A 72,089-nucleotide genomic window follows, 5' to 3' on the forward strand; every position below is an offset into this window, starting at 1 on the left:
GTAACCGAGGTTAAAGTCACCTAGCATAATGTTCTGTGAGAGAGGTTTAGATTTCTCTGCTATGAGGGAGGTTATATCTTCCTCAAAGGTCCCTGTTGGGCCAAGGGGCCTGTATATTAGTTCCACAGTGATAGTGGTCTTAGGGGTAGTTTGAATTTTAATGTAGAGGTGTTCACATGAATTTAGAATAGGGGCGGTAACAGATCTAATATCAAGCGAGGATTTGAATATGAGAGCTACACCTCCTCCGCGAGCATTGGGTCTGTCGGCCCTAAGGATGGAGTAGTTGTCAGGAACCGCAAGGGTTAGATAGGGACCTGCTGCTGCGTGAAGCCAGGTTTCTGTGTTGGCAAGGAAGTCCAGATCTTCTGAGCGGATAAGGTCGGCGATTTCAGTAGGGTGAGCAACAAGGGATCTGACGTTAAGTAAGGCTCCTTTTAGTGATCCGGTGTTTGCATGGGTATTTTTCTTGGTGTCTTTGGTCGTGGGAGTAGTTAGTATTTTACTCGGTAAGGTGCGAAATCTGCAGCCTAGTCTGTTGTTGCGGGTGTTGATGTTGGGGTAGGCTGTGGGATGATGTTCTGTTATTTTGAGTGAGTTTTGGTTAGTGTCACAGTGGGCATCTTTGGCGAGGTCAGCTATGTTGAGTGGAGGGTGATCTAGAGTGACGCCAGTTTTTGCAGTATGATCTGTAGGGGCACTGTGGGGGAAGGGAGGCAGGGTGGGCAGGAAGGGTGTGGGGCAGGGAATGGGGTGATGTCTAGGGCAGCCAAGCTTGGCTAGACCATTACAAAATGGGATGTAGCTGCTTCTACTACAAGGTAGTACTACTACTACTACTACTACTACTACTACTACTATTAGGCATGACACAGAAGGGGAACATAATGAGGATGAACCAGGCTGGCATAGTTCAAGGCAATGGTGGGGCGTGAATACAGTAGCTAGATTCGAATTATGTGTAAACTGGCAAAGTCACTAGTAAATGGAGCAAACAACAGGCTGGTTAAGGTAACAGCTAGGCCCGACGCGAGTGCACAGTGGTCCGTGAGTGACCAGTGGTCACAACGCAATTACACAATGGTCTCTGGGCGACCATAAGGCACACACAGTTTTACAGAGGTCTCTAGGCGACCCAACAGCATAAGGCCCAACACAGCTACACAGTAGACCGTGAGTGACCATAGGGCACAACACAGTTGCACTCTAGGCAGCCACAGGGCACAACTCAGAAAGCACAGTGGTCACTAGGCGACCATGAGAGTGCAACACAGTTGTAAGTGACCATAGGCAAACCACAAATTCACAGTGGTCTCTAAGCGGCAGTATGAGCGTGATATCACCGTTGCACAGTAGGTCATGAGTGTCCCTTGCAATGAGGGGATCACCTGAGTTGGAACAGTTTCAATGAAAGGATTGCAAGGCAATTATCAGACAGATGCAACAAAACATTAGGCTATCTAGATTTAAAGGTTCACAATAATAACATGCATGGCATTTATCGGACAGATGCATCAGAGCACTGGGCTGCCTAGATTCGAGAGTTCGCAATTATAACTTGAATGGCATTTTTCTGGCTCGTGCCGGTATTCGTCTAGAAACCTGCGTAGCATGACAGGGATTAAAGTACAGTATGCCACATAAGGGCTCGTCTAGCAGGTGAATAAATATGTTTAGTAGTAATTCTTATTCGCTGAGGGAGCCATTTTATAGTTAGGTGGCAAAGCGAATCACTGTGGTAACAAGAGCAAAGTCAAATAGCAAGCAGTGTGACTCTTGCACGCCGAAGAAGGCAACCCCCGCGGGTGGGGGGAAATAGATAAGGTAGTGATAGATGGTGGGGTAGTGCAGGGATCACGCCAGGTTGAGAGCTGATTTTCAATCAGATTATTATGTAGAGAGTCTTATAGGCGCGTAATAAAGTGAGATGGTTTACCCAGGAACGGTGAACCAAGTATGAATGCGGCCCAGTAGGTAGTCCACGGGGTGACGGGCAGAGTTCCTGGCCCAGGCTCAGTTAGCTCACGACAGGCCCAGGACAGGAGCCTTGTACACCGTGCCTTAGACACGAGTGCCTGCTTCCGCCTACTGGTGGAGAGGTGGGAGGGATATGGCCGTGTGAGCCAATCACCAGCAGCGTGGTTGTAGGGCTCCTCTAAGTTGCACAAAACACAGCGCCATCTTTGAATAGGGAAGTGTGCCTTTGGACAAAGCAAAGTGCGTTTAAACGCCTCTTTTCGTTGAGTCGCAGCGGATGTTCTAGACGAAAAGGTGCACAGTTGCACTCGGCTGGAAATCAAGCGAATTGTGGTGAATTATTGCAAATAAATCGTGGCGGTGAGCGGATGTTCCACACACAGCCCAGTGAAGCCCACGGGCTTACCTCATGGAAGAGGGGGCTCCCAGCTGCTCCTGCAGCGCGGATGCCGTGGGGGAGAGCTCCTGCTCGATCCCGGGCAGCGTGTTCCAGGGGGAGGAGGTAACTCTCTGGAAACAATGAGTTTTGTTTAGTGTGACACATTTGGTCCATTTTTAGGTAAGAAGTTAATAGGCAAATACGACCGGGTGCATTTTTACCCTGTAGTCTCCCTTGTGGTTCTGAGACCTCATGCTTTAACAAGCTACAAATTAGCCTTGAAAAAGACCTTATGGTTTGAAACACATGTTGGCTTAGTCATGAACTCCATGATTTTGGGAGTACTAGAAAACTGTAATGACACTTGAATATTAAATTCTAAAAAGAACACTGGGCTCAGAGCAGTATGGTTGGTGTTCACACTAACCTTACCCTGCTAAATGAATGATGACATTGAAATATCCTGGCATCATTTTTAAACTCATGCTTAAGGCTTTTAGCTACATAAGAACTATAAGTACATAACAGAATGAGACAGAGGGAGAAAATTGAGTTGCATGAAGAACAGGAAGAAAACACAGTATATGCAATCAACCCACCACAAGAGATATTAACAACATTGTCTTATTCATAATCACAAACGTGTTACTCTTCTTGATTTAGCCATCTGACCTGTCTTCTGTGAACAGTAAAACTACTGATGGTAGTGACAGGGCCATGGAAGAGAGCCTGTCAAATACACATTTCAGTCCGGTGGGAATCCTCAGTGCATTTGAGTGATGGTGGAAGCATATCTATTTGATACATATCCCATGGGTACAGATGATGCTCAATTATAGTACTGGGTCAGTAAGTAGTCTATTGGGCCAGGAGCACCTGTGAGAATTGGCGTAGAATACTGTGGTGGAAGAATAATCATATGCTTTCCTTAAGACCCATTGTAAGAGATCCATTGCCAAAATCCATATCAGCAACAATAGGCAGAATTCCATCACCTACACCACTGACAACATGGACAAAACAAATGCACCAACAGCACTCCAAGATGGCTGCCCGTTTATCCACATGAAGAAACCACCAAGATGGCCCCAGTGTGTCCCTCTGAAGCAAAGCGCTGAGAAGCAGTACAGTGTTGCATGGATCTGGTCTAAAGTGACACTGCTCTGCTGGGCACCTGTGCTTAGCATTAGTTGCAAGTTCCAGTGACTTGTCAGTATTGTTTACCACAGTACGAATTTTCCAGTTAAAATCCAGAATCTTGAAAAGCACTGTTGTGGGCTGCCTCCGGTCTCACTGGTGCGGTCGGGATCACCCGATGGCAGTGTACACATCGGCGGACAACCGGCGTGTCCCGTGTAGGGAGGCACCCTACAGCGCCCGGTGTCACCGGGCGCAGGATCCTCAGTGCGGGGTTTATCACCCCCAGACTCCAGCGGTCACGGCTCCGAGGACACTCGGGCCGCGCCCTCACACAATGCCACGACCACGTGGCAGGCCCACAACCTGTACGCACAGACACACACACAGACACGAGTTGCCGCTTCCTGGGGCTGTGCTGCTCTTCCCTCGCAGCGCCAGCAGGGCCCCTTTTATTAAATGGGCATGTGAGCGTCATGATGCAGTCATGGCGCTCACGTTGCCAAACAACTAAACCCCCACACAACATCCCTCCTTTATTATAAACAAACAAAATCAAATAAAAGCCCACCACAAACCTTTGGTTCATTCCAGTCCGCGCACCCCCTAACAGCTACTAAACTCAAACATATTTAACACTGCAAAACAAACAGGTGTGTTCCAGTCCTCACACCATGGGGCCCTCTACCTGGCCCCTCCAACTCAGAAAATCCCGGGATCAAATTGGCCCCCGGCGCCGCTGCAGGACAAGAAGAATACATTCTCTTCGTACTCCTCCTCCCCCATATCATACAGTGCTTCTCGGGGACTCTCCTCCACCTGGACCGCCACCACCTTGGGGGTCTTTCTCCCCTTCGCCTCACTCCCCCCTGATTCCCCCGCCATCCCGGCTGGGGCTGCATCGAGGCATACTCGTGCGAAGTGATCTCCTTTCCCGCACCTCCCACAAATTTGTCCTATCGCCGGTCAGTCCTGCGGGTGTGGAAGATCCCACCCACACTGATGACATATTGTGGCATTGGGGTCTCTCTTCGGCCAGTCTCCCCTCCTCATCACTCTTCCTCCTGGCCACCTGCCAACAGCCGCCACCTCCTCAACCTTCACCCGCTGCATGGGGACCTCCATCTTTAGGTGGTGTCTAGAGGAGTCCATGACCGAGGCCCGCACCTCTGCCAGTTCCTGGGCCTGGCCAAGCTCCAGTATTCGATCAAGGGACAGCACTGGGTCCCTCAGAACCTGTTTGCACAGTTTGGTGGAGCTGCAGCCATAGCTGATTTGCATCCGGATCTCGTCCTCCTCGAAATTCTCCAGGTCACAGGACAGTGTAATACCGTGCAGCTTCCCATGGAATGCATCGAGGCTTTCCCCTTCCTCCTGCCTCGCACACCGCATCCTGAACCTCTCATAGTCTCTGTTGACCATGGGTCTGAAGTACTCGTTCAGGGCTGCGACGGCTGCGCCGTACGATTGGTCTCGGGGCCTTAATGTCTTGAACAGCCTCTGGAAGGCCAGCCCGGCAGAGTACAGGAGTGTCGGCGTTTGGCTGCGTCTATGATCTCCATTGCAGCGAAGTACAACTCCAGGTTCTCCACCCAGGCCACATACCGGGCCCCCAGGCTTGCTGGCGCACCCAGGACATCAAAATGGGGTATTGGTGCCAGCTGGCCCTGACAGACTCCCTCGTCCAACATGCTGGATGCAGGTGAGGACGTCATGTGCAAATCACCAGTGTTGATGGGTGCTTGCCGTGGCTAGTAACATGCAGGGTGCCCCCACCACAATGTTCACCCCTTTTAGGGCCCACGTTCTTCGTGCCCAGGGGTACACGAGCACTCCAGGTTAAGCCGCAACCCCTAGGGCCCTATTGGGTACTACTGTGGGGGTTGGACGACACTCCTCTTCTCCGTCCACAGGGCTGGGCCAGCGCTGGGCCCACGCCCCTTACTTGTTGTTGGCCGCCGCTGGGCCAGGCCCCATTTCTGGCTGTTCCCTCAGCCTCGAGGTGCACTTATGGACAAAACTCGGCTTACTTCCTTCCAGGCCCAGGTATTGACAGGCCTTCTGTCACTGGGGGCTGGGGCCTGCTCAGGCCGGTCACCGCCGCAGCCCAGGGATGGTAATGTCTCTCCCCCTCTTCGGGCGAGGCGGAGGGATGGCCCCGCCCTTTTCTTTTGTTCCCCGGTGGTACCTGGTGGGGCAGGCCGCGGACCTCTGGGGGCCACACCTCCTTTCCGGGCCACTTCGTCGGCCACGGGATTCACCTCGGGTGACAAAAAAAACCTTCCGGCAGTCACGGGCCAGACGGAGGGTTGGCCCCACCCCCTCCTTTGTTCAGGGACGGATCAGGCTTCTCCCCCCCAGTCTGACCACGCGGGCACCACCCCCGCCGGTGCCCCGCACGGCCGACGCTGTGATCGAAATCAGCCACCTCAGCTGATCCCATGAGACCTGTGCTGATGTACCGCACGAGGTCCCTGAGCCGCCAGCAGCCCAGCTGACACGCGGCTGCAGCCTCTCCTCCTCCACGCACGCGGCCTGATGCCGCTTCAGTCCGGCTCCAGCGGGCACCAGGCGACCAGCGCAGGAGGAACGCAACAGGTCCCGGGGCCACCCAAACTCCTGCGGCCACCACGTGCCTCTTCTACAACACCGCTGATTGCGGCCGTGTGCGCGGATCCGATCTTCCGCCCACCACCATCAGCAGCTGGCGGGCGCAACCTCGTCGCCAGTGTTGTGGGCTGCCTCCGGTCTCCGGGGCAGCCCACTGGTGCCATCGGGATCACCCAATGGCAGTGGACATGTCGGCGGACAACCGGCGTGTCCCGTGTAGAGAGGCACCCTGCGGCGCCCGGTGTCACCGGGCACAGGATCCTCAGTGCAGGGTTTGTCACCCCCAGACTCCAGCGGTCGCGGCTCCGAGGACACTCGGGCCGCGCCGCACACAATGCCACGACCACGTGGCAGGCCCACAACCTGTACGCACAGACACGAGTTGCCGCTTCCTGGGGCTCTGCTGCTCTGCCCTCGCAGCGCCAGCAGGGCCCCTTTTATTAAATGAGCGTCATGACACAGTCACAGCGCTCGCGTTGCCAAACAACTAGACCCCCACACAACAAGCACCTGTTGTGAAAAGACCCTATCTGTAATTCTACACTGTCGTGTATGAGGTTCGCATTCACCAGATCATTACAAAGGAGAACGCATCTGAAAAAAGCATTGCATTCCTACGTACCGTTTATTCTGAAGTAAGTGCCAGCCGATAATTATCGCTCCCGAACAATGAACTTGGCTAGCAACTGTGGCATAACGGTTGCTATAACCGCTTATGAAGGAGCCTGTGCTCGAAAGCTGGTTTGACCTTGGCTTCGCTCTCTGTAACGCGGTGCGCACGTTGGAAGTATGCTAGCTCGTCACCACCATTGTCAAAAACACTTGTGAAGCTAAAAGCTATAGAGCACAATTGCGCTTTCATTACCATTGTTCCTCCAAAGCAACCACTGGAATTTAACGGATGCCCTACAGTGCTACGCTCTCATTCACCGGTGGAGTTAACGGGTTACAAATGTATTGATGCGCGCTCATGCATATCATTTTCTGAAACTACAACGTGCAGTAAGACATTCACAGAAAAGACACTTACCTTCCATAACGCAGGAGACATTCTCAGAAAAATAACTGACCTGTTTATCTTTTTGGGAAAGTTGAAGTTGCCACTTTCCGTTTAAACTGCAAAGGAGAAAAGAGACATTTGAGAACTCAAGAAGAGACAGGTATTGCACCATTAAGAAAGCCAAAGCACCATCCAGAATATTTCTTGAGAAAAAGTCTGTGATAATTATTCATGAACACTATCTTTTGCAGATATGGAAAAGCAGCCAGCCTCACTCAGCAACGTACTACTATTCCATCATAGATATCTAGGAATCTGGTGCCTGCAACCAATCTGTGGACATTCTTTGGTGTCCTTGTGAGCTGGAAATGAATTGGAGGGACAGGGCCTCCATGCCTTTGTCGTGGGATCCCTTATCACGTATGTCATGTGTTGTTTTCTGCACAGGAGTCCGTGTGGGACTCCTGGCAGTGCAGCTATTCCTCATTTTGGTCATGGTGAACAGAGACCCTTGCAATACCATTATGGCACCCATGGGTGGGAGTACAACCCTGTACCCCTAGTGTATGTTTTTGGGCACCTGTGTGTGGCCCACAGAGCAGGGTATGGGCTGGGTGCAGCTCCATGCTGAATTTGACAGGTGTTCGGAGTATCCTCCATTTTGGGATACTCAGGCCCTGCCATAGGAATCCATGGATTACTGATAGTAGGCAATATGGCCCCTCTATCCTCTTGCTTTCTATTACTTGTTACCTTGTTTTCACAAAGTCCTGGGAAGCCCTGACTCTGTCCCTTCCCCTGACTGGCTGTTGGGTGGAAGAACCATATATGGTATTGCGGGAAAGTCCATGGCAGACTGGCTGGAGCCTTCCCAGTCAATGTATGTTGAGGGTACACCCTTGTGGTTGGACCTGGGTGAATGGAGGGGAATAGAGGGAAGACAGAGACAACGATCTTACTAGGCCAGGTGACATTGAGATCGTGCAAATGCGAGGGAGGAGGGGAAGGGGAAAAGTGTGTGGGGGGAGGGGGAAGTGAAGTACATAGGATAACAGTAATTAAATAAGAGCAAATAAATAAGAACAATAAATAAGAAGTGCAGGTGTTGGGTAAGTGCAGACATGAAGTTTCAAGTGCTGATAGGGACTGAAGGGATAAAGAAACAGCCCCAGAGTGCAAGGGTTGCCAGGGGGGCAGTGAGGATGTGCAACTGGTGGGGGAGGGTCCTGGGCCCAAGAACAGAGGGTAGCCAAGTGACCAGCACAGTTTCAACCAGGACTTCACCAGAGATGAGGAAGAGAGAAAGCAGAAGCAAAGAGGAAGGTCTTGAGGTGCTTCCGGAACCGGAGATGGTTTTCCTCAATTTTCAGAGAGGCAGGAAGCCTGTTCCAGAGGGAGGTCCCAGCCAAAGTAAGAGATCTACCACCAACTTGTTGCTTCGAGAAGCGACTGACCCTGAGAAAGTTGGAGGTGGATAAGCGAAGAGCTTAAGAAGGAAGATATTTCGGAAGATAGTTGAAGGTATTGAGGCCCCAGGCCCCAGAAGGCCTTGTGGACAATGCAGAGGGTTATGAACTTTATCCTTGCAGCCACTCGGAGCCAGTGCAGCAATTTCAGTCCTGGAGAGATACGATCCCTGGGCTTGAGGCCAAGGACAACTCTCTCAGTCCTATTTTGGTTGAGTTGCAAAGGGCGGAGTGTAGAGGCAGGCAGGTTTAGAAAGAGGCTGTTGCAGTAATCAAGCCTAGAGGGAACCAGGTCTCTGGAGACAGTGAGCTTCTGGGGGAAGGAGAGGAAACGAAGAATACCTCTGGGGAGGGGCAGCTGGTAGTGTGACTTCTTAGAGATGTCAGAGATGTGAGGAGAAAAGGAGAGTGTGGAGTCAAAGATGACCCGACAGGTGGGAGCAGGAGGAGGGCAAAGGGAGGCCAGCCAGAGAGTGACAGGAAAGGAGGGAGTGGGTGGGCCGATGAGGAGAATTTCAGTCTTACTGGCATTGACGCAGAGATCATTGGCAGCACACCACTCATGACACAGACAGACAATCGGAGATTAGAGAAGGAGAAGAGGTGGCTGAGGTGAGTCTGAAAATGAGCTCAGTGTAATCCGCAGAGCACTCAAAGTTGGGGCAGAGAGCAGCAATATGGTGGGCAAGAAGTGCCAGGTATTGGTTGAACAGCCAGGGAGAGAGATTAGACCCCTGGGGAACACCACAAGTAAAGGGAAGAGATAGAGGAGAATAAGGACCCAAGTTGGACCTCGGAGGGTCGATCAGAGAGGAAAGAAGTCAACCATGTCAGGGCCTGATCGATGATACCCAGATTATCACAGAGACGGTTGAGCAGGATGGCATGGTTGACCGTGTCAAAGGCAGAGGAGAAATCAACTAAGATGAGGACACAGGGGATGTTGGAATCAAGGTTAGAGAGCAGGTCTTCACGGATGTTCAGGGGAGCAGTTTCTGTGCTTCTGGCAGCTCTGAAGCCAGACCAACAGATTCCGTGTGAAGATTGAGCTGAGAGATGGACAGCTTTTCCAGGAGTTTGCCCAGGAAAGGAGTGTTGGAGATTGGGTGATATTTGTCTGGGTAGGGCGGGTCGGCAGAGGGTTTCTTGAGAGGAGCGTGCACAAGGGAGTGCTTCAGGGTGGAAGGGAAGACTCCAGTGGCAAAGGAGTGGTTGACAAAATCGGCCAGAGCAGGAGCCAGGGTGTCAATGTGGTCCTTGATGGTTTTGGAGGAACAGATGTGAACCTGTTTTGATGAAACTTTCATAGATCGGACTTGTCTGGAAACCTCATCGGGGGAAAACAGGGGAAAGGCGGTTAAGGAAGGAGGAGATGTGGCCAAAGAAGGGCCAGAGGAAGAGCAGGCAGTAGAGGGAGCAGGAAGAGAGGAAGGGAGAGAGTACAGGATGTCCTGAGTTTTAGAAATTAAATGATAAGCCAGAGCCGTGCAGAGGGCCTGGGAGGGGACAGGAGAGGTAGAGACTGCAGCAGGATTGGCCAGTTCCTTGCAGATTTTAAAGAGTTTGGCTGAATTATTAGATGCCACAGAGACTTGGGCTTGGATGTGGGCTCTCTTCTTGGTATGGACAGAGAGCCGGTATTGCCTTTGGGGCTTGCAGCAGGCCAGTTTGTCAGAAACTGTTATGGGGGTCTGGTGCATGTGTGTGTGACACAAGGAATGAGACAGCCCTGCCTGAAACTGACATGAATGCAGTGTGGTGTGCTGAAAGGCTGGGTGCTTGCCCCAATCCACATTCCATGTTATGGGTGGCTGGGTGGAAGTGAGCGGCCTGAATGCACTATGAGCCTGATTGGTTGCCTGCCTGCATGAATGCCCTTCTGACAGATTGGCTAACTAGCTTGGATCAATGTGAATGAGGGTCCAATGTGTATATCTGGAGACCTCTCACTTACCAATTTGTTCAGAAGCTGAAGTTGAAACTTGAAGCTGATTATCCTTGAATCCCAGCTGGAAGATGAAGGTTGCTGCTGCTTTCCGTTGACAAAATCTAAAAGCTGCAGAGTCTGTCAAGGACTGATCCAAGAAAGGACCTGGCTAGGAGACCGCTCCCTGAGCTACAAGTGAACATCGTGCAGAAGCTGATCTTCATCGAGGCACCCTGGAAGCCAGTCTCAAAAGATTGTCGACCAGAGACGTGGTCCACCAAGAAATCTTGAAGTAAAGCACCAGGACTTCGAGGCCATCGAAGTCCATCGTCGTTGACCGGGGTTCGGAGGATTTCCGTGACCGTTGGAAGCCCATTGAGTCATGTTGCCTAGAAGCGGGGGCAGCTAGACGCCATGCCGCTTGACGATCAGAGCCGCAACGGTCCACCTTTTGCCTAAGAACATTTAAAGAAAGGGCTCCCTTGCCATCAACGTTGACCACTTTGTCCCACCGGAGAAAGTTGAGGTCATGGACGACCGAGGAAAGTCTGCTGGTGGGTTTCCCATTACCTTAAGAACACAAAGATGCCGACGAGTGAAGATCCGAAATCCAACCGTTGTCAAGTCCACTCGTCGACACCGACACCCAATGCCCGCTGCGGGGCCTACATTCTTCACTCAATCTTCTTTGCAGCACCAAACTCTTTACATTGAGGTGCACTGCATTCCTCACCTTCGCAGGATGTCCACAATCGATTGTCGACGAGCAACGCAAAGGTGTAAGCTGCTGTTTCGATGACAGTGTTCACATTTCTTCGAGGAATCTCGACGCCCTGTGGCTCAGGCTTTAAACAGAGTCCACTCACGACGGCTCCATCAAAGAACCATTGAAGAAACGTTTCTAACTCAGATACATTGGGGTAGTTGAACATTTTAACCAGGAAACAACACTCCTTAAACATTAATGAACTGGGATTTTTAGTACTCATTATTACAGGTTGCCCAGGTGGGGGGATCCTCACACAGAACTGTTTCTTGGTAGTTGGACAAAGTATTCTGCCATTGTTTAAACTAAATTGTCTTCCTTCCTATGTCCTATGATGATCCACATTACTGTTTGATTTGTATGCCATTCGAATTTTCAGCAGTTGGTGCAATTTAAAGGAGTCAATAGTTAAGTTTGGTACCACACAGACCTTGTATATATTTGCAATACTAGACTTTTATTTCTATTCTACTTATTTGTACTGCACTCCCCCCCCCTTCCCCTTGCACTTTTTCCCTTCCCCCTACCCCTGCACTTGCGCGGTCTGAATGACACCTGGCCTAGTAGGATCGTTGTCTGTCTTCCCCTTGTTCCCCCCTCCCTGCCTCGTCGCGCCTTGAAACACTTGTGTATAGGCGCGTTACAAATGCCATATCATATCATATCATATCATATCATATCATATCATATCATATCAATGGTGTATACATATATGTTGAACCTTATTTTTATATAAAGAACTGTGCTAGCACATAACATAGTGTGTGAACATTCCTTTGTAGGGGGCTTGGGGACTACACTGTACTTAAGAATCAGCCTGCATCACCTACTGAGAGCTTAAGCCTTGGTTGCTCGTTCATTCTCCCACATTGAGAATCTTGCCTGCGGTGATCTGTGCTTCTACTCTGCCATATAGTTGACAGGAGTACAGATACCCTCTCTGGTCTTTACAGTCCTTCCTCGAGGGGGTGGGTGTTTTGTGACCTATTTTTCTCCCCCAGCCTTTAATATATCTTGGGGAGTCCAAACTGTAAATCTTTCTCGTTGTGTGCGGCATTCCCCAGACAGTGCCTCCAGAGAGCCTCTCTTCCTTCCCCTGCTCTCCTTCCTGCCTCCCAGCCCTACCCCGACCCTTGATTGTTTCAGTTGCCCTCCTTATGTCTTGACCATAGTGCAGCCACACTGGCCATCACAACCCCTTCAGGCGAAGGACCCCTGAGGCTAAGGACAGCTCCAGTGGTGTCTACCGGCGTCTCCCAGGGAAGCAAGAAGCCTGCAGCCGTCAACCTGCTGCGACCATCAGGTAGGTGTGTCAGTGGGGCAGAACTCACTGCATCCCACTAAACTGACCCACTACCCCCCAACTGAAATCATTCCAGTACATTGCATTGTTTGGCCTTCCTGCAAATGTCCCCAGGTATGTCTCATTCTTTGCATTGCTGCTGTGTTTAAATACTAGCATTTTTCCTTCTTTCTAGGAAAGTTGAATCTGAGTGTTATGCATTTCTGCTGTGTTTAAATACTAGCCTTTTCCCATCTTTCTAGGAAAGTTGAAACTGGGCGTTTTGGATTGCTGCTGTGTTTAATCTAGTTTTGCTTTGTGGTAACTGTGGTACTGTCATCTGTGTCTCATTAGGCCTTTCCTACTTCTAAGTCCCCTTCCCGCTGGGAGTACCTTTGTACTGCGAGTGTACCTATCTGTTCTTTGTGTGTATTCCCTATTGTGTGACCCCCCTTCCTCTTCGCAAGACATCCTGATCTCCAACCCAGGTCTCCCTATTGCTGATACCTACAGCAGTGCTTCCTACAGACAGACTTTCACCAACATCCTATTTGTCGTTCCCTCTCCAGACCTGTGGACCCCTCATATGGTCTCCGTGCTCTCTCCTTTCTGCTCCTCTCCCATTAATGGCAGTACTCAGTGGGAGGTCCTCTTGGCCTCCTTCCACTCCTACAAGGCCACCATTAATGTGTATCTGAATGGCATCTGCTTGGTCCAGGGCCTCAGCCCAATCTCCTCCTTTTTGATAGACATCTTCCGCGTCTTATCAACTTACTTCCCTCTCCTGCTACTCCTATTATCACATTTCCCTTTCCACCCTTGGCCTCCACATCTCTGGCCCCCTAACCAGCTGCCTCTGTCCTGGCTCCCTTGCAAGCTGCCTCTCTCCTGGCTCCCTTGCGACCCTCTAAATCCACCTCTCTGGCTCCCTCAACATCCACAAACTCTTGGACTCCTCCACCTCCTCCTCCTTTTACTCCTCAGGCTCCTCTGCCATCTAGCTCATTGGCTCCCTGGCCAGCTGCCTCTCTCCTGGCGCCCTTACCACCCTCGGCCTCCACCTCTAGGGCTCCTCTGCCACGTCCATTGGGAAGCTTGCTCCCCTGTAACGCTCCCTGGAGGGCTTTAAAAAAAGGCAACTTGCTCCACATTGCTACTCTCAACTCTTGCTCTGCTGTCAAACACTCCTCTGACATCTGCCACCTCCTTGAACTCTTGGATCTAGATGTACTCACTCTCACTGAGACATGATTTGAGGCCAGTTCTGTCAAAGGTTTTGACACACTCCTCCTTGAGGGCTACAAGCTCCTCTCTCAGCCCAGGCTCAACAGGCCCAGAGGTGGAGTGGCCCTGAACTTTCCTGAGAGGATTCCTGCCTCCATAATTCCCACTCAAACCTACCCCTCCTTTGAAAACCTGGTCTGCAGGCTCTCTATCTCTTATGGTTTCTCTCTGACCTTGGTCATCTTCTACTGGCAACAGGGCCATATATCCTCTTTCTTTATGAATGGGCTGACCTCACTGCATCTCTCCTTTCCTCTACCTCCCAGCTTCTCCTCCTTGGGAATCTCAACATCCACCTGGACTCTCCTGACACCTCAGGGCTTTTCCATGACTCTCTCTCCCTCTCCATTCTTCCCTTTGGCCCAACTCACTCTGCCGGGCATACCTTGGATGCTCTCATCACATCAGACATCCCCCTCTCTAATCCTCTCACTACTCTGTTCTCCTGGACTAACCACTCACTCCTTTCTTTTCTCTTGAAGCTTCCTGTCCACTTGGCAAAGGGTCACTCGGCACTTCCACCTTCCTTCGCGGTCATTCAACCTATGAAGCGAGTGTCAGTATCCACCTTTGCCTCTGCTTTCTCTCCACCTCCTACTCCTGCGGCCGACTCCCATCCTGACACAGCAAATTCCAACCTTCACCTTTCTATCTCTAACACACTGGACATCCTTGCCCCTGTCATGAGGATCTGCATGAAGCCTGCCAAAAAAAATGCAACTCTTGGTATGACTCTGATATGACCACTCTAAAAAGTGCAGAGCAGCTGAAGGGAAATGGGGAGCTGCAGGTACATCCTCTGACAAACTAACCTGCTGCCTACTCCAAAGGCAATACAGACGCTCAATCCTCTCTAAAAAGAGCATCTGCATTCCAGCCCACATCTCTGTGGCCTCTAACAACACAGCTAAACTATTCAAAATCTGCAAGGCACTGGCCACTCATACCACAGTATCTTCTTCTCCTACTCAGGCCCTCTGCTCAGCCCTGGCCTCTCATTTCACTTCTATTACCCAGGACATCCTATCCTCACTCTCATCTTCTCCTCTCCCACCCTGTACCTCTCTCAAGTTTTCTTTGGCCATCCTCTGTCCTCTCCTTCTCCCCTCCCTCTCTCCTGTCACACCGTATGAGGTTTCCAGACTAGTCTGGTCTATTAAAGTCTCATCCAAACAAGTGACCATCTGCCCTTGCAGAACCATTAAGGACAACATTGGTTCACTCTCTCCAGCATTGCTCAATCTCTGCAACCACTCTTTCGCTACTGGAGTTTTCCCCTCTCCTCTCAAGCACTCCCTTGAGCACCCCTTCTAAAAAAAGCCTTCTGCGGACAACTCCATTCCAGCAAACTATCACCTGATCTCTATCACTCCTTTTCCAGGCAAACACCTGGAGAAATTGGCTATCTCCCAGTTTACCCTCCACACCACAGCTGTTGGTTGTCTCCATGACCATCAGTTTGGCTTCAGATCAGCCAGATGCACGGAAACTGCTCTCCATGACACCTGTGAAGATTTGCTCTCTAACTTGACTCAAACTCTCCCTCTGTCCCAATTCCCCTTGCTCTGCTTTTGACATGGTGAATCACAACATCCTGATCTCTTGTCTCTGTGATACCTTGAGCATCACAGTTCAGGCTCTAGCGTGGCTGTACTCTTTCCTCTTGGACCGTCCTTCCCAGGTTCAACTTGAGTATTTCCTCTCCTCTACCACACTCTCCACATGTGATGTTCCCCAGGGCTCTATCCTCTCCCCCTGGTTTCTCAATGTCTATCAGGCCCCTTGCTACACTTGGCCTCCTCCTCACACATCCCTGACTGTCTATTCTCTGTTCAGGCATGGTGAACCGCTAATGATCTCTTTCTGAATGCCAATAAGTCGGAGATCCTTCTCATTGGGACCCCTGCTCCTGCTTTACCCCTCTCACTCTGTCAGGCTTCCCTCGGCCCTTGGGGTCATATTTGACTCCACTCTCTCCTTCTCTATGCACATCACGGACCTTGCCAGAAAGTCCCACTTCCACCTGCACCTCCTTAGATGTATTCTTACTTTTCTCAGCTACCCCCAGAAGCTCACTGTCTCCAGAGCCATGGTTCTCTATAGGTGGGACTACTGCAACAGCCTCTCTCTCAATCTACATAACTCTAGCCTTTGCCCTCCAAAACTCCTCCAGAACAGCACTGTGAGACTTATCCTTGACCTCAAGCCCAGGGACCACGTCTCTCCAACTCTGAATTCCCTCCACTGGCTCCTTGTGGCTGCAAGGATCAAGTTCAAGACCCTCTTCATCGTCCACAAGGCTTTCTGGGACTGGGGCCCTTACTATTGTGAAGGATGGATCCTGGTGCAATTCCATCCAGTCCGCCATGCTTATCAAACTTGAAACCCTACACGCCAAAATACTCGCTCACCAAAGGGAGATCTCCAAATTAATAACCAGTAGTCATAGCACCCACACCTTGGCCCCTCACTCCAACCCTTCCCCTCGTTTTGACTTCCAAGACATGAGTGTTTCAGAGGTCATTTCACTCCTCCAAACCATTAAAAGTTCTAATTGTAAGGGTGATGTCTTCCCAGCACAAGTCATCAAGGACTGTGCTCCCTCACTAGTCCCAATCATAGCAGCATTCAACAATGCCTCTTTTCGCTCTGAGCAAATCTCGCAAGATCTAAAGGAAGTGTGGGTTTGTCCGCTCCTTAAAAAGCCCTCCCTTGACCCAGCCATCCCAAGCAACCGCAGGCCTATCACCACTGTCCCCTTCCTACTGAAAATTCTGGATAAAGCAGCCTATCTGCAAATTCAGAAATTCCTAGAGGACAACCATCTCCTTGGACTTAGACAATCAGGGTTCAGGCCACGACATGGGACAGAAACGGGTCTCCTTGACCTCAAAAACCAAATTGATGACCTCATAGACGCAGGCAAACCTGCACTCCTCCTGCTCCTCGATCTGTTGGCCACCTTTGATTTGGTCAACCACAAAACACTATGCTAGCATCTATCGTCAATAGCCAACTTCTCTGATAATGCCTGCAAATGGATACAATCATTCCTAAAAGACAGAGCTATGAAGGTTTTCTCTGACTCTTCCTCCGCTGACCCTAGCACTATTAAGTGTGGGGTCCCGCAAGGCTCTTGCACGGCCCCTACCCTTTACAACCTCTTCCCGAGGCCCCTGTTTAAAATCCTCGACTCCCTGGGCATCTCATACACAAACTATGCAGATGACACTCAGGTACTGATCCCCTCTCAGGAGATTATGCATCTGACCAGAATACCCTGAACTCCATTTACTCAACAATTCAAACTTGGATGGCAGAAAACTGGCTCTGCCTCAATAGTGACAAAACTGAGCTTCTGCTGGTTGGTTCACCATCCACCCTGAATAAGTTGACCAACCAATATTCCTCTTTCGTCATTGACAATATTCCTATCACTGTGTCACCTTCCATCAAAACCCTTGGTGTCTTTCTAGAACCTGATGTGACCATGAACAGACAGGTTAACGCCATAGCCTCTACGTCTGCCCAATCTTTCCAAACATATCAACGCAATCCAACCCTTCTTGTCCCAACAAAACTGCCTCACCATCGCCAGGGCCACCATTGGCTCTAGGCTTGATTACTGCAATACCTTATTCATTGGCACCTCTGCCAAGAATATTGCTAAACTCCAAATTGTCCAAAATAACACACTCAGAGCCGCTACGGGCCTCTCACGCAAATAACACATCTCTGAACTTAGAAGACAAGTCCACTGGCTTCCAGTTAAACAAAGGATCATCTTCAAAGCCCTGGCCCTGACCCACAAATGTCTCCATGACATCACCCCTCCCTACCTAGCATGAAGGATTACCAAACCCACCACCCATAAACCATCCAGATCCCAGTACTCAAACCTACTGTCTGTTCGCAGAACTCGCAAAGCTCGTGTGGGCGGCTCCAGCTTCCCCTCAGTTGCCCCCACCCTCTGGAATGCATTACCTCCCCACCTCAGAGTTATTGACTCCCACTCTGTCTTCCGTAAAGCCATCAAGACCAACCTCTTTGTTTGATTTGTCCCAACCTGTGATATGTTGAACCATGTAACTACCTAATGTGAACAAGTTCTTTTACTGGGCAGCTTCTTTGTAACCCTCAAGTAAGCCTCCTTAAGCTCTGATTAAGCGCCTGCGGCCTGTAGCGTGCTCTACAAATACAAATACATAAATAAATATCTACAATGCTCTCTTCCTAAGTACCTTCCTAGTAGAGCCCTCTGCTCACCTACTTCCAATTCTCTGTGGGTGAGTCGCTTCTCCAAGCAGAGACTGGGTGTTAAAAACCTTTCCTCTGCAGGTGCCTCAGTCAGGAATGGTCTCCCTGCCTCTCCCCGCCTTGAGCCAAATCTCTTTAAGTTCCAGAAGCTCCTCAAGTCCTTCCTCTTCTTCCTTCTCTCGGCTTCTCCTCTGCTAACCTTTCCTTTCCTCCTGCACTGCAATGGTGGCTGGCTGCTTGGTGTTCCTCCGAGTCATACAGGACACCAGGCACCCCTGTCCAACCTTTCTTTGCACTTAACTCAGGGCCCTGTTGCTCTGGGTGCGCTTCCCCCCCATATAACTGAAAAAAGGGTCCACCAGGTACTGGGCACAACTGCAGGGCCCACTATAGGCTGACAATGCCTGTATTGGAATAAGGTCAATAAGATCTTTCACAAAGTAAAGAAATAAATGTAATAAAACATACTAATTGTGTATCAATATAAATTCAACATAACATAATAGAAAAATAATTCATTGGATGATCATTACAATGACTGAACAAATATAACAATTTACACATATTGGTACATTAGTCATGAGGTATTAGCAAATGAGAAAGTCACTTATACATGTGGAAAATACATGGGTAAATAACACTGCTATCTCCTACAAGGAGGATTGGGTACTGAAATGGATCAGTAGTGTTCAGTACTGCTCCTCGTGAACATACAATGCATTTTGGGCATTCGTGCCCTTCATCTGGTATGAGATGTAGAGGAATCTCTGCAAAAAATAGATATGCAAAACTATGATGAGATTATCACGCACCGGACTAAACATTTTCTCAAATACCTACATCCTTCCATGCCTGTAATTTACACTCTCCTTAAAGTCCATAAAAGCTTACAAGATCCACCAGGGAGACCATTAATTGCGGCAAACAATAGCCTTCTTGAACCATTTGCTCAATATATGCATCACGTCATTCAAACCTTGACAAAGGGACTTAAGACATATATCAAAGACACCAATGATTTTCTGTCAAAGCTACGAGACATACCTTATGATGAGAATGTGAACATCCTATTCACCATGAATGTGTCAAGTCTTTACATCAACATTACACATCATGGTGGCCTAGAGGCCATGGAATGGCTGCTTTTGACCACCAACGAAATCTGCAGGGCAGATCGGTTGCTTACCTTGCAACTACTCAAAATAGTTTTGAACAATAACTTCTTTATGTTTGAAAACAGGTACTTTGTACCCATTTCTGGAACGTCAATGGGTGCCGCCATGACACCAAGTTACGCTAATACATATATGACGTATCTGGAAGAAAATCATATTCTACACAATCCAAAATGGAAGACCCACCTAAAATTCTTAGTCAGATACATAGATGATCTATTTGGCACCTGGGAAGGCACTCATGAAGAATTATTAGATTTTTTTAAATTCCTGGACTCAATGGCACCCAAGATCAAGTTTACTTCCAAAACTAGCAGGTCTTGCATTGAATTTCTGGATGTAAAGATGTACACCAAATCAGGTGATCTCCATACCACAATTTTTACCAAAGCAATGGACAGAAACCGTTTGTTACATGCCACAAGCTTTCATCCCAGGAAGACCTTTGACCTTTGAGAGCATTCCACTTAGTCAATTTCTCAGGTATAGGCAGATTATTTCTGATAACCTAGATTACATTCACAAGGCTGAACGCCTCATGGAACAATTCCTCAAAGATGGATATGACCCCGACTCTATAAAACATTGAGCTGAGAAAGTCAAAAACATCACCAGAATGGATGCCATCACGCCTAAACAATATCAGACTGCAGAACATTTGGTATGCGTAACCACCTATTCAAAACAGAGTGCACAGATTAAGGCAATTATTAAGAAAACTGGAACACGCTTCTACTTGACCCCAAATTGGCAAAACGTTTTCCTAATCCCCCATTATTGGACTAAAGCAAAGGCAGACTTTTCAACCAAGAGTGGGAAAGATCTTAATCATAAAGGTACTCTACCTTGCAATAATTGTAACAATTCCAATAATCTAATCAAAGGTAACTCTATCACCCATCCCCATATGGGTTACACAATTACTCATTCTTACACTTCCACGTGTGATACCAAAAAAATAATTTACAGTATCAAATGCCCCTGTGGGCTCTAATATGTTGGCATGACAACAAGAAAGGCCAAAACAAGTTGGTCTGAACATAAATCAAACATAAGACCGACTTCTGAAAGATTTCCTGTGGCCCAACATTTCACGAAAGAAGGACATTCAATAGCCCAAAACAAATTGTTACTACAATGTGAATAATATTGGATTGACCATTTCGATTCTATGTCCCCTAAGGGGATGAATGTGGACTGGGACGTTAGCTGTCGCTTGTGATATCAGTTTCTCCCCCAGTGTTTTCAAACTTATCTACCCCATTTATTCCCTCCACCTTTTTGATATGTACTGATACAGTTGTACTCACATTCGCTCTCCCGTAAGGCATTGCCTTGTAGGCTTTATTAACATATCCTTATGATTTGGCATACGACTGCATTTTAACTGTTCCTCTTGCATCTAGTTTGATACACACGTTGCACTTCTGTGCAGTCTGATACACTTAAAAATGGCTGTTGTCATTACTTGAGCTACACCTAGGCTTCCTGCCTATTTGCTTAATTTGACAGTTTTTCATTTATTTTATTTTACCAATTGAATATGTGTCCATTGTTACCCTCTTTGGCATCCCTCACGACACACTTCAACTCAGTCTGTACATCTGAAGATGGCACTCTTATTTCAGTTAACTCGAGTTGCATAGGTCAAAAGTACTACACACAAGAGTGGTGGTTGCTGTGACAACCACTTAAATCCACCGTAGACGCTGTCCCGCTTCCTGAAGCAGACAGAGCTGATATTTGCACTTCTCATAGCTCTCAAGTAGGCCTTCCGATCATTCTGTGGTCCTGTTTGTTAACTCACAGGCTCCTTGCAGTTCCATTTCATTTTACTTACCTCCATCTGCTTCTTGTCCCACAGGACACACCTCATGACTAATGCACCTCATGACTAATGTACCAATATGTGTAAATTGTTTTGTTTTTTCAGTCATTGTAATGATTATCCAATGCATTTTTTTCTATTATGTGATGTTGAATTTATATTGATACACAATGACTATGTTTTATTAAATCTATTTATTTTATGAAATATTTTATTGACCTTATTCAAATACAGGTATTGTCAGCCTATAGTGTGCCCTGCTGTTGTCCCCAGTACCTGGTTGACCCTATTTTCTGTTATAAATTTCTGATATTGTAGCCAAGATTTACTCAGGCGCACCTAAACAGTAATTAAAATATTGAACTAACCCTCACCACTTACTTTGCGAATTCTTGTAATTTCAGAGTGCACCTCTACACCAATTGTTCCTTGCACTTCCCCCCACACTCTTCCCCTGCACTTCCTGGCTGCGCACTTGCACAATCTAAATGATACAAGGCCTATGAAGATTGTTGTCTTGTTTTCTCTTTTCCCACCCCCTCTGCATGGCTGCACCTTGAAACAATTTGGTCAGAGGCACATTATAAATAATATAATCAATCAATCAATCTACCAATGGTAAGGCAGTAATTGGTGTTGTGTAGAGCCCAAAACAAATGTAGTTCAGAACGAGCTGCTACCCTTACGGCATTCAGCAAGGAGCACAGAAGCGAGATACATTGCAGCCACATCATCATACCATCTCAGGCTCCACTACCCACAATCCTATCTCTTCGGATGCAAAGGCGGGTGTGCATTCCAGAACTGCACACGTTTGCTCCTTCACAGGTGCGGATATTATTCCTTGGCCTACACCACATAGCCCACAAGAGTCAGGTAGGTCGCTGTCCGTCCCTGCGGAACGCCAGGTAAGCGTCACACCCATTCTGTGTTACCCATATCTGTACAGAGCAAACACTCCTGGGCTGGCAGATCTTGCCACTCCCAGCAACCTGACGTCACAGCTCAACGTTCTCTATATTTGCATTATTTGATATTCAGATGTTGTTACTCTGCTTTTCATATATTATCCACAAAGGATACGCTATCTGAACCTGTCTTACAAAAGGGTAGTAACCGCAAGGCCTAACTGCTGTTCGGAAGTCATATGTTTTGAAGAAACCATTATGCAATGGGCCTCATTACGACCCGTGCGGTAACCATGGCGCTAGTAGCACCATGGTTACTGCCAGTATTTTACCGATTCCGCCATGGTGAATTGCGGTACCGTAATTACCTCCAGGGTCCCTTTGCGGGTCCAATCCTTAACAGCTGGTAAAACCAGCTGTTAAGGTAGGGACCCGCAAAGGGACCTCGTAATTAGGCAGTAAGGGGTTAACGGCGCTGCCACCTTTTATGGCACCGTTAACCCCTAGAACCCACATGCATGGCCACATTTTATTATATTATCAGTATGCCTACATAAACTGCGGTGCATTACCAAATCCTCAGAGATGGTCACAGCAACTCTCTGAGACTTCCTGTCGCACTCTCTCCAAACCTCATCTCTAATTTGTGTCCAAAATAGAAAAATGTTAGTTAGCCTTATTCAGTGTGTGTCGTGTGTCTGCTTATTTTCCATTGTTACTAATACAAAACATACCGAAACACCTCCATGGGAGTGAGCAGTCTGAACATGACTTTAGTGCATATGGGGCTCTTGCATTTGAAAGCAGATGAAGCCTTGCAATGGTTTGTGTTGGGCAATTAACATTTGTTAACAAAAACTAGCACTACATTGGGGAAGAATACTGGAAAACACCTAGCCATAGCCAAATCACCAGCTCTTCAAGTCACTCACGCACCTGGGGAAGTGGAGCAGGCTTTTATGGTTGAGCTTGTGGTTATGAAAAGGATAGGTGAAGTGTCTGCTGGTAGTGGGGTGACTGTCATTTCATGATGCATTGTTAAGAGTGTTTGTGCCTCTACTTCTCTATTCTCCTGCTATTTTAGAACCACAGCAGTGGAGTGGACAGCCACCTTTAAACAAAGTTGAGCATGTTTTAATTCTCCCCTGCTGAAACATAATTCCATTTCCACATTTTGTGTTTCTTTCCTTTGTATTCCGCTACTGTACATTTATTTTATTTTATTTATTGAACATTTCTATGGCGCCTATGCAGCACAAAGTGTTTCCTGGAGCCACAAAACAAAGGTGGGGTGAGGGGGCATAGGAGAAAAAAACAATGATTTATTCATGTTTTATTCATTGCTCATTTGTAATGCACATATACACAGGTGTTTCAAGGCACAGCAAGGCAGGAAGAGGAAGGGGGAACAGGAAGGAGGAGAGTAGCAATCATAATAGGCCATGCAACATTCAGATTGTGCAAGTGTAGCAAGAAGTGCAAGGGGGGAGGAAGGTGGGTAGTGCAGGGATAGCCACAGCTAAGTGCAAGGTAAAGGCCTGCAGGGCTTCTAGGGTGCAAGCTAACAGATATGTGTATGCAGGGGCCTGTGAGGACAAGTGCAGGGGGAGGTTGAGGAGGGGACATGGGAATAATAGCAGCGGTAGACTGGGCAGGGGAAGGGCTGGTGCCCTGTAATACCCTGAAGGAACCAGGCCACCAGTTTCAGGCAGAGAGGACGTTAGCAGGGGTGGAATGAGGAATAGAAGAAAAAGGTCTTGAGGAGCTTCTGGAACTTAAGGAGGTTCGGCTCAAGTCTGAGAGGGGCACAGAGGTCTTTTCCAGAGCGAGGCACCTGCAGAAGAGAGACATCTACCCCTGACTCTCTGCTGGGAAAACCATCTGATTTGCAGAGAGTTAGAGCTAGACGAGCCTTGTTGATTATGCAGACGGTCTTTCATTTTATCCTTGAAACAACCTGAAGCTAGTGGAGAGGATTTTGGGCTAGAGAGATAATGTCCCTGTCCTTGAGGTCAAGGATAAGTCTTACAGCCCGATTCTGGATTAGTTGAAGGTGGCAAAGGGAAGATTTAGGGAGATTGAGGAAGAGGCTGTTGCAGTTATCCAGCCTAGAAACAACCAGAGCTCTGGAGACATTGAGTTTCTGGAGGAAGGTGAGGAAGGGGAGAATGCCTCTGAGGAGTTCCCTTGGCCAGGTCAATGATGTAAGGAGAGGAGGAGAGGGAGGAGTTGAAGATGACACAATCATTTTTAGATTCTCAGAAGGATGAGGGGACGGGGCCTAAGGAGGTAGGCCAGAGAGTGGGAAGGAAGGAGGGAGGGTCCCAATGAGAAGGATCTCTGTCTTACTGGCATTAAGGTAGAGATTGTTGGTAGTTCACCATGTCTGAATAGCAGACAGGCAGTCAGGAATGAGTGTGGAGAAAGGGGAGGAAGAGGAAGGTAGCTTGAAGGAAAGCTGCATCTTATTAGCCTAACATTGAATGTTAGCAGAGAAGGAGTGGATCAAATGGGTTAGGGGGGGAAGGCAGATTATGACGAGTCAGGGAGAGAGGATACAGCCATGATGGACACCACAGGTGGAGAGTGAGATGGAAGAGAGGGAAGGCCCAATTGGGAAGGACGGTCAAAGAGGAAAGAGGTCAGCCAATATAAAGCCTGCTCCGTGATGCCAAGAGTATCTCGGAGCCGATTAATCAGGGTGATATGACTGACTGTATCAAAGTCAGAGGAAAGGTTAAGAAGGATGAGGACGAAGGGGGAGCTGGAATCAAGCTTAGAGAGCAGGTCTTAACAGGTGTTAAGGAGATCAGTTTCCATGCCTCTGGCTGCTCTGAAGCCATAACAGTCCTACTAGACCTTGTGACATTCAGATCGTGCATGTGCAGTATCAAGAAGTGCATGGTGAGGGGGCAGATAACAGAGAGGGATGGGATAGGGGGATATGTTTCTTCCTTTAGGTGTTTATTGGGACCATGATGTTATTATAGGTGTGAACAAAGAATGCTATGAGATCCGTGGCAGTAGGGATACTGGTATTTTAACATGAGACTACGGAGTATGAAGCTGATGGTGCACTATTATGAGTCTGTTTGCATGATGAACTGCTGAATGCGCAGCAGGGGCCTTGTGCTGGGACGAAGTATGGGACATAGACTCAAGAACAATGAGAGGCTTTACTTAGGATGCAGAATATTGGAAAACTATTGATTCTCCACAATTGCAGGATGGCAGGTAGCCCCAACTGTATTGACAAGTTCGCAAAATTCTAGCAGGTATTTTCTTATGACTGCCTACAGCAGTTACAGAGGAGGACGATGACGAACTACTGGACAAACAGAAGAAGGACTTAGAGGGACTCACTCCTGAAACATAGAACTGCATCTATTCAAGACCATGCAATGCCAGATGAGCTTACTTTCTTTGATAAGGTGTCCTTTTTTATCAGCAAATATTTTTCTATAAAGTTTGTATCTACAGAGTAGGGTTAAGCTGGTTTTAGAAGTTTAGAATGGGTCATGCTGCCAGTTTTAGTATTGCATTGCAATGTAATAAACTGTATCTGTTCCTTGCTACTCTTTGAAATCATATTGTTTGGGCTCAATATCTTGCACATTTTGGTGGTCAAAACCCAGAGCTGTTGCGGTACTGGGAGGTCACTGGCTTCTTGTTGATCATTTCCATCTGAAAGCCCATGAGCATCTTATCTGACAGGTAAAGAGCCTATTCCAAAACTCCAGTTGAGCGGTCAAAGGGAGTTTGACTCTATGTGAGGATTTCCTTTGGGTCACACAGGGTCTGGTTTTATGAAGTAGCAAGCAGACACAGACAGGGGCTTGGGCGTTAGATTTCTTGTAAATCTGGATGCTCTAACTGTAAGGTTTGTGTATGGTCGGGTCTTAAAAGGATGCACAATACAGAACATATTACACACCACTGTTAATAATATTCCAAGTCAGTCAATCAGTTAAATCCATACAGTCAGTGAATCAGGATGTGGTAGGCTGTTAGTGAGCCACAAGCTTTAGGTCAGTCAGTAAGTGAAAGCAGTCAGCTTCTAATAACAAGACGGTGGGAGGGATGAGCCGCCAGGAATCCAGCACCGAGTCATGTGAAGGAGTAAATTTGATCTTGTGCTGGTCTGGGACCACCTTGGCTTTCAGCCGTACTGAGGAACCCTCCCCCAGCAGTGGGCATTGAAAGAAAGAGTGAGACTGGGGAAAGCCCATAATTGAAAAGCTTTCTTTCTAGCCCGTAGATGCTTGCAGAGACCTTCACATGTAAATATTTGTTTTCCTCCTCATTGGCACTTAGCAGAGTTTTCCCCACACTGTTCTCCCGAACCTTCTCAACTCAGGACACCAGAAAAGTGAGGTTTTCCTCTGTATGAGTGGATAGAGTTGTAGAAGAAAATCTCTTGTTGAGAAAGTTTAAGATTCAGAAGATTAGCAGGTCATGTCAGGATAATGGGGAAAGGCCAATCAAAAGTGGTGCCAATTCCACCCAAGGGCACTCCAGCACACTACATGTACATTGAATAAACTATTAAGACATGTCAATAATTATATGAATTGCATGCCTTAACACAAGAGGCATCCAAATCCTCCTGTAGGAGTCTTTTGGTGTCAATAGAATATTAAATCTAAAACTGGGCTTGAAACCAAAAAGCGTAAAATCTCCCCAAAAAGTGCATTTTCTATGCATCTTATTACATGAGGTGGGTTGTTAAAGTTTATGATTGTCTGTACTGTTATTTTAATTGATGTCTTATTTTAATAGCACCTTAATTGGACATTTATTTTATTATGGGGCTTACACTTACTACTGTTGTTTTGCATGCTGGAGTATAGGCTTGCCATGATACATGGTACCATAAGATTTTAAGGAGGTATACCATTCATGTTGTGTCTGTTCAGCCTTTATGATTGATATTGCTGCTGTTTTAGTAGTAGTAGTGTGGGGCTGGTCAGAGTTTATAAACCAATGCTCATCCCTGTACTACTGCAAGGCAATCGTGATTTTATTCCAGGTGTGCAGGAGGCAACAAATCAGAGGGAGCAGAAGTGAAAGATGCACAAGATAATTGAGGGACGAGGAGTTCGAGGAGGCTCTTAGATCATTGGTGGGGGGGGGGAGAGTTTAGATACACCTAGGTATGGGGGAAGTCATTGGAACACTATAGAATACCCAAAGAATGTGTGCACATAGCAACTGCCTCCTACTCATTTCCTTGGCAGCTCTGCCTAGTTGACTACCATCCCACAATGCAGGCATATGTGCAGAGGCAAATATGCCTGCAGCTCCCCTAAGTAGGTGCAATCATTGTTTCCGCCAAACGGGAGCTGTGAGCCAAAACAAGCCCCAAAGCTATGGGAGTACCACTGGTTCCGGTTGAGACTCTTTCTCATGGTGGTCTGCCCTACCTAATTTTAGGGAATAATCAATATTTACAGTTGTGTTGCCAGATGCTTCCTCTGCATTATTAGAGGAGTTTATCAGGGCAGTAGGCCAGTTGGATGCCACATGAGTCTTACAGTTGTGCTGGCAGATGATTCATGTGCATTATAATAGGAGGCTAATGCATAATCTGCAGTCTTCTTACACCACCAAATACTCTTCTTACAAATCTCACACACAATTGTATATGCCTCTGCCTGGGTCTTCTATTCAGGTAGGAGGAAGTACAGCAATGCCATGTTGCAGAAAGCGTTGAGAAACGGCTTACATTTGTACCATCCTGAGGCTGCCATGCTCCGGAGGATGGGAGTCAGAACATCAGCCTGGTCAGCATCCTCTTCATCTACCTCTTCAGCCACATCATCATCTTTTCCTGGTCCTTTTGCTATGGACTAATTCCTGTGCACTTGCCACCCTCCTCTACCGCAGCATCTGCTCCACCTCCTGCTGGTCTTTTTGTTCGACCCCCTTGTCTTTCTGCTTCTGCCCTCCTGCATATTAGGTTATGTGACTGGAATGTACACCACCCTCTTGTGTCATTTTCATGGTCTCAAGGTACCGTAGCATATTACAAAGAGAAGGGAGTGGGTTATGGTTAGTGGAAGAGAAGGAAACAGCAATATTGCTTTGCTGTTGCATTGCTGCATGCAAACTGGATGTACCCTGAGCTCAGTGTGTGGGTCTATTTCGAGGGGTTCCGTGTTGAGTGCTAGATTCATTTGTGTCCAGAGAGGAGTCCCATCTGTCTGTCCTGCTATAGCACATTGGCTGGTGCTGTAGAATGTGTGTGTTGGTTTTTGAGGTGTATAGTTCTGTTTTATGTCTGTAGGGAGGGGATTTCAATTATCATGTGAGGACGGCTCAGTTGATTTGCGCAATCTGGGTTGGAACATAGAATTTAAACATGTTACTATGTAGAGCAGTCAATGCAAACCTCCATGTGCAGGTTGGGGACGAGCACAGGCAGTCTTGATGTCACATATAGCAAATAATAAAATGGCATAAGAAGTCATGGACAATGCACGGCAAGGAATAAAATGCACACAAAGAATTAGAAGTCAGAGCAAAGCCTGCAAAAGGCCTAACCAGAAAAACAACATGGCATCCCCCTTCTCCACTATGACTGGTATCTTCAGAAAGCTTCCATCCCCCTTTCAACTTCGCACCAGTCAAACTCATTCTCTTTCTGCCTCTCTCAAATAGATACGTTTTCACCTTTTTGAAACAGGGTATCTCTCTATCTCTCTCTTTCTCTCTGTCTCTCTCACTGTCTCTCCCTCTCGCTTTGTTTAAAAAACATTTGATCCTGTTTGCAAAAAGGATCTGGGAGTTGGCAGAAGTGCGGAGAGGGCAGTCTGGAGACTCAACTCATAAACAAAGTGTTAAGGGATATGGGTGGTATTAACTTTCAGTTAGAGAAACAGCTGCCTGGGATATACCAACCACAGGTGCTCACTTCACCTTCCTATGTATTTTGGTTGGGAGGCATCGAGTCGTCTCCAACCTCACTCTATCTTGCTCAGGTGTTGTGCTGAGTGGGCCTGCTACGATGTTTGCCAATTAGAGCAACGCCAGTCAGGCAACAGATGTTGGTCTGGTGTTCATCTGGCGATCAGGACAGGGGCCAGAATCCATGCTTGCTTCTCCCAGAAGTATATCCCAGCATGTGCCTTAAGCCAAAAAACCCTCTCGCACTGTGCACAAAGCCACAGGCCAAAATGAATACTCCAGTATCCCTACCCACATATGAACTGTTGTTGAGATATCATGACAACTCAAACACTTGCAGGGAGTTTACATTCCCTGATATGCGCCACAAAACTGGGTGCATCATCCTCTAGCTTAAATGGCGGTGCTTTAGAGTACAGATTGTGGGTACTACTGATCACTTTGCGCTAATCGTTGAATTTCTGAAAAAACTGGCTTTCGTTGCCCCAGTTAACGTTAAGGTATACCCAAACCTTAGAATGGGTTGTAAGACTTTTGTAGGGTACCTAGAGTGTGGCGCTGGTCCTTCACAAGCCATATATGGCCGCTTGCCAAACAAAACAGTAAAGTTGAGTGTACAAAAAAAATGCCTTTATTATAAGTTCTGCCCTTTTGTTGACACGTTTTTCGACCTAACCAAGGTCTTTTTCAAAACTGGGCACTATTGCTGTATTCATCACATGAATCAAAACATATCATGTGATAAGTAATCTGATTAAAATTAAAATACATCATTCATAACAAACGTATTACAGACAATAACAAACAAAAGGTTGCCAATGACAGTACATACAGTTGTTGAATGTATGGACAAACACAAATATGCATGAAATGATTATGCAAAGGGATTGCAAGGCTTTGGCGAAGGGTAGGATTGTAGGGAATAGAAAACAAAGAAAAACAGAATCATTGAGTAACAGTTGTTTCAGAAAGTAGCAATGTTTTAATTAGCATGCTCCTAGGGGCTGTTACCCAAGATGAAAGTCCTTGTGGCCGTGAGCTATTGTTAAGCATGCATCCAAATGAAATGAGTGCCAGAATTGCATGCAGCATACACATCAGATATTGTTCCGCAGGTGCACTCACCTTGTGTATTTTGACCTCTCAGAAAGAGTGTAAACTCAGTGTGTGTATATATATATATATATATATATGTAAACAAAAGGAGGAGAGGGGAAGGACCGCACTCTCAGTGAATTCATATCCAAAGGAAAAAAAGGCGCAGCTCACACAAATTAGAAAAGAGGGAAAAATATTTAATCAATTATAAGCTGTGCAAATGCACAAAACAAAAGGCTGGGAAAACAGCATATACAAACAGAGGCAGGACGCCTAGAGGCACGGCCCGCTATATATATATCCCTTTAACAAAGGGGCTAAACATGTGATGTCGTCAGTGATGTCATCAGTGACATTTGAGATGACATCTTTCATGTTCTGGGTGTTAGTGTTAGCAGTGCACAGTGGTGATGGCAAGTATAGGGGCTCAGTCTGCCATAACTGGCGAATTTCAGGGTTTTTTCAGTTTTAATTTAAACCACAATGGGGAGGGCGTACTTTCTTTTTTAGTGAAGTGCACAGGTTTTTCGTAGGGCAACTTAACCATAACGTCCCCTCAACAAAGTTTTTTTTGTAGGGAATTTTACAGGTTTTTGGGAGGGCAACGTAACCATAATGTCCCTTTAACAAAGTTTTTTTAACTGAATGCCATAGGTTTTTAGTAGTGTAATTACATCATAACACTACTTTAACAATAATGTTCTACTACGTTTATCAGGGTTCTAATAGTAACACATAAGCATACTACTGTAAAGGAACATTTGAAGTAACTGCCCACCTTCCGAAGAATTCCACATTATCATGTGCTGGCGCACAGCATGGGGGTGTGTTCGAAAATTCATACAAACTTCACAATGACATGTGTAACTGGTTTATAGTGCAGAAGTACATTGTATATTCTTGTAGGAACTTGTAACTGCAACATTTCCCGCGCAGAACTCCACAAGGCAAGTGTGCAACACAATATAAGCAAGAGTGCATACAAACGTATCTGGATCATTAACCCCATTCCTCCCCAAAGAGTGGGGGATGAATGCCATTAGCAATCGAGATTTTACAGCAGTAACCTGTGGTACCAAGAAAGAGGATTTTTTGTCTTCAACTGGAATGCCTCCAGTGTTCCCGGCTGAAGAAAATAAATCCTTTTTCAAGATGACCACCATAGAAAGGGAAGATGGGTGTTGGATAGAAAGCCTTCTTTGCTTTCCATTGCAGGCTGCAGAAAGCAAAAATGAAACTGTGTGACCGTAATGGCAGCACCACATTTGTGTTCCTTGAAAAATGTGTGGTTATGAGCAAGACCTTGGTGTACATGGCGACCTCAATGAAATGTTTTGTCCCTCCCAGTAATGGCCAGTAGCCACATCCCCAACATTGTGGCCACTAACCATACATAGAGGCTACCCCTCAGAGACGGAAGCTATACCGTTGATTTGTTATGTACATGATAACACTTGTTAAATAACAAAACACTATCACATGCACAACACAAAGCTTTTCGGTTGTTGTCAATTACCTTTACATACATGTGTTGTACATGTAGTAATTTTTTCTGTAACAATGTGCGTAGAAAACGCAAAGGAGTAGTCTACTTACGTTTACATAAAATCCCAAACAAACTCTGTGATGGGATGCACAATGACGTCAGAAATACTGGAAGCAACACCATTACCACTCACTTTTCGACACATAATTCCATAAGTGGCACAGGTCGAAAGGTGTGAAGATATGTGTATTGGGATATTGTAACCATGTATTATTTTACAAACATTTCTGTGCAGCAAACACTTTCAGTGCACCTTACCTCATTTTTCCTCTTTTAACAAGATACTTACTAATCATTCTGAACTAATGTTGGTTAATAGGGCATCTGGGTGACAGAAATTGGCCTGACGGTGACAGAAATTGGCCTGACGGCACTAAAGCATATGATATGGGCCTGACCCTCCCGTAGCCAAAGCAAGTGGTATGCAGTACCTTTCTCCATAGCGTTCCTTGGCAGCTTAAACAAATGTGTCCATATGGACGTACGTGCCGTGATGTAGCACCTACAAAAGAACACATTACGACCTGCAATATAGAATGCCACATTGTGAAAACAGAGAGTAAATTTGTAAAAAAAACACTAACATTTAAGAATTAGTACAGTAGTTTTATTTCACAATAAACTGAGCAAAATGATCGCCCTATTCACATTTCCATAGAAGTAGTAAGTTTGTCTCTTTGGTCAACAATGAAAATGTTAATGGCCACGTTGTTGTTTTTCACACACAGAAAGTAAGCGTTGCTGCCACAGTAGTCGTTTTCCTCCCACATTGATGTGCAAGATGACGTCAACCGCTGTGATCTACACCACCAGAAAGGATGGAATGTTACTCCTTATGGTGACAGCAGAGAAAGGACACAGAGGTCCGACACGGTCATCCCAGTGAATTATGATGCACAGACAATGAGTGAAGTAGTTTTGTTTCACAATGAACTGTGCAAAATGATCGCCCTATTCACATTTCCATAGAAGTAGTAAGTTTGTCTCTTTGGTCAACAATGAAAATGTTAATGGCCACGTTGTTGTTTTTCACACACAGAAAGTAAGCGTTGCTGCCACAGTAGTCGTTTTCCTCCCACATTGATGTGCAAGATGACGTCAACCGCTGTGATCTACACCACCAGAAAGGATGGAATGTTACTCCTTATGGTGACAGCAGAGAAAGGACACAGAGGTCCGACACGGTCATCCCAGTGAATTATGATGCACAGACAACCGGTGACGACCAGTTGCTTTTGACGGTTAAAAAAGCCATCACTAGGCAGCTGTAATCTGTGACAATCACAATAGGGAAGGAAGTATCTGAGGGGGAAAGGGAAAATGAAACATGTATCAATATGCAACCATTGGATACACCAAAGTTGTAATACATAACATTTTCAGTAACATTTTTATTCAATAGGAGGAAATGTAGTGGGACCCTATGGACGTCGACAATGTACAATGTCCATAATGGGAAGAAAAAAATCGAACGGCACAGAAAGCTGGAGCGCCTTTATTAATAATACAATTTATGTTTGGAAGTAGCTGAGCGGTGAAAGGGGAAATACAATGTGTATCAATTCGCAACCTCTGCACAAAACAAAATTGTAGCACATACTTTTTTTTACTAAATATTAATTTAATTTGGGGTATGTAGTGGCACCCTACAAACGGTGACAATGCAATGTCCATAATGGGAAAAAAATTTCAACGGCACATAAACCTTGTAATTCATTAGGAAATTCTTTTTTTTTTCCAAAGTAAAAATGTAATGTCAATTCAGTATATAGGTGGCAAAAATACACTTACATGATGTGGACCGCCTCCATTGCGTTCGCTGCAGTCAGACAGTAGTGTATGTGGAAGAGTGCTTCTTCTGGAACTAATATTTCATGGTCGGTGCAAATGTTTTTGAAGCATAACTTTATCAAACTATATGTTTTTCCAACTGTTACTCCCTGCATTCTTTCGGCTCTTTCCCTGTACCTCAGGGATAAAAAACAAGTGACCCTTATGGGTGTCGACAAATATGCGGCCGTACTGAGCTCGTATTGAAAAGAGAAAATGAAGTGGCCTTCACTCCGAATGCAAATACATTCTCATTTTGCAACAACATATCAGCAGCTATTCATGAGAACCGTGACTCCCGTACATGTGCAGAAGTGCTGTGTGTACGAAATAGTGCAGGTGACTGGCTTAGATTTCAAACGGTAGGATGCCAGCCTGACCGCAGTAATGTTGCTTATGTATTGTAAAATGGACGCAGTAAGTTGATTTCGTACAATGAGTAGCAAGTCCCACTGTACCATATGACAGAGCTAACAAGAATACTTCAATGTTTGACTTTCTGCTACCACTTCTCATTAATGCTCACCTTTCGAAACAGTGTTCCATAAGTGTAACAAGTGCATTGGTGTCTTCTTCGTTTAGGTATGTTAGCGGCAATGTCCGTGTTTAGCAGAAAACAAAGTAAACATTGCAGACGTATCGAAAGATTACGACGCACTTCACGCTGTGCCACAACCAATTGGTGAAAACGTAACATGGTCACGGCAGCATGCCACGGAATAGCCAATTGCAATCTTCTCCACGGAGCGAACAGGGAAGGGTGACCGCAGAGCAGACATAGATATCACTAATTTTTAGAGACATACTTTTTGATTGTTTTTAATGGAACTACTGGATGGATTGTCACAAAAGCACGCTTTCGCAAACCAAGCCCCTGACACTGCTGCAAATTTGGTGCAAATCCGTCCAGCGGTTTGGCCTGTAGCCGTGCGCAAAGTTTTCCCCCATTCAGTCTATTCGAAAAAAAAGATGTTTTGGGACCCCCCCTATAACTTTGTCTCCCCCTGGACCAAACAACACCAAACTTTGCAAGAGAATTCAGAGTGAGCCATATACTTTTTTTGCAAAGTTTGGTGAGGATTCGTCCAGGAAGAGCAAAGTTATAAGCCGCCCAAAAAGTGTTCTTCCTATGGAAACAGCAACTTAACCATAACTACACAGCCACTACTGTGACTGTGTAATATTCACTGAAAAACCTGTGTTGAAGGGACGTTATCGTTAAGTTGCACTAATAAAAAGCTATGAAATTCAATGAAAAAACTTAGTTAAAGGGACGTTATGGTTACAAGTAAAACCGGAAAATCTTTGAAATTCACCAGGTATGGTAGCCTAAGCAACCATAACTCTCACCACCACTGTGCACTGCTCAGACTAATACCCAGGACATCAAAAAGATGACATCACAATGGGGGATAAAGGCCATTAGCACCCTGGGTTGCCAAAGCAGTAACTAGGGTGCTAAAAAAAGGATTTTTCTTCCTACATCAGAAATCCTTTTCCAAAATTGCCACCATGGAAAGGGAAGGCAGGGCTCTGTACAGAGCCCCTCTTCCCTTTAGATGGTGGCCTGCAGAAGGCGAAGAGAGAACCTCTAACCATATAACTGTATTAAGCTTCCACACACCAACTGCCACTTAACAAACTTTTACAAATCTTTTGCATCTATATTTTCCTTACTTATCCAAAATAATTGTGCACATATCCATTGCGCAGTGAGCGAAGTGCATAAATACAAGGGCAACCGCTCATTAGAACCTAGGAGGGAAATACCAAGGTATGCCAAGGTGGGACGCCACTGGCTAACTACTGGAGCAGAGGAGTTAGAAGGGTAGGATCCATCATAACCATTACATCCCTTTAACAAAGTTTGTTCTGTAAATTTAATATATTTTCATAAGTGAAAATGGTTCATGGTGTTACATCACAGTATATAAGTTATTAATAATTCCTCTTTTCACATATATGAAACAACTAAAAAGCTCCTTTAAGAAACACATTTTTTGCAACACTTACTTATGTCTCCCGTTAGCAGGGCATACTGGGGATGGAAACCATCATTCAATTGCCTACAGCATAAGGCTCCACCATGGCCCCTGCTGAACCATACCACCCCTATTAGTCGCTGCACCTACCCTGCATCCTAGTTCAGTGTCCACTATACCATAATAATGTAACCGTTGGCCAGTACTCATGGCTTGCAGCCACGGCCAGTCTCCAGGGATGTCATTTCACCTAAATGGCAGGGGTAGCGGAAGTGACATCACATGACCTTTCACCTATGATGACATCACAGGAAGTGATGTCACTTGACCATGACCGTTTACCCCTTGACAAAACAGGAAATGGCATCACATAGCATTGCTTCTAAGTTCACTATGAAAAATATGGTTACAATACCACTATTACGTGATTTACATTTCATACAAGAATGAATCCCCATATGTATCGGCATAAAAAAACATGCTATAACTGCAACTTGCAATGTGAATTTGAGGTGTTTAAGAACAGACTAAATCAGTGACTCACCTCCTGAAGTGTGCCTGATATAAACCTTTAATGAGTCTAGCAATTATTGTATAGAATTCCAGAAAGACAAATTATTTGTTATTCCTATTCTTTCTTATTTCGGGTAACTGCTCAAAGTGTTACACTTGTGGAACCTCTGGTTTTTTTAAGAAGCCTGAACAAGAATGTCCGTCACTTTAGAAACAAAGAGGCACATGGCATTGGCCACAGCCCGGGAGCTTCAATATGATAATAAAAAATAAAAAGAAAAGAAAAATAATGGGTTTTTTGTAGGGGTAGCAAGGGAGAACTCAGGGGTCGCAGGGGAGACCTCGAGCGACCCCTAAATAACATCCCTGCCAGTCTCCAAATCCATGGGGCATAGGCTTCGGCCATGCCGCATTCCCCAATAAGCAAATCAGAGTACCCAGACACCAAATGTATATCACTATTTTTTCTACTTAGATACTTACACTTTGGAAAAATAGAATACAAGACATATTTCCAAAAACATGCCTGCAGGTCCTTGTTAATGCTCGTCGCACAAGTTTGTTGTAATATACTCCACCATTTTAGCCTGTAACCGCAAGCACAATCTTTTTTCTCCTTCAAACCTATCGCTTCGGCCATGCAGCATGGCCCAATAAGCAAATTACAGTACACATTTCTCCGTGCTGACGGCCAGACCCATTGCCTAGACACCAACATTATATCACTGTGTTGTGTAATTACTATGTATACTTCAAAAAAAAACACAGGACATATTTGCAAAATCATGCTTTCCAGTTCTTGCTGATCCTCCTTATTCATATTTGCTGCAATCCGATCGAGCACGTGGAATGGGGAACAAAGCATGAAAAAGAAGGCGTAACTGTGGAAGCATTGCAGGGAAATACACAGAACGCCCACACGCACGCGAACAACACGTATTCATGGAATCGAATACGGGAAACCCGCGCACGATAAAAGATGTGCTCAGGCATCAACACGTCCACCACACGAAGGCAAGCGGAAGAGTCCCCGCGTGCAGTATAAAAGTGTGCGCAAACAACAAACACGTATATACAGCTACGATGAATGCCCCATTTGTCGCAGCACTGATCGTGGGACACCGCAGGAGGAGGAGAATAGCCAGGCCACGCAGTTTTTTGCCCCAGACCAGCCTTTTTGGGATGCCTGACGACCAGGTCTATGGCAGGTATAGGTTTCCACTTCGTATTATCCTAGACCTGGTCATGGAGTGGGAAGATTACCTTACATCACCCACCCTGAGCTCCCAAGCATTGAGCCCCTTGGAGAAGGTGCTCAATGTCCTGCATGTTTTGGCCACTGGGTCATTTCAGTGAACAACTGCCATAGTGGGGAGGGTCTCACAGGCCACGCAGTCACGCTGGCTGCACCAGGTGTTGGCAATCATGTCTGCGCGTCCCGCAGTCCGCAGGCACATATACATGCCCAGAACACCTGTAGAAAGGCAGGGCGTGGTCCAGGACTTTTACAGGGTGGCAAACTTCCCCAAAGTGCTCGGTGCCATAGATTACACCCATGTGGCCCTACGTACACCTAGGGCCACTGAGCACATCTATCGAAACCGCAAGCACTGGCATTCCATCAACGTGCAGGTTGTATGCGATGCCAAGGCAATCATCACCTCTGTCTATGCAAACTACCCTTGCTCTACCCATGACAGTTTCATATACAGAATGTCCGCCCTGAGCCGTGCCCTGGAAGCTGGGAAGCATGGTGACACATGGCTCCTAGGTGAGTACAAATGCCTGTGCACATGCATGCATGTCACACACAGACAAATACACAAACCCAACTAATCACAACCATTATCACCTCCCCAGGGGACAGTGCCTACCCTCTGAGCAACCACATGATGATGCCAATCCGGAACCCCACCACACCACCCCAGGTAAGATACAACGCTGCCCATATTGCAACCAGGGGAAAGTGGAGCGCACATTCGGAGTGCTCAAGTCACGCTTCCGCTCCCTTGACCACTCTGGCAGCCAGCTACTATATGCCCCCCAGTCGTGTGCAGGATCATTGTGGCAGCATGTGTCCTGCACAATGTTGCAACACAGTGGGATGTACCGGTGGACATGGTGGTGTCCCCACATCCCCAACCGCATGCACAGGTGCTGCCCATGGGAGGGGAAAGGGCACGTGGCGAGGCAGCCCGGACCCAGCTTGTGGCCACATTTTTCACCTAAACTCCCATCCCTGCGGAGTGCACACAGGCCTGGCACCTACCAAGTGACAATCGATGATGACAAAGAGACAGTCAACTGTCACAACCTTACCACCCTGAGAATGTTGCCACAGAAGTGCTACATTGTGTGCATCCCTAGCTACTTAAACATAACCAATCCTGTGTGACCAAAAGGAACACATGCAAGGTGTGTATCGCACCACGCCCTGCAAAACAGGCCATGACAATCACTGGTATTTCACCCAAACCCTCCCAACCCACATCACCCTTGTCTGCCACACCATGACATGGCATGCAACAGCAAAAGCCCAACACATGACCAATTACATATGAAGTGACATGTGATAAATGGAAAGTTGCCCGAGACAATCACGCCTGACATGGAATCAGATGAAATGACTGACCAACAACCTCCCACACATACTAAGTCATACACAATTGCTTGCCACCAGTGGTAGCATCACCAAAAGACTGAATGCCTGTTCACATGCATATTGGGCAAGCCAAATTCGCTACTCCCTAACCCGTGTCCTCTGTGTGTGTATTTGACATGTGTGCCACTGTGATACACCATGGATGCAAGTGACACCGACATGTAGGAGGCTGATGGCAGATGTGACATAGTTGCCGATGATTTCACTGTGATAGGTGGTGGAGATGTACAGATGCATGTATGTCTAGTGGCGTGTGTGCATGTGTTCCGCGCTCCCCGTGTTGCATGTGACATCAGGATAACCTTCGGATGCTCATGCTGTCCTATGTGAATGGATGGTGCTGCCTGCTGCAATATTCTTGTTAATTGGTGCATGTGTGTGGGTTCAAATGATATGTGTGTTGGGGAGTGAGATGCCATCTGTGAAGTTTGACACTGCCACTCATGTACAACTGTCATGTGTGTATCAGACCATTGTACAGTGCCCTGCTGACTGTTTTCTGTCTCTCCCTGTCTGCAGTGTCAACTGATGAAGAGGGCGGAGATGGTGCTGTGGAGCACAGTGGCAGGGATCCCACCGCCAGCCAGAGACGCAAGGCCCAGCTCCCCTCCGGGGTTGTCATCTCTTTGGGGAGTGAGAAGTCTGGTACCGCACTCGCGGCCACACCTGCTGAAGGTAGGTCCAAGAGGTGGAGGTCAGAGGTGGACTCCTCGGCAGCAGAAGAGCCAGCTGAGACCCCACAGGGGCCTATGGAGGAAGATGGCACGGAGTCATCCAGGTTGGTGGGGGGTTTGGTTGAGGAGCAGGCCGTGGAAGGCGCACGCACGGACCTGGAGGGGGGCATTCCAGTGGTGCTAGTGGTGCAGTCCAGGGCAGGGACAGGAGGCAGCACAGGCCGCCGCAGTGGTGCCTGTGTGTAATCCTGTCCCCGATCCTGTGACTGCATCATCCCACAGCAGCAGGGATGCCTTCATCCATACCCGTTTTCAGGGAAGGGGTGCGCGAATAACAACTGGCCTTCCTCTCCCTGCGGACGTGGCTATCCGGGACCGGGTTGAGCCTGTCCTGGTTGGGGTGGTGTTGCATCAACGTGGCATTGAGGATGATATGCAGGGTTCTCGTGTGGACAATGCACGTCATTTTGAATGCCTCATTGACCGGTTGACCTACTAGGACGGGTCAGCAGTGCTGGGTTCCTCAGTGTGCTGGAACTTCTATCGCCCCCCCTCCTCAACTGAACCCCCTATGCGCTAGTCGTCCTCTGTGCCATCTTCCTGCCCACGTATCACCTGGGCACCCTGTGGAGCTGGCCCTGACCCAGCAGCCAGGCTTGTGGAGGACACATCCCTGCCACAGCCGGGAGTAGGCGGTCCAGCAGGGGTGGCCGCCACAATGTTAATGACTCCAATCAAGCAGTCCCACTAAGTCAGTGCCTTGTCTGGGATTGCTCAAGGGAAGCCCTTATTTATATATTTTTACGTCCAGTTCGTGTACTCTGGATGACAACCCTTATATAACACCCCTCTCTTAGAATCCCCCTGACCCCACTGAACCAAGAAGTAAGTTTGTTTTGCAAATTTAAAAGGTTTATTTGAGAATTAAACAACATATCAACATATATATATATCACACTTTTATAATAAATTAATAATTGATATCACACTTGTGAATATGAGCAGTAATCAGCAATAGGTAATCCTACAATAGCACAGTTCTGGTGATTTATGACTAGGAACAGAGGACTAAGGTAGCAGAGAATGCTTTATTTGGTTCAAGGAAATGCAAGGTGGGACAGAATGCAACACAGAAATAATTTGATATGACTTCAGCAAAAGATAATATGATTACTTTTCTCTGACAATTCACTCCCCCCCTATGCAATGTAAGGAGATGGAAGTAATACACACAGACTTCAGGAATACAATCACAGTACAATACGAATTCAGTTCCCCCCTAGCAAGCTTAGAGAAACAGGGATGATTTTAAACACAGGCAAAATCCTTTTAAATGTGGTGGCAATGAAGTGAAAAATATACTAAAATGATTTTAATTCCCTCTAGAGGTTCAGGGTGGGTGATAGCTACTTTAAATTAGTTCAGGATCACTTTAGCAATGCTCTATGAATGATTATCAAGTTGCAAACGAATTTCAGCAAAGGAAAGCAAGGAGCTGCTATTTTGACACGTGAACAAATTGAGCCAAATCGCAAATCGCAGCAATTTTTCCGAGTGCGTCAAGCGCGATTACGGAATAACTATAAGTAGCAAGCTACTGGAAAGCTTAGAATCTTAGCTTTAAAATGACAGTTAAAACTTGCTCCTAGCACCAAAGGTTCAAGAGATGCGGACGATTTAGTGGAGGTAGATTTTCAGAATTGAAATTACAGGTTCAGAATGACAGATGCGCTTTGGAAGGTTTTGAATCAACAAGATGCACACGATTTCTGACGATGCAGTTCTAATAGGTTAAAATAGTTTGATTTAGATTATTTTAAACTAAGAGATTGTTTTTTTTTTCACAGTCCAAAGGATACTCACTCCTAATTTTGGAAGGAATGGGCCTCCGTCACGGATCTGGTCAGGTTTGGACTGCGGTTCTGGCGATTTCCGGTACTGGTTCTCTGGGTCTGGTCTGGTCTGTGGTTCTGCTAGTCGTTCTGGATACAGCGTCTGGTCTGGTCTGTGGTTCTGGATACACAGGATTCTTAGCAAGCAGCAAACCGCACAGCCTGGCGGTTTTATTCTGATGTGCCCCTTGGAGATCTGAGGTAATCAGTTTGCAAACTTGTAAGGCAAGCTGAGAATACTTTAGCTTGCAGTAGGCCTTCTTGGTTTAAAGTTCTGTAGTCTATCTGGAGTCTGGAGTCTCTGGATGTGAAGTCTGAAGTCTGGATGTGAAGTTGTCTGTCAAAATGCTCCGCAGAAAGTGAAAAAGAAAGTTCCTGTCTGGCTTCCAGTGGCTCTTTTTATGTGTTTTGAAAATGGGTGGGTCGGCTAATTCTGCATGCCCAAACCTCTCAAGATTTGATAGGCCAAAGAATTCTTTGGTCCCTGATTTGAGAAAGGATAGTGTGTCAGAGTGATGTCAGCCATTTACGATCTATTGAAGAAACGCCCCTTTGCTTTTACCTTAGAAATCATTTTTCATGACTACACATATTTCCCAGATACACAGTTGTTTGACATTACATGTACATATTACAGATTACGTAAGGTACATTCTGGCCCAACTCTGATCTTCCTGGGGGCTTGCATTCAAAAATGACAACTTAGTTTCATTTTTAGTTGATTTACCAATATCGGACGTTTACCAAAATGGCACACATGTACACCGCCTTTCTACCCATATTCCAGTAAATTTTCATTTTTCTAGCATGAACCCCGTGTCTGCAATCTCCATAATTCATGGGGTTTTGCCTCAGAACATCGTACGGAATTGAGTTTGGACTCAAATTGTAGGTACAAATCATTTTAAGGATCTCCAAATTGTACATTCCTGTCATCTGGTTACAATTAGTTATCAGTGTTTTTATAAAACATATATTTGCCTTCAATTCAATTCACTTCAGTGTTTGGGTCCGCCCCCAGAAACTTGGGAGTCAGGGATCACATGTCTCTTCTTCCAGGCAGAGCTCTGTTTACAGTCAACACTCAAATCAGCATACTCCATTCAAGTGAAAGAGTCTATTGTGTTGGCTGAGGTCAGCAGGCCAGGGGGCCACTCTGCATTTGGTTAGCATGTCCATGTGATCTCCTGGCTTCTTATGTGTAGTTCTGAGGTGAGAAGGTTTCTCAACCTCTTGCAATGTTAATTGAATCAGTCTGTCTTCAGGGAACAGCAGGTGTTTAAATTCTTAATTAACAAAAGGCTTTGAAGTTTCCCGCTGTCTCAGGAGGCTGGCAACTCCTGAAGTACAGTTCTACTGTCAGAGTTTAGACCGCTAGCGCCGGCTTGTGTCCAAAGCTGGTACTGCAGCACCCATTTTTTTTTAGGACTTGTCTTGAATTTGACAGGAGGATTTTGCTTGACAGCTCTAATCCTTGCTGCCATTGTTTTGATGGGCATCCTTACAGTAGAGTGGTGATGTGGAACCCCCCTCAAAAAGGTTCAATCTTTAGAGTGGTCTTGTGCCCTTGATTTTAGCAACTTGTTGACATCAATTAAAAACGGATTTTGAACAAATTGAAATTGACATTTTGAGCTTGCACTTCAGAGAAACAGCAGTGATTTCAAGGTGCTTTTGATCTAACAGGCACTGCTATTTTTCCTTTGGCACCACCTTTCACCCCTGGCGCTTCCGGTCCATCACTCTTGCACTGCTGGTTGGCAGGTTAGGTGACCATTTTGGTGTGCGCAAAACTACGTAGTCCTCCTGGTTCTGCGATAGAATGATGAGCGGCGACAGCTCAATCCCCCCATCTACCCAGTCTTATAATTCAACATGGGTCAAAACCCTTGACAACAACAACTGGACCCCAGCAGGAGGAGGACGTGCAGGCATCAGCAGGCAGGGCACATGCACGGCAGCAGCAGGCTCAAGGTGGGAGCGATGATGGCTCGGGCCATCAACATCAGTGGGGCAGGCATCGGCCGGAGTGCAGGAGGACCCTGGATTGAGAGTGTCTTCCGTGTGGCAGCGGTTGGGCTGGCAAATAGATACAGAGCGGCGGCGGGCGGAAGAGGCGCGGCTCACTATCGTCAGGGTGGAGGACTCCATGTGCAGGGCGTTGAGGCGGGCTGAGTGCCTCGAGGCAACTCCCAGAGAGTTGGAGGAGGCCATGGCTGCATCCCTGCAAGACCTCAGGCCAGGGAAGAGGCCCGCCTCCGGGACGTTGAAGAGGAGTTCGATGATGCCCTGGCCCGGAACAAGTGAGCCGTTGGACTTGCCCGCCTCCTTTGTAAATAGTTCTGTAGGTGTAAGTTTCCTTTCAATTTTTTTTCCTTTGGGGCGCATGGACTATGCCCCGCCTTTTTGTATATAGTTATTTATTAGATAGGATTTAGGTTAGGTTTCCTTTGGATTGTTGGGCTCATGGATCCCTGGATGTTCATTTGTAAATAGTTTTGGACCTGGATTTCATTTTCTTGGACCCATGGTGGAATACTTTTCTTTTTTAAACTCAGATTTTTTTTTTGAAGGACGGACCCATTTGAGCCATTTTACTTTGGATTTTATTGGTTACAGCATTATTTTTTTTTTCTTCATTTTTGGACTTCCGGACTTATTTTAATTTTTTTTGTATTATTGTGTGATTTTGGTTTCTTTATTTGGTTTATTCTTCAAAACACTTTTTTTCTATACTTTACTTGTGCGGTCATCCCTCATTTGTTTTGTGCATGTCACAATGTGGTTTTTCACAGTCATGTGTCGCCATTGTGTGGGTCTGAGGGACATGTATTCATGGGCATGCTGGTTATTTATTTTCTATCATGACATTGGGAATTCAATGTGGAGTGGATGGAATGCTTGGTTGGGTGTTTGGACTGGGGTGGCGTGGGGTGGGATTTGGGTGGCCATAAGGGCCATGGGTCTGGAGTGTGATGATTTGTCTACACGCGATTGGCCTGGCGCAAGTGGGGTACGTGTATTCCGAGGGGTATGCAGGGAGTTTTACATGCGATTGGCCTGGTGCGAGCGGGGTACGTGTATTCCGAGGAGTGCGCAGGGAGTTTTATACACGATTGGCCTGTCGCGAGTGGGGTACGTGTATTCCAAGGGGTTCGCGGGGAGTTTTACACGCGTTTTCGTGGTTGGGGGGCTGTATGCTGGTCCACTGGCCTTTGCACCATGTACTGGATTTGTGCGATGTTTTTGGTGCACAGGTTGGGGGTGTAACTAGCGCTGCTGCAAGGTCGCTGCGCCACTCTGCGCCACTGCTGCTTATGGATGTATAAATCCATGAATACGCTGTGCACGGAAATGGGTTTTGGCACACGCGGCTGGTGCAGACTGCCGCACACGCACTCTGTGCGCCAGCCGCATGCGCCACTTGTGCGCCGAATTCTATGAATTACCCCCTATGTCACTTTTCTAAAAATAAAAGTAGGGACACATTTGCAAAACCGTTCTTTCAGGTCCATGCCAATGCTCCTTACACGAGTATGCTTTAAATCTGCCCATGTTTTATTTTTTCAAAAGTGTCAAAATGTATGTACATACAGTAGTCATATAACTTAGCACAGACATTCAAGGTTTGGTATATACTCACTCTGAAAACCTTTGTCCACATATGTCAAACAGCAACAAAGTTATAAGCCGTCTAAAAAAGTTGAAACCCCCATCTAATTTTGCCAACTCTTGACAAAATCACACCTGACTTTGCAAAAACATTTATATTTTGATCTAAAATGTTTTTGCAAACGTTTGTGCAGATTCGTGAAATGGCACTACATTTATAAGCCTTTACAATATTTTGGGACCCCCCACCCCCGCCTCTAATTGTGTTCCCTCTTGACAAAACAGCACTGCACTTTCCAAAACCATTCAGAATCAGGCCTAGAATGAAATTCCAAAATTTCATGCAGTTTCATCAAGTGGCGCCAAGTTATGTACCATATAAAAACACTGCTTTTCACCAACCCTGTAATGCACAAATAAGAATATATGCCCCCGACCATCTAAGATGTTCGCAGACATCACAGGACTGTCCCGGACTGTTCGCTATCATCAGAGATGGAAACAAGCCCATTTTTGGGCTGTTTAAGGCCATATCCCATCCCATACTTATCACCCCTCATCACCCCAGAGATTGTTTGATAGGTTTCACAAGTGCAATGTGGTGTCCGTGAATCCAACATGGCGGGCATTTTGGAAAATCTGACACACCTCACGCTTTTTCACCATCCAAACAGTGGCTGCATCTGATGTGCGCGGACATCACATCACCCTCTGGACCAATTGGAAACCTGTCTGCGGTCCGAACATGGAAGTGAGTCCACGGACGGAACCTAGATATCACTAATTTCTTTGGACCTACTTTTTGTTTGTTTTAAAAAAAATACTACTGGACGAATTTACACCACATTTACAAAAGCACACTTTCGGGACCAATCCGCCGCTCCTGTCTGCAATTTGGTGAAAATCATTTCAGCGGTTTGGGCTGTAGGTGTGAGAAAACCTTTTTTTTCAATTGCATCTATGTGGAAAAAAAACACATTTTGGAACCCCACATATAACTTTTCCCCCCTTGACGAAACCTCACCAAATCTCGCAGAATCAATCTGATGGGACCATATACTTTTTTTGCAAATTTTCATAAGGATTCGTGCACGGGGGCAAAGTTATAAGCCACCGCAAAGCAAAAGTGCTCTTCCTATGGGTTGAGCAACTTTACCATAACTACAGGGCCGCTACCGCAGGACGTAATATGGTCAAGTGGCAATTAGTTGTTGGTGCACGAAGATGCACTCCTTTCATGTATGCGGGCAAACATTGTTGCACATTCGCCACATAATAAATACACTGTGTGTCAATTGATTATTAAACAGATTACTATTAAGCGTGCTTAAAGTGCGTGATCTACCTCTGTATGCAGTAGGCATCTGTGCTTGTTGTTGCCAAGCAGCAGTAGAGTATGCAAGTCAAACGCTAAAGACGCGCACCCTTTTCATATACAGAAAAAAAAACTTTACTAGAAAATTAAAACGGAACACATTTTTTGGCACTAATCGACCCAAGTGCATCGGGAACAAGAATTGGTAACCCCTAGTAAATTTACTATTCATGACATAGAGAACACCCATCTATTAGCAGCATTAGATGAGCAGGTAGATGTAGACATTGGCCAAAGATTACAATATGTTAACATCAGATACAGAACTCTGGAAATGCAAGAATTAAATCCAAGTTCCAAATTTATACCACCAATTGTGACAGGCAATGTGATTGACACGTTCCACCAGGCTGTCACCAAAGACATTCACAAAGCCATTGACAAATACAATAGAAGATACAATTATGGGGGCAACCTCTTCAATGTGGAGTATAAAGCAATGAACAATTTGAGATCTGAAATTGTAATAAAGGAAGCTGATAGAGGCAGAAATGTAGTGATTATGAATCGAGCTGGTTACCTGAACATGGCACAAATACACTTGGAAACTCTGGGCTGTTATCAAGTCCTCAAGGCAGACCCTAGACAGGAAACCATACTAGAACTTCAAGAGTATATTCTCAAATGGTACAGGCAACAGTTACTGACCAATTCTGAAAGATTGTTTTTTACCGTGAAAGAAAACTTGCTGCCAACAATGTACTTCTTGCTGAAAATGCACAAAGACTACCATCTGATTACGGAAGCAAGACCCTTACTCAGTGGAATTGGCTGGGTGACAGAACGAATTTCAGTTTATCTTAACACGATCTTCAGTGTATTTATGCTCAAATGACCTTCCTATGTCACAGATACCACCCAAGTACTTAATATATTGAAACAAATACATTGGGTTCTTGACTACTCGCTCGTCACATTGGACGTCAAAGCTCATTACACGTCAATGAAAAATGCTTTGTCTATTCCAACCAATGACTAAACATTTATGGAAAGCTCCCCCTTATGCTATAAACATGTAGAGATGCTCAAAGAGATGCAACAGGTGACACTAGATCACCACCAGTTCATCTTCAACAACACATATTACTGTCAAACCCAAGGAGTAGACATGGGCGCTAAATATACGCCAGCCCTGGCAAACCTGTTCATGGGCATGTTTGAGGATCAACGTGTATGCCAAGACCCCAGTTACATATCCCATGTAGCAACATGGCATAGATATGTAGATGACATTCTCATAATGTGGAAAGGTATATGTGAAGAATTCTTGACCTTTGTTGCACATTTAAATACCAATGATTATGGCATTAACTTCACCTGCAATAGCCATAAGAGTCATATCGACTTTCTCGATTTAACAACTTATGAAGACGGATCTGACCTCAAAACACGTACATTCAGTAAACAAACAGAAGTCAATTTCACACTTTATGCGACGATTTGCATCCGAAAATATGTTATTAAAAACATCCCTATGTGAGAATTTATTAGAGCCCGCCGATACTGGTCAGACCAAGATGTGTTCAACAAGGAGTGTCAACTCCTTGCAAGCAGATTCCAGGAGAGGGGCCCCTCAAACATTTGCATAGAAACAGCTCAAGGCACAGCCAAGAGGACAGAGAGGGAGAACACGCTGGTAGCCAATGAACCATCAACAGACAAATCAACAAATCCTACTTGATCTCTGACACAATTTTCCCAGGACAGACATTTGGTTTACAAGATTCTAAGGAAACACTGACATTTATTGTTATTAGACAAGAACATTTGCAGTCATCTTGACATGATTCCCAAGATCATATTCACAAGCGCACCAACATTAAGAAGCATACTTAGCCCATCATTTCTGCCTAGTGCCGACACCGGACCGATGGTCACTTGGTTACGACCACCAAGACAGGAGTTTCCAAGTGTCACACTTATACTATGTGAAAATATGCACAAACCTACCCTCATGAATTCATAGATCCTCAAGGAAAGAGAGTTAGGATTATTGAAAACATTAACTGCAGATCCAAATATGTGGTTTATGTAATTTTATGTATTTGTCATAAAATATACATTGGAAGTACGATACAGCAGGTAAGAATCCAAATCCGACATTTGTCCTCAATTTGGAGCCAAGATCGAACATTTCCTCTTGTCATCCATTGGCAGACAACTCATCAATTTGGAGAGCAGCGTCAGTATTCAACGGGATTGAGCCCTTTTATATAGGTGGCACAATTTATGAATCATTTGTCCATCGAGGGACATTACCTTGAATTTTGAGCAACATATATAAGTGTTCACACGCCAATTGCTCTACTTTAAAGACAACTCCACATTTGATTGATCAGTATTATTACCAGGCTCTGATACACCATATCATTATAAGAATAGCCTTGAGAACGACTTGTAGTCAAAACACGTGTCGGCTGACCTCTCATCAATATCATCAATAAACTTTCAATTTGTGCAAGATCGGGATATCATATATAATTATGTTTGAGTTATTTTTAGGAAGAGCGCAATTGCGTGTCACTTTACCTTATAGAGTATCTACTTTACCAGGCATTAGTGGTTACCTGGCTAAGACATCTGCAACTCAGCACAATCCTAATATTAATGCATGAACCAGCCTATATCCAATAACTTTCTTTTTTTTTATATAGTTTGTTTACAAACTTTTAAAAAAGAAGAGATAAAAATTAGTAGTTCAACAAAGAAAGCAAGCAAGAAGAGCATGGAAGACAAAAGTAACATCAGAGGTAAATGGGACATCTCATTTGGCCTCAACAAGCATCATACGTCAACTTGATCAGGACGGCCGTGGTCATAGAACTGCCAATGGGTCTTAAAATAATTTAGTCAGCTCTTCCTGCATCCTGGTGATTCAATAGTCTCTTTTCCAATACCTCCAAGAAAGAGACCAATATATATTCTAAGTGCGCGTCGATTCCCTCAGACATCCTTTTCCACCAGCAATCTCCAGATAGAGACGATCGTTCGGCTAGTACCTTGCCCATTAGAGTTGTCCTTAGCTCAGCTAATTTTGAGCAATAGAGGGTCAAGTGTTTTAAAGTCTCGTTTTCGCTTCCGCAGAATCTGCATAAATATATCTGTTTTGGAGGAGATAGCCAAAAGTTCTGTACTTCCCTTGTTGGAAATAAGTTCAAACGGAATTTCATAAAAGTCTTTCTTTTACTGGCATATGGAAATTGATCTAAGTATTTTGGGATGAAGCCACGGGCCCTAGCCTCCGGAGCTGCAAGGTTCATACAGCGATGGACATCCACTACCTTTCAGTTTTGCAGCAACTCATCAATTAGGCAACAAGAACGACCTGAGATGTATTGGGCTCAAGAAAATCTCCCTTGAAAAACAGGGAGGAGACAAGGAAGGAAAATTCTGACAGACTGAGTCGAGAATTATATGCCAAATGCAAACAACCCAATCTGGACTGAACACAAACCACAAAATGGGTTTCTTGTTGTGATAATATGTGCTACCTCAGTGGTCTTAATAGCATAAATATGTGTGTCTCTTTTTCTGTGCAATTTTTGATTTACTCCACAGAACTCATTTGTACGTACAGAGAGGAGCATGATTATCGGTACATTTTTTAAGCCTAAGAGATAGAACAACTCTGTTACAAGTCATTTTGGATTGGAAAAATAACCTTTTAATTTGTACAGTAAAATATCTTCCTTTTCCATGGATATTACATGTACCAGACTTTATGACATCGGGATGATAGCTCAAGGGCAATGCTCTTGCTTTGGAAGCAAGACGACGTTGAGGAATGCAGGTTTGATCCCCGGGTCTGCACTTAGAAACCTCTGGGTATTATGTGCGTTATAAAATAACCAATTACAATTAGAACATTCATAAATAGTCATTGCCAAAACAACAGTATATATATATATATACATATATAATTATTTTCACCATACACATATTTATGCATTTATTTATTTCATAATATACTTTTAGTCTTACGGCTTTGTATATACAACACATAATACATACAAATACAATACATATATGCAGATATACTTAAGAATTGTGCAAGTACATGTTCACAATTGCTGTCGCGATTTACAATAAATAACATAAGATATACTATAACAATTTAAAATGTCAACAATTTTCAGAAAAAAAACTTCACCATAAAAAAGATAAAATTAATGTCATCTACTTGCATAAAATTCATCAATATACATGAGACATCGCTAGGAACAAACAAATTATAAAAAGACTTTAAAAAACGACTTTGAAGTGTGGGAAGGCTCTCACAATACATATATACTTTGGTTCATATCGACTGACATAGTACACATTTTTGAGACACTGCAGAATTTTGCTCTTAATGCAGTTTTTCTACATCTTCCTGCGATCCAGCCATGTATCATGCTCAAGCCCACCATTTTAGGCTTCAGTATTTTATAGGAGCTTCAGGAAGTCATGCTCTGGTAGTAACACCTATATTCTTAGGTCTCTACTGCCTGACATCTGCGACATACATGGTACAAAACAGATCTCTCCCGCAAATCGTCTTAATGATCTAAGCATTAAATATGTACTGACTTGTGCTCCGCTTAGGCATCAGTTAGATGCGTGGCGCTTTGAAGCAGTATCATACATTAGCAACATTAGTTCACTACCATGTGCAATCTTATATAACATATATATTCACACTGTGCCTCTTTCATTCCCATGCACATCAGTGTATGTTCTTTTAGTTTCATCATCTGTTCATAACAAACTTTAGTATCCTATATGCACACAGCAGCATAAGTAGACCAGCTAGGGCAAACATACTAGCTGCCGGCTTTCCCTCTACCAATATGGACTTGCCGTTACGAGTGTAGGCAGTGTATGACGTCACACACATGTGCGTAACGTCATCACTGTCATTCCTACAATTTGGGCAATCCTAATGGTGGCCTCATTCTAATCAGAACTTGGTTCTACATTAGGCTGTGTGATCCAGCCGTAATACGGGGACCACATATTATCTGTGTACAGATAATCTGCCCGTTTTTTCGTCTATATCACAGCACTTCTATCAGAAATGCTGTCGCACCTGAAGCAGTGCGTTTATTTTAAGACTGAGCCTGTGACTTGCATACTTTATTGTGGCTTGGCAACAACATATACAGATTTCTACCACATACAGAGTTAGCTTATTGAGCTTAAGCACATTTTTCTTTATGAAACAATGGACAATGTGGCTAATATGCAACTGTAACCTGCATGACTTTAAAAGCGAGTGCTGCTAATGTCAGCTAGAATGCTGATAGTGTGGAAAGTTTAGAAACAATGAACTGCTGAACTTTAGGAACAATGAACGTAGAACTACGGCAGAACTACGGTGCAAAGTGCCCATATGTCAGAGATAAGCATTGCAGACCGCTTAAAAAAAATAATCCAGAAAAGATATATGTTATACATGTTACATTGGCTACACGATGGAACCTACCCACATGCCAAATTTAAGGTTTGTAGCATGTTGGGAAGTATGATGAATATTTCGAACAGACAGACACACATACACACACACACATAACCAAGCATTGCCGACCGCAAAAAATAGAAACATATATATTTTAAACTTTTTACATGGTATAGCATGGAACCTACCCACATGCAGATTCTGGGTTTGTAGCATGTTGGGAAGTATGCCGAACATTTCGAACAGATACACACAAATATCCACAAATGTCCTTTTGATACATATAGAGATAGACAGATTAGTAGATAAGCTAACCGTTCACTGGGATGTTTTTTTTCCACCTGAATTGTTTCATGATGTATTTCTTTCACAAATTATGCTCAGTGCACTCTACACCACTTCACCACCTCATTCATGGACATGTTTTTGGTTGTCTCTGAGCTCTTTCAGTACAAATGTGGTGCTGTTCAGAAATAAATCCCCATTATGTTTATGGAAAGCAAAACAGCTTGGTGTACCTACGCTGTAAGTGAAGCACTATGCTTTGATTTTCATTGCATGCCAGTCTTCCTTTGTTTTTGTTTTTTTAACTTAAAAAAGTTCCATTGTTTTATGAGTTAAATCTAAGAAAGAAACGTTTCCACATTTTCCTCTTCCAGATTCATTATTATTCCCATGTCAGATTTCTAAAGTAATAATTAGAGAATTGCCTTATTTGTAATAACTGTCACTCCGATCTACCTGCAACCAGGGAGAAATGGTGTATTGCTCTGGAACATGTTGACTTTCTAATTCTCCACTGAGGGATTTGGCAAACACACCTCTAACCCACATTTACTGAAGGGAGCCATGTCTTACAGACTGTCTGCATTGTTATTCTTTATGGATTTTTTTTACCTTATTTGATTTATTTTGTAACCACCCTGTGCTTTTTTTCCTTTACTTTTTCACTTTACTGATGTATTTATGAGGTATGAGCAGGTAAAATGAGGTCGCCGTGTGCTCTCTCCTTGCTAGGTTCGCTAACATAAGACAACACTTCAAAGACAGCCTAGGAATGGAAAAGGGTCTGTCTGAAGCCAGGGAAGTGTCATGCGGAATAAGAAGAGCAGCGAGGCCATTTCACGAGAGCACAAACTCAGCCAAGCATTCGTTACATTTACCAAACATGCATACAAATATCAACTATAATCCAAGGAAATCTAATATAAGAAGCAGTAGAACAGAACGAGAAATCCAGGCTGTTCGTGTACCAGCGGTTTTTCCTTGTGTTTCCCCGGCCAAGCGTGGTGCTGTGATAAATTATGTCACCTTGCATCAGTCAAGTCACTTTACATCATGTGGCAAAGAGTGGAACAGTTCATGATGGATGCCGCCCAACATAAAATGTCAAGATACATGTCAGCCGAGAGCAATGACATACTTATTGACCAACCAGTCCCTTGAGCTTAAAAATAGAACATGTCCTAGGAGTGCATATTAGGTAAGTAAAAGTTCCTCGCCTCGAAGTGCAGCAGTGGGCAAAGAGACCAATCCATGCAGGCCAGGCTAAAGATGTTTGGGCCCCCCTGTGAGCCATGCTGAGGGCCCTCCCCCACAAGCTTGGCAACAAATCATGGGCCGTGCCACACTACAGGCGGGTCTGGACCACCATGCATGCACAATACACACAATGATCATACTGCTGCAGAGACACACCACACACTGCACTAGGAGAAAGATATAAATATGAGTTTTAATCAAACCTTAAATCTCTCACCTAGTGTAGAAACAAAAGGGTTGTGCCTGTATCTGGGCACCCAAATGTACCAGCCAACTGTTACATGGCAAGTAATATTACGCAAAATAACGATACAATAAGAAAACATGTTCATGCTCTCTCTGCGGCATTCTCTTGTTGGCTTTACCCTTAATTCCAGTAGCAAATCTCCTACCACACGAAGAAAGCATGTTATTGCGGACTACTCAAATGCCTGCCCAACCCCTGCACCACCATGCAAGGATACTCTTCACGTGGACTTTGCCCTCCATGCCAGTAAAACATGCAATGCTATTATAAGGAAACATTCTACAAACGCCTCCACCCACCATGAAAGATCACACAGCATAGTGGTCTTGTCCCATATATGAGCAAGAAATACCATGCCACAGAAAATGTACATTCTGCCTGCCCCTTTGCGCTAAAATCACCCACCCCAAACACCCCTCCAAGTAACTACATTCATCAAGTTCACTTTGCCCAAAAATGGCAGTAAAACATGTGAAAAAAACATCCATGTTCCAATGCCCCTTGCCCAGGCCCTAAACTTGCATGCACGCATTCATACCCATTCGCTCACCAGTCACTCACTCATTGGCGGCTGGTGAATTTTCTATTTGAAGGGGTATACACATTTCTCATAAATATGCCTGCTTGACTGAGCATAGAGAGGGAGCCTAAACTATTCAAAGAGGATGTGTTGGTGTCCACCAAGCCACCCACACATACATGTTTGAATAATGTGTTAAAAGTGTGCATTATACAACACACTTTCTGAGATACAAGGGGGTGAAAAGCTAGAGCGTTTGCAATTGTTTGTGTAGGGTAACACCGATCCAAAAATGCAATTCAAGCAAGTCACCAACAGTGCACATGAACCTTAATGATTTAATTGAATTAATGCTCTGCTATTAAAAATGTCATGCCACAATAAGAAAACCTGTCCAGACTGGCTTGAGAATATAGGCCAGTCTAGTCATGCAGTAATAAACATATTACAACAGAACAGTAAAACATGCCTTGCCACAGTAAGACATTCCCAGACTGGTTGAACCCAAATGCCACCTATCATGCTTATATTATCACAGATGCCAAGAAAAATGTAAGATGCTACAGGAAATGGCTAGACTTGGTGCACCCAAATGCCAGTCTATCCAAGTAATTACACTTATCAAGATTACTTTTTCAGAGATGCCTGTTAAAATAATGTCAAGCCACAGTTTGCACCAGAATTCTAGTCTAGCCATGTTTAAAAACTTATGATGCTTACTTGATTATAGATGCCCCGAAAAATATGACATTCCACAGTAAGAAATTGCTAGATTGGCTGCACCTAAATGCCATTCTGGACAGGCAATAACACGTATCATCTTTACTTTATTATAGAAGTCCAATAAAAACAAGTCATGCCACAGTGAGAAATGACTAGACTGGTTGTACCAAAATGCTGGTGTTACCACTAATAACACATATCATGCATGTTTTATCATGGATGTTGATTACGATTTAGTGCATCAACCTCCACCCCAGCCACCCTGGACATCCCCTCTTCCTCCCACCTCCCTGCCCCAACCCCCAAAATCAGCTCCTCAGCCCAGAATTAACTTTACCTCCCTCTGTTTCGTCCCAGTACTTACATATGAGACACCTTGCCTCATATGAAAGTTATGGAACTAGGAGTAATGAAAATTACAGGCAACAATGCCAGGCATTACCTCGATGTCCCTCTACCTTGCCCTAGTACTTGTGTATGAGGCAAAGTGCCTCATATACGAGCACTGGGACAAGGAAGAGTAACGCTAGGAGTAATGAAAATTACTGGTAAGTAAGCCAGGTATTAACCACAAGGATTCACACATTCACACATCATTCACATGTGAACCCGTTCCCCATACATTCACACATGCACACCCAGCCAGCCATACATTTTACATGTGCACTCATTCACCATACACAGATACACACGCACACCCAGCCTCCCAAACATCATGCACTCACTCACACACATTACATAATATACATATACAGACACACACTTACAAGCATGCACATGCATTTGCACAAAATACATTATATTCCCTTTTGTGAATCCATTGCTCCAAGGAGCGAGGCCTCCAGCACCCTGCTCCACACAGCAGGAATGCTTGTTCCTCTCCTGTGCAGAGGAGCCAGAGGCCTCCATATCATGTGGGGGGTGAGGGAGCCCTCTGTCTTAAAAAATAAATAATTTATTATTTAAGTCACTTTGACTTTATACAGAAGAAAATATATTTCTGTTATGGAACAGAACCACAACGGAAATAATGTCTTTCTGGATTCAGAGTGACTTCCAAAAACCAATGACAAACTAATGATGGCATTTTAATTGATATGATATGATATGGCATTTGTAACGCGCCTATACACAAGTGTTTCAAGGCGCAACGAGGCAGGGGGGGACAAGGGGAGACAGACAACGATCCTACTAGGCCAGGTGTCATTCAGATCGCGCAAGTGCTAAGGGTAGAGGGAAAGGGAAAAGTGCAAGGGGGAAAGTGAGAGGGGAAAGTGCAGTACAGGGTTATTAGCATACAGCAAACAGGATAAATAACAAGGGCCAGCTGGTGGCAAGTGCGATGTAAGTGCACACAAGTGCTGGGAAGGGGGGCTGTAGGGATACAGACACAGTCCCGTAGTGCAGGGGTTGCCCTGGAGGCAGTGCAGGGGAGAGTGGCTGGGCCAAGGACCGAGAACGGTGAGTGGCCCAGTTGCAGATTCAGTGCAGTTTCAGTAGTATTAGCAGGGAAGATTTAATTGAGTTTTTGTCAGTCTTGATAGTACTGTTAAAACTCAGCAGCATGGAGTCGTGGAAAGGAAGGGCTCAGTTATGGAGTGTGAATTGGGGTGGTATTGAGTCTGCAGGGAGTGGGAAGGGGTAGGGGAGAGAAGACAGGACAAGGGGAACATGGTTCCACTACTTTTTTTTTTTTAATTTTAGACACCTGCCTAGATGTGAAACAACAATAGTGGAACAATATAGAACAATTTGTTGGGCTCTCTTAGGGATGTCTAGATATGGATTCAATACAGTACAATATAGAAACAATGCAATGTGCTTTCTCAGAGGCACTTAAATGTGAACACAAGAGTAATGTGATTCCCTGGGAATACCTCGATGTGAAATACAGTAAATCAAAGTATAAGAATAGTGTAATGCGCTCTTTTTGGGATCCTAGAACTGACCTGCACGTTCTACAATATATATAAAGTAGCATGTGCTTGCTTTTGAATACCTAGATTTGAAAAGAATAGGGCAACACATGCAGAAAAAGTGCTTTCTTAGGGGTACCTAGATGTGAAACAGTATGGCACAATATGGGACAATGCTATGCCTTTTCTGAGGTAGTCTAGTTGTGAAAACTATAGAGTATGGTACAGCAACAATGCAGTGTGCTTTCATGGGGATATGTAGATGTAAACACAACAGGCAACACTTATACAACAACTCCCTTTCTTTTTCTTAGTAGTATGTAGATGTGAAAGAAAATGTAGCACAATTTGTCACAATGCAATGTGCTTTCTAAGGGATACCTGAATGTGACCACCATAGAGCACAAACTAGGGGGATGTGCATTCTTAGGAATTGCTAGAGTTTAAAATAGTATAGCACAATTTAGAAATAATGTACTGCATTGTTTGGGATGTCTTGATGTGAATGCCATTGCAATACTGTTCAGTAGTTACGAATATGCTTTTTTTGGGATACCTAGATAAGAAAAGTACAATGAGACACAGTATGGACAATAAAATACACTTATGGATACCCAGCTGTGAAACATACTTGAGCCAAATGTGGAACTTTGCAGTGCGCTTAGGGATGCCTGAACATGATCATAATATGTTTCAAATATGGGTAATTCCAAATTTTCTGTTGTCGGGGGACCAGTTTCAAGTAGGGAAGCTGCAAGTAGTGCTAAATATAAGAGGAAACTGGTTATGCACTATTTTATGATTCAAGCACTTTAAGCATTCGGTCAAACCGAGAGTCCTTTTTCCTTAAATATAAGTTTATTCATTATTCTTAAAAAGATTTCACATAAAATGCATGATTTACAACCAATGTATATCACAAAGACATATATTCGAACTTCATTTAAGCCAACACTGGTCCTCTCAAAATGCTGTGCCTAAGACTTAGTAAGATGTGACATTGACACTTGCAACACACCCAGTCTCTAACTACAGTTTCATGCAGTTTTGACATACTGCATTAAAGTCAGACACTGAAAACAGTGTTCCTGAGTTCTTTGAAAGGGGAACCAATTATTTGTGTCCTTGTCTATCTGTCTACAGTGATTGCACTGGAAGCCTGTCCTGCCAGCCTCAACTTGATCAGACTGTCGGCTTTATCTGCATCTCAAACTCTCAAAGTTTATCCCATTCATCCAATGTACCTGTGGCTTCCATCTTAATTTGCATGACTGTCCATGTTAGCTGCGTTAAGCGGCAGCAAAGTGTTCATATGTATTCTGCGGTTTCATGCTCAGCAAAAGAGCAAATGTGTGTGTCAGTGCTCTATGTGAGTCATAAGCATAGACTTCACGTCTATCTCCAATGAACTAGAATGCCTTTGGATTGCAGGCTAGTCCTCTATCTCCAATGAACTAGAATGCCTTTGGATTGCAGGCTAGTCTTCTCTGTAACATCATCTGGGTATGGGCTGAATGGCTGTCTGAGTGAATCACGTCTCTCACACCTATGATACATCAACGATGAAGGAGAGGAGGGGGCTGCGAGTGAAGAAAATCTCTTGTTTCTCTGTCGATGGGATGAGAGCAGGATGGGTGAAACAAAGGCTATGTTTAGATACCTCTATCCAAAAGTGTACACAGAGAGCTACAGGAAGCAAGGGGATGACACAATAACTACACAACAGAGAAGGTTCCAGGTAGAGGCACTCACTGAGAATCCATCCATGTGGAGAAGGCCTAGCAGGCCATGAGCTGAGTGCCACTCAGCACGGGGAGAAACAGTCCATATTCTGGGTTACAGGACTCCTGGAACACCAATGGAAACAGGGAGTATGGGAGCAAGGAGGGGAGATGGACGGCCTACAACAGAAAACAGAAAGTGTGCATGGGGAGCTATGAGGAGAGGCATGAAAAAAAGAGTGACACAAGAGAGAAAGAGCCAGGGAGGGACACTCAATGTAGATTCATCCAGGTGTAGAGGCAGCCTACAATAGGAAACTGAAGGTGCAAGTGTGAATATCGCAGCGAAACCCACGCACAGCGATTCATGGAAGTCCGTGCGCGTGTAAATCCCTGAATGTGTGCTAAAAATCTGCGTGGCGCACGCTGGCGCACACGTCTCCAAACAGCGTGCGCTACGTGCATAGCGAAAACGCACGTAGCGTGGTGCACACAACAAAAGTAGGCGGAACAGGGGGCGTAACACGCAGAATGGGGAACAACGCGTGAAAGTGTGGGCGGCACGGGGGAAGTACAGGAGGCAAATGCGCGGAACGCCCACACGCACATTCAAAACACGTATTCATGGAATCTAACGGGGCTAACGCGTGCGCCAAAAATGATGCGCTAATCCGGAAACACGTACGCCAGCAGGAAGCAGGCGTACGTGGACCCGCGCAGCATAAAAGTGCGCCCAAACAACAAACAAGCTCAGACGCCAGGATGAATATACCATTCCTAGCAGCAGTGGTCATGGGATACCGCAGGAGTCGGAGGAGGATAGTCAGGCCCAGAATTTTTACACCCAGAACCAGCCTTTTTGGAATGCCTGATGACCAGGTGTATGGGAGGTACAGGTTTCCACCTCACATAATACTCGACCTGGTGAGTGAGTGGGAGGATGACCTCACATCACCCACCCTGTGCTGCCAAGCACTCAGCCCCCTGGAGAAGGTCCTCAATGTACTGCACTTTTTGGCCACTGGATCATTTCAGCGGACAAGTGCTATAGTGGGGGGGTGTCACAGGCCACGCAGTCACGCTGACTACACCAGGTGTTGGCCATCATGACTGAACGCCCATCAGTCCGCAGACACATATACCTGCCCAGAACACCTGCAGAAAGGCAGGCTGCCGTCCAGGATTTCTACGGGGTGGCACAATTCCCCAAAGTGCTAGGTGCCATTGATTGCACCCATCTGGCTCTACGTCCCCCCAGGGCATCTGAGCACATCTATAGAAACCGCAAGCACTGGCGTTCCATCAACGTGCAGGTGGTATGTGATGCCAAGGGAATCATCACCTCAGTATATGCCAACTATCCAGGGTCCACCCTCGACAGTTTCATTTACAGAATGTCAACCCTAAACCGGGACCTAGAAGCTGGGCGGCATGGCGATACATGGCTGCTTGGTGAGTATAAATGCCACTGCACATGCATGCATGTCACATACTGAGTAATGTCACAACCCCACTAATGATACCCATCACCACCTCCCCAGGGGACAGTGCCTACCCTCTGAGCCCCCACATGATGACACCAATTCGGAACCCCATCACGTGACCCGAGGTAAGATACAACACAGCCCATATTGCAACCAGGGGCATAGTGAAGCGCACATTCGGAGTGCTCAAGTCACGCGTTCGCTCCCTTGACCACTCTGGTGGGCAGCTGCTATACACTCCCCCAGTAGTGTACAGGATCATAGTGGCAGCATGTGTCCTGCACAACGTTGCAACACGCCGGGGCCTGCCGGTGGACATGGTTGTGCCCCCACATCCCCAACCACATGCACGCCCGCTGCGCATGGGAGGGGAAAGGGCACGTGGTGAGGCAGCCCGTACGCAGCTGGTGGCTAATTACTTTCCATAAAATCACACCCCTGTGTAGTGCACACAGCCCTGGTACATACCAGCTGACAATCAATGATGATGACATAAGGGACAGTCAACTGTCACAACCATACCAGCCTGAGATTGGTCACCTGGAAGTGTTACATTGTGTGCATCCCTACCTACACAAACACCACCAATGCTGTGTCATCAAAAGCCATACATCTATGCTGTTAAGTTCATTACCCCCTAACAAAATACAACATGAAAACAGCGCCATGTCACCCAACCCCTCCCCAGCTCCGCCACCCAACACACCATGGCATGTCATGCAATGTGAAAGCAAACAAAGAAATGCACAAAACCTGACACAAGTGTCACAAAGTACACTGTCCCCAATGGAAAATGCCCACACACAATATGTCCCCAGTAATGTATACCTAACAACACACATGACCAAATACTTACCAACAATATAATGCAGCAACACAACATCAAAAATAGCAAAAACATGACAGTACTAAGTTAAAGTAGTCGTAGTCTTACTACCTGAATATGCCACCACATCGACCCCTTCCAACTGTACAGTGCTGCTGCCACGCAAATGTCTCAGTGTACTGCATACAACATGAGCTGCATCTGCAAAGTAGACGGCCTTGTGAAGACATGAAGAAGGAACCTGCAGATTAGGAGGAAGACATGGATGCACAAGCACATATCAATACACCATGCAGTGTACAATACAACAACAATATCCACTAGGGATGTCTACACAGTATTGACTACAGAATGCCCACACAGCTCATGGGAGCCCAACGTCACTGTGTAATTCAATGTCACTTGGTCACACCCTTTGCAAGCCTATGGAAATGGGAAGCAGGAGGGGTGTGTGTCTCACAAACCCAAGCATCTAACCCAAACCCAGGACAAGCCTGCATGTGCCCAGCTGGAATACAGTGGATGCCCACGGGAGCCACACAAGGCAACACACTGTAAAAAAAAAATCAAAAATCAAAAATGGCCATGTGGGGGACAGGGGGGTGGCACTGCCTGAGGCTGCAGGACTGCATTCCTCCTCTGATCTGCTTCCCCAGGAACAGGATCAGATGCTGTGGAGTGTGACCCTGCATCCATAACCGCCAAAGGCGGACCTACCAACACTGACATCCCCATAGAGGGTTCTACCCCTGGTGCAGGTGGGTTGGACAGAACAGAATCCCTGCCAGAAACACTTACCTGCAACTGCACATAAGTTTCATCATCCGACTCAGCACCTGAATAGAGGTCTGGGGAGGTGCACACTGAGGCACCCCTGGACAGTATGGTCTGCAGTAACATTGGGTTTTCACCCACCACCACACCACGTCCTCCACTGGTGCCCGGTCGTGCCTGTGATTCCTCCTGGGTCTGCACCATCTCCTCAACCTCAACAGCACCAAGTGTGTCATCATCTGCAAAAACATGAAAGACAACAAATGGAAACAGGAATGAGCACCATAGCACACACATAGGCTGTGACAAGCCACAGATCCAGTACATGACTTACACATGTCCCACATGACTATAACCCTGCCATGCATGCACTGTCAAAGAGTTGGAAGTGAAGTCAAAAAGGCAGACACTGGGGAGAGCAATATGGATATGCAACACATTTGCAGCATGTTGGGTAGCACTGGCATCACACATCAGGCTGTGACTGGCATGTCCAATACACATACATGACACATACCACCACACAGATGTCATGTAGCATAGCCTTGGTAAATTACAAAACTACAGCAATATGTCAGTGAATGAGTAATGTCACACATCTATGTCACATCGACATGATGCGAAGATTGATGCTGAATAGTGTTGCAAAATATGCATGTGACACACACTGAAACACATCCAGTGTCCAATAACACAGTCATTGTGGGCTGATCAATTGTTGGTCCCTTTGACATCACAGGAAACACCTGTCATCTTCCACATGCAAACAGGCCCTTATGAACATGTTCAGCAGGCCAAGACTCCATCGGCCTGAATGGTCTAATCATTAACATAACCATTTGAAATAGTGCCCCAGTGTGGGCTGTTAACAATGACCGAAACATAGCACATATGTCGCAATAGTGCAGAAAAATGTCTAGCAAAAAGGGGAGAGTGGAAACAATCAGCCTGAATGAACACTTACAAAATGTCAACTATGCAGTTGCAAGATGACAGTTCAAGGTAAAGTGCACTAATGTGTGCCTAATTGGCAACTGTGGGCAGAAGGGATACAGTCATACCCAAATCCAAGGCACCTGAATGTATGGGAGGAAGCAAATGGGTGACCCATAACACTCAGGAGTACGCACCCTCACCTGGCACTGAATCAGAACCCGTCACCCAAACAAAATACACATGGATTACACACACACGCATGACCACTCACCGGACAATGCTTCATAATCAGGTAGATCTCCCACACCTTGGATCTGTTCCTCTATGACAAAGGTCCCAGCAACAGACTCATGTTCAGTGAGTTTGTTGTCCTCTTGTGGAGACCCACCGCCAGTCACCAGAGTAGCGACATGATTTGAGGCCAGCTTGTTCTTTGCTCTGCGTTTCAGGTCATTCCACCGCTTGTAGCAATCATCAGCTGTGCGCCTCACAAATCCAAGGGCACTTATGCAGTCCGCAATGGTCTGCTAGTGTGCTCTACGTTGACCAGGTGTGGTCTTGCACCCTGCAGTCACCAACATTTTGCGGCTATGTGCCGACACAAAGGTCACAAGTGCATCAAGTTCCGGGTCATTAAAGCTAGGCTTCCTTGACGTGCCAGAGTCTGTAGCCATGTCTGGGGCCTCAGCCTGTTGCCAGAGCACCCTTCTTTCTCTTCTTCAAAGGTGGAGCGGAGCCTGAGTGGCTTACGCGAATGCCCAATGACCATAGGTCTTGGTGCAGGCATTGGTTGCAGGGTGATATTGGCAGGGGGAACGTCAGTTTGATGGACCTGGACCAACACTGTCCTGGCTGGGAGAGTCAGAGCTGCGGCGGATGGAGCTGCAGCTGCCCCTGCAGCCTCCCGACCCTGCCTACTTGGGGCAGCAGATGACATAGCTGCCCCAGATCCACGTGGCTTGGTGACAACAATTTGCACCACCACACGTGGCCTAGACTTGCTGACCTGGAAGTCAGCCTGGGAGTCATCCTGTGCCAGGTCAGGTGCCACAATGGGCTGGTCCAACAAGGGCTGAGCTGGGATGGTGTCAGCCACGTTTCCCTCAACCACGAGGGGGGCTGGTGTCCCTGATTGGTCCTCCACACATGGGGGTATAGGGGCACCCTGCAAATCCCAGCCACGTCCCGTACCGCGCCCACCACGGCCACCTTTTGAAGGTCAGCTACCTTTGCCTCCCTTACCGCTTGGTCGCCTCCCAACCATGGCGCTGATGTTGTTGTGCGTATGGGAGTTGCAGTAAACAATTGTCCTGGGCAATTGAGGGTCAAAGGGGTAGGGTACTAGATGGAATTCGTACCCTAGTGCTCTAACAAGGCTGTCTGTAACCCCTTGGGGAAGATGATGGGTCACGCAACTCACAGACAGCCCAAAATCAACAAATAACGTGCATGCGACCCCTCATAGACCACATGCGTGAAAAAATGAACCCGCACTACGCTGTGGCACCCAGAAACACAAAAATAAGTGTACGCGTAATACACGCAGCCTACAATGACCTCTGAAGGGGTACGCGACACACGGGGCAAGCACAGTTGTTAAATACGTACGCGACTCACCGTCTGCCTGGAAAAAGAACGTGAAAAATATGCACGTGTGCGCGTTGGCAACACCCCCGCCAAAAGAAGAATTGTACGCTGTCTGAGGAGACAGGACAAAAGAAGAAGTGAACGCTGTTTGAGGAAACAGGCCCAACAGTAAATCAGAAAAAAGCTGTCAGAGATTACAGGAGGTACGAACTTGAAACGCTGTGAAGTAATTGCGTGTGAACCGACAAGAAGTACAGAATTCACCCACTCGCTCTCCACGAAAAGCACATACAAGGAAATGGCATCCTACACGTAGCTTTTAAACCGGCCCTCACGTACACGTCACATACGCGGGCCCTTTCCTCCAATTACACGCGATGACACTCAGACGTGCAATTTTTCCACATGTGCTCTGTCATCACATGCTATGAGGGAAACGCCTGCGCGCGTAATGTAACTTACGCGCTTACGCACTAAGGGCCTTTGGTCCAATGAAATTGCGTATGTGTGCTGACGCGCTTATGCGCTAAGGGCCTTTCTTCGAATTACACGCTGACGTGCACTTTTTTCACATGCCAAATCACTCCGTATCAAGCTGGCCACGCGAAAACACATGGAAGACCACGCTCCTGCCCAGAAGGCCACTTTTCTACCCCCAGAGCCCCGAGCACACTCCCATCTCCCATCTGCTGCTGCCTGACTGCCTGCTGCCCACGTGCCCTGCTATTTGGTGCCTGCACATCTGCCATCTTCAGGGGTCCAGTTGCTGTGTCCACCCCTGCTGGAACAGATGGCTCCCGACTGGGATACCATCGCTCCACAGCCCAGCCCCAGGACCCAGTTGCCCACCCACTCCTGCCTCGGGGGACGCCATGTCGGGGCAAACACCATCTGAGACCACTGGCGACCCCCAGCCAGAGAGGCAGAGGGCCACCAGCTTCAGTCAGAAGGAAGTCGGTGTCCTGGTGGAGCATGTCCTGGAGCATTATGATGCCCTCTTCGGAATGTCACGCGCCAACAAGGAAGGACGGGAGAGGATCTGGGACAACGTAGTGGTTGCCATCAATGCGGAGGGGGTGGCAACCCGCGACATCAAGCACGTCAAGAAGCGCTGGGAGGACTTCAGGTCCAGAACCCTCATAAAGGCCCAGCACCTCATGGAGGGGGGATGGGCATGCATGAGTAACATCCAGATGAAGGTCCTGGAACGCGTAGGCCCAGCGCTCCATGCCCATATCCTGCAGAGGCAGACCCGTCTGGTGTTGAGCGGTAAGTGGCCAAGCATTGGTGTGTGAGACAGGGCATGTTGCAGTGTGCTGGTAGTCTGATACTTGCCTGTATGTGTGACATGGGCCATGTATGGATGTGTGTGTGCAGGGACATCATGGTCCTGCATGTGAGGCCAGTAATGTGTGAACCACATGGTTGGTGCATGAGTTACAATGCAATATGGAGAGCTGTATGCGGAATGCACACATGAAAGCATGGCAGTCTCTGTTCTTGGACATGGAGGAGAGGTGAGGGATGGGTGCTGATGTCATGAACATGTATGGTGCACATGTGTGTGTGTGTCTGAGAAGTGTGTGTGTGACTTTGAACTGCAATGGATGCATGTGACTTTGAAGGCAACAGCTTGGTTAACAGAGTCCCTTGTACATGGATGCTGATGTTGATTGCAGGCGGCGGGACTGTTTCTGCATGTGTGTTGCATGCATTCAACCATGTGTTGTGGAGGGACAGGATGGAAGTGACATTTGACAGTGCCACTCATGTGTTTTTGCTTCCTGTGTAGGGAAATTTTGTACTGTACCCTGATGCTTGTGTTCTATGTCTCCCTCTACGCAGCGTCAAGTGAAGAAGAGGGCGGAGGCGGCACTGTGGAGCCAAGCGGCGGGGATGCCTCCACCAGGACGGCGACGCAAGGCCCAGCCACCCTCCCAGGAAGTTCCATCATCCGGGAGCGAGGGGGTTGGTGCCGTGCCTGCCACTACGGCTGTAGCGGAAGGGCCAGGTGAGCCCCCACAGGGGCTTCCAGTGGCGGAAGATAGTGCAGAGACATCCAGGTTGGTGGTCTCCACAAAGGAGGAGGAGCCCACTACTGAACCGCACATGGGGCCTGGTGGGGGTAGTACCACTGGTGGAAGTGGTGCAGTCCAGGGCCAGGGTCAGGAGGCAGCACAGGTCACCACGGAGGGGCCTGTGCATGTCGCTGTCCTTGACCCTGTGACTGCACCACCATGCACCAGCAGGAATGCCCCGTCCCAGGCCCGTCCGCAGGTAGGGGAGAGTACCATGTCATCTGCCTATCCAATACCTGCGGACAAGGGGTCCCACAAACGTATGGGCTCCGTCCTGGTTGGTGATGACGTGTGTTCTTCCTGGGTGGAGAACGCACGCCATCACGAAGAGCAGCGTTGTGATGTGGCACTGCTGGGAGGGGCCCAGGTCGGTGGGTTCCTACATGTGTCGCGCACTCTGGCGGACCTCTCCTCCTCTGTGGAGACTATGCACCAGTCGTTCTCCACACTGTCTTTCGGCCCAGATTCCACCAGGGCCCCCTGTGGACCTGGCCTAACCAACACAGCCAGCTTGGTGGAACTCACATCCCTGCCACAGTCGGGAGTCGGCAGTCCAGCAGGGGTGGACACCACAACTGGAGACCAGCTGATGAAGGATGTGCAGGCACCATCAGACAGGGCACATGGACAGCCGGAGCAGGCTCTAGGTGGGAGCAATGATGGCTCGGGGCCATCAACATCGGCCAGAGGGCAGGAGGATCCAGGAATGGGGGTGTCTTCCATGTGGCAGCGTTTGGGCCAGCGGATAGATGCGGAGCGGTGGCGGGCGGAAGAGGCGCGGCTCACCATGGTCAGGGCGGAGTTCTCCATGCGTCGGGCGTTGAGGCGGGCAGAGTTCCTCGAGGCAACTCGCAGGGAGTTGGAACAGGCCATGAGTGCCTCCTGCGAGACCTCGGGGCCAGGGCAGAGGCCTGCCTCCGGGACATCGACATGGAGATTGATGATGCCCTGGCCCGGGACACCACAGAGTGAGCCGCAGGACTTGCCCGCTGCCATTGTATATAGTTAGATAGTGTTAGGTTTCCTTTCTGTTTATGTTTATTTTGGGGCACTTGGACAATGCACCACGTTTTTGTATATAGTTTTTTATTAGGTATTCTTTTTTGTAGGTTTCACTTCATTAGTTGGGCTCATGTGCTCTGGATTGTTGATTTGTACAGTTCACCAGTGGATTAATCTCTTTTTTTAAAATTTCACCATGGAGCAATGGATTTCACTTTCTTTTTTCCCTTGGATTTGCTTTGTTGGACTGAGACTTTGGATTATGATTTCTTGTTTTATATTCTTTTACGGGCATGCAGCGTTTCTTATTCCCATTTCCATTACATTCATGTTGTGTTTAATACATTCTTCATACTTCCATGTGTGGTATTATCTCATTGGTTTCATGCATGTCATGATATGGGTTTTCACATTCACTTGCACCCATTGTGTGTGTGTGACGGACATGTGACGGACATGTGTTCATTTACATACTTGCCATTGGGGTTGTATCATGTAATTGCTTTTTCTATGTGGGTGGATGCAATACTTAGTTGGGTCTTTGGGCTGGGGAGGCTGACCATAAGGCCCATGATTGAGGATCGTCATGACGTGGGGGCTGGGGTACATGAGTGGGGGCATGCTGGAGGATGCCCCTGACTGCTGGGGGGTGGGGGTGCTGGGGGACATGAGTGGGGGTCTGCTGGCAGGTGCCCCTGACTGTAGGGGGTGGGGGTGCTGGGGGACATGAGTGGGACATGAGTGGGGGCCTGCTGGCAGGTGACCCTGACTGCTGGGGTGTGGGGGTGCTGGGGGACATGAGTGGGGGCCTGCTGGCAGGTGCCCTTGAGTGCTGGGGGGTGGGGGTGCTGGGGGACATGAGTGGGGGCCTGCTGGCAGGTGCCCCTGACTGCTGGGGGGTGGGTGTGCTGGGGGACAGGAGTTGGGGCATGCTGGGGGGTGGGGGGTGCTGGGGGACATGAGTGGGACATGAGTGGGGGCCTGCTGGCAGGTGACCCTGACTGCTGGGGTGTGGGGGTGCTTGGGGACATGAGTGGGGGCCTGCTGGCAGGTGCCCTTGACTGCTGGGGGGGTGGGGATGCTTGGGGACATGAGTGGGGGCCTGCTGGCAGGTGCCCCTGACTGCTGGGGGTAGGGGTCCTGGGGGACAGGAGTTGGGGCCTGCTGGCAAGTGCTCCTGACTGCTGGGGGGTGGAGGGTGCTGGCCTGTGGCCATGACTGCTGGGGGGTGGGGGGTGCTGGGGGACATGAGTGGGACATGGGTGGGGGCCTGCTGGCAGGTGACTCTGACTGCTGGGGTGTGGGGGTGCTGGGGGACATGAGTGGGGGCCTGCTGGCAGGTGCCCTTGACTGCTGGGGGGTGGGGGTGCTGGGGGACATGAGTGGGGGCCTGCTGGCAGGTGCCCCTGACTGCTGGGGGGTGGGGGGTGCTGGGGGACATGAGTGGGGGCCTGCTGGCCTGTGACCATGACTGCTGGGGGGTGGGGATGCTGGGGAACATGAGTGGGACATGAGTGGGGGCCTGCTGGCAGGTGCCCCTGACTGCTGGGGGGTGGGCATGCTGGGGGACATGAGTGGGACATGAGTGGGGGCCTGCTGGCAGGTGCCCCTGACTGCTGCGGGGTGGGGGTGCTGGGGGACATGAGTGGGGGCCTGCTGGCAGGTGACCTTGACTGCTGGGGTGTGGGGGTGCTGGGGGACATGAGTGGGGGCCTGTTGGCAGGTGACCCTGACTGCTGGGGGGTGGGGGTGCTGGGGGACTTGAGTGGGTCATGAGTGGGGGCCTGCTGGCAGGTGCCCCTGACTGCTGGGGTGTGGGTGTGCTGGGGAAATGAGTGGGGGCCTGCTGACAGGTGCCCCTGACTGCTGGGGGGTGGGGGTGCTGGGGGACATGAGTGGGGGCCTGCTGGCAGGTGCCCCTGACTGCTGGGGGTGGGGGTGCTGGGGGACATGAGTGGGGGCCTGCTGGCAGGTGACCCTGACTGCTGGGGGGTGGGGATGCTTGGGGACATGAGTGGGGGCCTGCTGGCAGGTGACCCTGACTGCTGTGGGGTGGGGGTGCTGGGGGACATGAGTGGGGGCCTGCTGGCAGGTGCCCCTGACTGCTGGGGGGTGGGGGTGCTGGGTGACATGGGTTGCTGATCAGTAGTGCAAGGTGACATATGACTTGGCTGGGGGGCATGCCCGTGGTGGATGGGCTGCCTGCGGGACATGACCAGGGGTGCAGGGTAGTCCCCTGTGGTGTGGGCTGCCTGCAGGGGCCGTGGAGGGTGTAGAGGGAACACCTGGGAGGACCCATACTGCCAATTCACGTGTAGGACTCCCTGCGCACCCCCAAAATTCACGTACCCCGCTCTGACAGCAAAATCGCGTGTGAAACTTCCCGCGCACCCCCGAAATACATGTACCCCACTCGCACAGGGCCAATCCCGTGTGAAACTTCCCGCGCACCCCCGAAATACACGTACCCTGCTCCAATCACATGTGAGACTTCCCGCGAACCCCAGTTATACACGTACCCCACTCGCACAGGGCCAATCGCATGTGAAACTTCCTGCGCACCCCAGGAATACACGTACCCCACTTGCACAGGGACAATCGCGTGTGAAACTTCCAGCGCACCCCAGGAATACATGTACCCCACTCACACAGGGCCAATCGCGTGTGAAACTTCCCGCGCACCCCAGGAATACACATACCCCACTCGCACAGGGCCAATCGCATGTGAAACTTCCTGCGAACCCCCGAAATACACGTAACCTGCTCCAAATGCGTTTAAAACTTCCAGCAAACCCCAGTAATACACGTTCCCTGCTTGCCGTGTGCTGTGTGACGTTCCTGTATACTGGTCCAGGGTTATTGCAGCCCTTTGGCTGGATTGGGGATTTTGATGGCTTTTCCTTGCCTGAGGGGCGTTTTTGGGGGCGTTACTGGCGCTGTGTTATGACCGGCTCTTGGTCATAGGGTTCACTCCAAAGGACACTCAGGATACACAGGCCAGGTACTCTTAGCGGTTATTTTATTATCTTCTTAGGTTACAGGATCAGATGTCATCAAGTCATTGAGATATAAAGAGGATCAGGGACAAGAGCCCACAGGCTCCCACCACCCAGGCTCACATCTTGTAACTCCCTGGGTTAGAACCAATACACTCTGAACATTCTAACCTCACACTTACAGCCTACATTCCAATGATGACATCAATCCTGGCACAGCATACTTACAAGCCCGGGAGCCAACCCTAACACCTCCTTTCCTTCAACAGACAACCACATGTCAAACTCATCATCAGGAAGTCAACCTTAACACCTCCTCCTGTTGCATAAGGACACACCTACTACCACACTGAACAAAGCTTCCTCACTCCAACTATGTTCTGCTTACCACCCGAGCAATTGAACCCACAGGCACACCAAATCGTCACTCACTCACTCAATCACACCATAATAAAAAGCAACTAGCTGTCACTAACACAAACACAACAAAACCCAGCTGCAAATGTTGGCCTGACATTTGAGCCCTTCTGAACAATTCAAAACACCCCCATAGTGACCACAGCCGAAGATGAAACGTTGCCAAGGTTCTGAGATTGACCAAGAGGAATTCAATGGCAATCCCAGAAACCAACTAAAACTTCACAAAGAAAAAACACAAGAACAATATCACTTACATCTTAAGAATTTCAAACGAAACCCCTGGACCTTACCTACTCCATAAGGTCACCAAAAACAACATCTAAGCTTCATATAGCTTCGGGCACTAGTGCTATGCTAGATGCCTCTGGGCTCAGCAGAACCACAACCCAAAACAACATAAAAGCTTCTCAAAGCTTCACGTGAACTCCGCAGAGCCACAAATCACCACAACATAAAAACTTTGCAAAGCTCCTGGTACTAGTCTCCTACTAGATACATCAGGACCCTGCAGAGTCACTAACCAGAAACAACATCAAAGCTTCGCAAAGCTTCTGGTACTAGTCTCCTACTAGATACCACTGGACCCCGCAGAGTCACTAACCAAAACCCATCAAAACTCCTACAAGTTTCTTGACCACTTCTTGGTCATGCACAACCTCTAAAATCTCTTACAAAACCCGCAGGGTTCCTTGACTAACCACATGGGCCACACTCACACTACAACACTACCAACTCCGCAGAGTTCTTTGACCACTCCCTGGTCATGTACTAACTTGACCCAGAACACTCACATACTCGTCCAATACATACATCAGACACTAGGTACACGGTGTACAAACACCCCCACATGGAATGTTAATGGCCAAGCAGCGCTGCAGTCGCTGTAGCAGTCTTCATGGGTTGCACATCCATACACACACTAACAAAACATAACCTACAATGCCTCAAAACTGGTTATACTAAGAATTGTTTGACATATGTATAATCACATTATGAATTGCAGATCTCTTTTCCTAAAAGTTCATGTTGCCAGTACGCGGGCAACTCTAAACACTGAAATGCCTCAAAAATGTTATGCTATGCATAATGTGGACTACTTCACTCTGATCATGCACCAAAACCATATACCTCATACAAGCCACTCAAGTAAAAGACATCCTGACATGTTAGAGTGCAATCATGTTTAGCTGCAACTTAAAAGTTCATGTTGCCAATACGCGGGCAACTCTAATAACCTAGAATGCCTCAAAATGATTACAACTAAACATGCGGTGCATCATGAAAATACAATAAAATGCTGCTAATAATAACATTGATACCTCATGGTTACATTTTCAAAAACCACGTATTATGCATTCAACAGAATTACTCTCAAGCACTACCAACACTCATGAAATCACCCATCCAAAATCTTCAATACAGTATATCACAGCGGTAACAACCATAACACGCTTCCAGCGCTGACACCATTGTTCAGGCATCAGTCCATTTCCATAAACAGCATTGAGTCAAATGCTGGATAAAAATACAAACAAACTTGGTAAGGTCCTCAGTTGATCACAGCTTGTTGGAGCCCGCCACTTTAAACATACGCTGGACAGTGCAGGCTTGTTGACGCCCACCACGTTAAACATACGCTGGACAGTGCGGGCAGACGACTTTGTTTCGCTCAACATTGCTCTCTGCTACGCGGCGTTGCCCATTAGTCCCAACAGTGCGTCGCCGCACATAGAATGCTCCACTAGATGAGGTCAGAACACTCTTCCTCCGACAGCGTATCTCGTTTCCTCGGCA

The sequence above is a fragment of the Ambystoma mexicanum genome, chromosome 5p, assembly GCF_040938575.1.
Source record: "Ambystoma mexicanum isolate Mex_15411 chromosome 5p, UKY_AmexF1_1, whole genome shotgun sequence".
In the NCBI taxonomy this organism is placed as follows: domain Eukaryota; kingdom Metazoa; phylum Chordata; class Amphibia; order Caudata; family Ambystomatidae; genus Ambystoma; species Ambystoma mexicanum.